This window comes from Acartia tonsa, chromosome 12 (assembly GCF_053477335.1).
Source record: "Acartia tonsa isolate MP-2025a chromosome 12, ASM5347733v1, whole genome shotgun sequence".
In the NCBI taxonomy this organism is placed as follows: Eukaryota; Metazoa; Arthropoda; class Copepoda; order Calanoida; family Acartiidae; genus Acartia; species Acartia tonsa.
In genome coordinates, this window is record NC_137271.1 from 20,766,378 (window position 1) to 20,831,427 (window position 65,050).

General features: G+C 32.3%; 2 protein-coding genes across 5 annotated transcripts; one reads left to right on the forward strand and one right to left on the reverse strand.

The window, feature by feature from the left end:
• Positions 1-2,633: 2,633 nt before the first annotated feature.
• On the reverse strand, positions 2,634-37,897 carry Dtwd2 (DTW domain containing 2). 4 transcript variants are annotated; one of them, XR_013884881.1, is made up of 11 exons: positions 37,792-37,897; positions 19,941-20,004; positions 19,269-19,365; positions 17,863-17,910; positions 17,607-17,656; positions 15,679-15,751; positions 14,903-14,967; positions 13,581-13,669; positions 11,846-12,045; positions 10,666-10,882; positions 9,582-9,685 (listed from the first exon to the last, which is right to left on the reverse strand). XR_013884881.1 is itself a non-coding variant. In XM_080180114.1 (10 exons), the coding sequence occupies exons 1-9, from the start codon at positions 37,877-37,879 to the stop codon at positions 11,906-11,908; spliced, it is 714 nt and encodes a 237-aa protein (XP_080036240.1). In that variant the 5' UTR covers positions 37,880-37,897; the 3' UTR covers positions 10,792-10,882; positions 11,863-11,905. The 4 variants fall into 4 exon arrangements, 1 of the variants encoding a protein (XP_080036240.1); XR_013884880.1 differs by having other exon boundaries at positions 10,666-12,045; XM_080180114.1 differs by lacking the exon at positions 9,582-9,685 and having other exon boundaries at positions 10,792-10,882; positions 11,863-12,045.
• On the forward strand, positions 32,099-36,524 carry LOC145333625 (uncharacterized). Its single transcript, XM_080178792.1, has 11 exons — positions 32,099-32,726; positions 32,784-32,839; positions 32,953-33,273; positions 33,336-33,476; positions 33,582-34,209; positions 34,289-34,341; positions 34,636-34,987; positions 35,079-35,222; positions 35,433-36,063; positions 36,153-36,208; positions 36,376-36,524. Exons 3-7 carry the CDS (start codon positions 33,168-33,170, stop codon positions 34,776-34,778), a joined length of 1,071 nt encoding a protein of 356 aa, XP_080034918.1. The 5' UTR covers positions 32,099-32,726; positions 32,784-32,839; positions 32,953-33,167; the 3' UTR covers positions 34,779-34,987; positions 35,079-35,222; positions 35,433-36,063; positions 36,153-36,208; positions 36,376-36,524.
• Positions 37,898-65,050: the final 27,153 nt, after the last annotated feature.

A 65,050-nucleotide genomic window follows, 5' to 3' on the forward strand; every position in this document is an offset into this window, starting at 1 on the left:
AAACACTAAGGGGGAAAAAAATTTTGTAGCCGGGGAAAAAAAAAAAATCTTGTGCAGAATATACACCCTTGTACCTACTATTTTGAGAAATTAAACCGCGATGGAACTTCTTTTTGCATTGATATAACCATAAGTATATAAAACAGAAATCTTATAGTGTATATTAATCACCAAGAAAAAAAAGTTGGTGCATAGTCCACTATGGTGAATCAACCTAATCTTGTGTTTAATCAAAGAATTATTTACTATTAGTCATCTCAGTAGTTTTGGTAGGACTGGATGACATAAAAAAGTCAAAAAATAATTAAGCTACTAGCCTGACAATGGAGTTAATTTTCTGTCCCGTTTATAAAGAATATTTTATCGCGTCATGGATGAAAAATTGTTGGTAAAGAAGTCAAGTAAGAAATGTCCTATCAATTTCAAACTATACAATTAATTATTAGAAAGTAGGTATGTTCGTGATTGATATATAGATTCATACGAAATTTTCGTTCAGACGTCCAAACAAGTTTGCTAATCCAGGTCAATGTTCGTCTTTATCACTAGAGGGAGAAAGGGTTAAATAACTGTATCTCCCCATTACAACCGTCTTGTGCAACCTTCCTATTGGGTCATTGAAAATCAACCAATGGTATCGCTTATATTAACACAGCCAAGTAACAGAAAATAATTTAGAAGCAGACGAAAGAAAAATGAAGAGAGGTAGTTGTCTGTATATACATCTATACTATAGATCTGTTGTCTGTCTGATTTGTTTACCTTGTGTTATGGATGCTGTCATCCTTATTTAAAAGCCATTAAGCAGTGAGGAACTTTTGTATTTTTACACTAGTATAAAAAGAACGTTTATTTATTCATTGACCCAACAACTTTGAGGACTTTTATTTTATCGAATTTGTTATTTGATTAATTGGTTCATTAAGTTGAATGTCCAAACATATCAACTACTAATTGTGATCTACAGAAGGATAAATTATGTGTACCATCATTGGGGAATGGGATGTACAATTACATAAATATATCGGCCATTATCTTATCCCTTTAGATCACTGCAATTTTGACAGATTTTTAGTTCAACTGACTCATAAAAAAACTTCCTACTTTTATATTTGTTTAACATTTAATACCAAAACGAAATATATTATACAATCAGAAACATAAATCAATCAAAATGAATTTATAACTTTATAAGTGCTTTTTTTTTCAAAGGAAATAAAGTTTAGATAAAAAAAACAATAAATTTTTTTTTGAATTGAAAAGGAAAATTTGAATAATAGGTATCATAAATACAAAAATAAACAATCTTTAAAATATTGAATATACTTTTTTTTTTTTAAATTTAATGCTAATAGAAAAAGAACTATATTAAAAAAAATCAATCTGTTTTCCATTTCTAAACTGTGATTTCTTGAAGAATAAGATAAGAAAAAAATTTCAGAGGTTTGAATTAATATTAAAAAAAAGGGCTCGGCAACCGCGCATCAGCCGCATGTAAGCCTCAAGGAATTCAACCGGTTTAAATCTAAGGCTTAGTCTCGGCTGCCGAGCCCAAAATAAAAAGAACCTATTTACTAACATGTTACATAAAATGAAAAAATGCTAATAATTAGATATGCTCAATTTTGTTTGCACTATTCACAAAGTCATGCATGCAAATATTTAAACTAATATTTAAATTTTGCCAATAAATATTGCATTTAAAAAAAATGGAAACATTAGCCAAATATTTTTCTCTTAGCATAAATTCTAAATTTATGCGACAAGAGAAGAATTATAAATGGTTGGGTTGTTATAAAACTGTTAAAAATAGCAAAACTCATAATAATTAGATTATTATCTAGATTATAATAAACATAATTCATTGTTAGTAAGACTATGAATAAGATGACCGCATGGTAGCCCACCAGTCGGAACCAGGATGAATTTTGTGATGAAAGGACATTTGGACCATTTTGAGAACAAATTTTGATCTCTGGTGGATTAGATGCAACATTGTTATTATTGGGCGTAGCATCATCTTTAATGGCTGTTGTATGAGGAATATTGTTGGCTGAGTCTTTAGAAGTTGTTATCTCATCTTCAAACACTTGTGAAGGTTCAGATAAATCCTCAACTGCTAAGGAGTTTGAATTAACATCTGCTGAAGTTATAGCTGAACTCAAATCTATTGATGTTGATGCTAAATTTGACTGGCTAGTTGAGGGTAACACCAGCAAATTTGACTGGCTAGTTGAGGGTAACACCATCAAACTCCCAAAATCATTTGCTGATGATTCTAAAGATCATGTAGAGTAAAAGTATTAGAAATTATATTTTTAAAGAATTATTAAATACTAGCGGCTATGCCCCTAGAGGCTTCTGTGGGCACTTCAGGGGAGGAGAAGTCGACACCCCCTCAAAATATTCAAAAACCTTCCCAGGACTTTTGAGAAGCTTCACTGATAAGGAGAACCATATTGGTCCAACAGCTAGAGAGATCTTTCAGTACACAGGCAGAAACAGATCCTGTTACTATTAGATAAGGATGTAAATGCATTGGTTAGTTAGGCCTTTAGAGTATGTGAATTAGGTTTTATACAGAAGAAATAAGTCAAAGTAATCTATATATATTTTTCACAATAGCCCTGAGGAAGTCGAATCTTCATTCTCTTTGTATTCTGTTACAAAAATCACATGATCAACTATAATTTATCAATTGCAAATCCTGTTCAATAAATTATTGAATTTTAGAAAGAGAGGGGACAATTGGCTGTTCATTACACTAGTCCCAAAAGATTTATCATAATGTTTTCTTATTCGTTGGCTCAATAACTTTGGAGACTTTAGTAAAATTTGATTCATTAGGTTAAGTATTCAAACGTTTCAACCACTAATTTTAATCTAAAGAAGGGGTAATTTTGTGTATCATCATTAGGGATGTACAAAAATTTAACAGCAATTGTCTTATCCCTTTGAATCCCTGATTAAATTTACTAAGAATTCTTCTTTTATTTGATAAAGAAAGTTAATAATAGATAACTTTTTTCTTTGCAATTGATTCCTGAAAGTGATGGAGCTTTAGAAGATGTCCTTGATGCTAATGATACAAAATCAGGAAACACAATATTGGACTTGAGAACACCACATGAACTTGCCAAATGCCAGAGAATCAGAGCTACAGCAGATAGATTTGCAAAAATAATTAAGATTAACATAATCCAGAAATCAACTATTGAAAGAGGCAGCTTAAATTCTTGATCCAGTTTGTTGTTTAGGAAGAGTCTTACTTCAGAGGCTGCACAAACTTCTTTACTATAAAAGATTCTTCCTGGAAGCAATAAGCCAAGTATCAACATTGATATTCTCTTTGAATGAGTATTTAGTCGTTCATGATCTAGTTCCAGAAATTTATTCGGAGCAAAAGTTTTCAACAACCAAAGGAGTGAGATCATCAAGATGTTCCAAGACACAGGTGTCATGATGTATCTAGGAGTTAGCAGATGACAAAGCAGATAGGAATTTTCTTGAATTCCTTCCAGAAGAAACTGCTCAAAGAAGAGAACCATAAAGTTAAAGATGATGATGTAAGCATAGTAGAGCTGGTAGCTGTAACTGATGGAGTGATTGAGAAAATGAAGAATTGTCTTATTGGTAGGTGGCCCACTTTCAAGGAATTGTCTGCAAATAAGTACAATACAAATATCAGAAGTGGTAATATCTTACTTGTAAAAAGAGAAATAACAAGTACTCTGCCCAGAGCTTTTTTACTCATAGTTGGAATTGGCAGAAAAAAAATATAAAACTTGGGTATCTAATACATAAATTTAAACATAAAATCACCAATCAATGAAGGACCTTTGGTAAGGTTCCATGACAAACGTAGGAGTGGACAAACGCTGGAGTCCCAAACATTGGAGTGCGACAAACGCCGGAAACTTTGTTTAATGCCCCCCTAGTTATTATTATGACGCCTAACGGAATAGGATTTAATTTTAACCTGAAAAATGTGAGCAATGTGTTTGCTGGTAAGAAAAGAAGACAACGAATGGCTAAACTCAGCCAACTTGGGCAAAAGAAAATGAGTAGATCAGCAATGAACAAGATGACTAAAGCAAGTTTATCCACCATTTTTGATGTCTAAAATAAACAATTGCTAAAAGAGAATGTTTTGTAAAGATTCTCTGTACCAATATCTATCCAGTAAATGATTTGCTTTGTCCATCGGTCTGTCAGTCATGCTTCAAGACATAAATACTTATTATTTTTTTTAAGGTTTTGTGATTTTCTAAGATTTATATAAGATTTTTCTATTTAACAAATGAATATATTCTCTATAACTCACTTTGTAACATTGTCTATACACGTTTTTTTAGCAGTACTATTTATCCAGCAGTTTTTGAGATTTTAAGATTCAGATAAAAAATACCGTACTGCTTTATATGACAGGATTAGAACTTAAATTTTATTTGTGTGTTTATTGTTTAAAGGATCAACTAACAGTGAATAAATATCACTAAACCAAATTTTATGATATTCAAATAAACCAACCCTGTCAAAAATTATTTCAACTAAAGTAGTTGATCCATCAATCCCAATAACGGCAGATAAACAAAATTTTAAGAGATTGACTCGAGAGGTCCCTCCACTTTTCATTTTTGTTTTTAAAAATTTAATTTCTTTTTTTTTTGGTAAGATTTTTTAATATTTTTTTCCAGTTGCGATTCCTCCATTGGGAGGGTGGAAGTATCCTCCCCATTATAGTAATAAACCTTCCCTGGAGCTGAAAGAAGCTTCACTGTAAAGAAGAACCATTTTAGTCCAGCAGTTAGTGAGATCCTTTGGTACAAAAAGTAAGACACACATCATGTTATCCTAATATATAAAGTAGTAAGTTTTTTTTTGTCAGTAGCACAGGATCTCGCTAACCGCTGAACCGATATGGTTCTCCTTTACAGTGAAGCTTCTTCAAGGTCCAGGGATTGTTTTAAACTATTTTTGGAGAAGGCACAACCACCCTCCTAAAAGAAATCGCCCCTAGAAGAAAATGACTAAATTTTAAAGTGTGGTGGGTCTACTTCCCCTACCCCCTCAAAGGCCACTAGATGCCCCTAGTGGCGTAGACCCAAATTTTTATATAAAGTACTTTTTAATGAGCCTCATTTTAAAATTCAAACAGATAAAAATCCTACAAAAAATTAATCAAAATTGTTGATAGGGGAAGTAAATTTTCTATTATTGCTCTTAATATATTTTAATATAAAAATATATTAAATATGTAAATATTTAATATTGAGATATTAACATTTTTTTTTATATTTCGCCAGAAAACAACAAGGATCTACAGGGATAAGACAATTAGCATTAAATAGAGCAACATACAAACTAATTTTAAACTAAATTACCCCTTTTGTAGAAATTTAAATTATTGGTTAAAAAGCTTGGACAAAAATTAAAAATGGTTATAAAACTTTGGGACTAGACTACCACTCAATTTAGGCACAATACCCCCTCCTCCCCCCTGGAAAACAAGGATTTTTACAAGTATCAGTGAAAATAAATCTATAAATATAAACTACCTGGCCCCCCTTTAGAGGACCTTTTTTTTGTCTGCTAGCAACTTGTTATTTTATTTAGCGGGGTGGCTTTGTTAATATTCCCGATGTATTGGTTGATTTTCAAAGACCCAAAATGAAAGTCAGCACAGTGTAAGAATACATGAATAATAAGCATCTCGTACAAATCATCACTATTTAACTATGAAAGATCGTTTCTAATCTATCCCCCCTCCAATTTTTTCTGTAAAAATTATGTTTTCCTTTCTGAGTAATTTGAGTGCTATAGAGTAGCTACGCTATTAACAAGAATTAAAAAATAATTTTAAAATATATCAAAAGGAAAGAATGAGAACATTCAGATAAAAAATAATGAAAAAATAAATATAACAGTTGACCTACTTATATTTTGAAAAAAAGAAATGAAGACGGGGTAAACATTTTATAAATCACGTACCTATACTAAAAACAGTCAGGATTCGGCGGCTGCTGCCAATATAAAACAGTTTGGATGCTTATATATTTTTACTGGTTGGTCAGATCGCCATGTTGGCAAAGATCTTCAGGACCAAAAGTTAGTGACGTACATCCTTAATGATGATAAACCAAATTAATCCTATAGATTAAAATTTTAAAATGTTTGGGTTAACCAATCAATATATAATAAAAGTAAACAAAGTTTTTAAATGAACGAATGAGAAAGCAAATTTAAACTTTTGTTATCAGCATAATTTACATGCCAATGTCCCATCCTTCCTAATATTTAAATAGCACCAATATATGAAAAAATAATGCTTCAACGCTAAAAATCTTCTAGAATCTAAACAACAAATCCTCGAGCAACTGAAGAAAAATCTGCATAAGCTTAACTGCTTTGCTTATGAATCTAGAGGGCTAGGTGACGTTTCGGGTACAAGTCCTCTCCATGCCACCTTGAACATACTCTGCATGTGAAATACAATGTAACGCGCTCAGATACCAAGGGTATTAAGTAAGTTAACACCCAAGATAAAACCAACTCTTTGATTGCATGCAACCAGGTATAAGGTATAACCAACAAGCGAAAAAAATCTAAAATAATAATATTATGGGGGGGCAAGTGGAGAGGTCGTCAATTTTACGATGTGTTGCCCCCCAACGACAGCTGAAAAACACATATAGGTTTCATGATTTTCCCCTGAATTTATTTTGTTATTGGTATAGGCTGGCATGCAACACCTTTGTCTGGATGTCCTTACTGTATGGTAATGAGTTACGCCTGTCTATGGGCCATGGCATTCCTCCTACTCTAACTATTTATGTCAAGCACCTGACATTGCAGCAGTAGAAACTATTTTCAACGTCTTTAGTTTCGATGCGGTATTCTGCCGACACTAAATACTATCACTTCGCCAATAACGAGCGGATAAGCTACGTGTTAAGCTAAGGTCACGGACAACTGCTTTGCTTAAGTCAAATATTCATTAAATTACAAAGAATTTGGTATTTATTGTACATAACAGAATGTAAATACAGCTGTACTTAAATTATAAATAGTTCTAACTACCAAATATTAAAATACACGCAAATAATAATTTTGCACAATTATATAAATATAAAAAATGTCAAAATACATTTCAAAAACTTTTAAAACATTTAAACATTTCTTATCAAATAACCAAAACTACCATGTATGTGTGTCATAAATTTAAGCAAAATTTAATTTTCAATATATACACACATGTAAAAATTCCATTATTGCAGATTCATTGATATTTTTGAAGCACTATGTAATCTTTAATATTTTTGTTCATATCTGTCTTGATTAAGTTTCATATTTTTGCAAACTTTATTAGATATTTCTTTCATCATATTATAAACGGCTTTCCGCGGATATAGAATGTACAATTATAAGATTAAAACCATTTTTTTAGCCCCGAGGTGCCGAAGGCACAGGCAAAAAAACTGGTTTTGATCTTATGATTGTACATTTTTATATTCGTAGAAAGCTGGATATAATACGATGCTAGACATAATTTTTTCGTATGGATGAGAACCGGTTCCTATCCACCGGATTCAAATGAATACGAGAAAAGTAGTAACTCACCCCCCCCCCCCCAACCTTGATTTAATTATAGTGGCTAATTAAATTGATAACTCTTAAAATGCCAATAAACCTTAAAACTAAAATCAACAAAATACATAAACAAAATAATTTTCCATAATGCAGCACAACAAAATAAGAGTTGATAATGTTATTAATTATCAAATAATATGAAAAATTAAATCTTTTGCTTTGATTGTTTTTAGTATCAAATGACATTAAAAATTAATATCTTTTGATCTCCAAGTGCATTTGATTGAAAATAAAGTAGTGTACTTCAAAAAAAGAAATAAAACTTTAAACTTGCATGAAATTTATATTATTGATAAAGAAAAAATGTGTTTATAATAACTTTCTTTTAATAGCTATGAAGTCAAATATTTGATAGTTAAATTACTATATTCAGAATAACCTCACATAGAATTATTGTAAATCAAGAGCTTTCAGCTTTAGATTGTTTAACTCTTCTTTAGATTTTCTTATATAACTTTCTTTGTTTGAATCATAGGACCAGAATTCTTCTATATTTCTACCAAAAGCTTTGATAATTTTAAGTTTTGAGGTATTACCACGATCCCTCTCATAAAGTCGTTTCAATCTTGGCATCACAACAACTGGGAGAGAAATATTTGTAAAGCCATCTGAACTGAGAAACAATCTTATCTCGCATAAGGTATCCTTGTTATTCTTGATCAAGGATAGAGCAACATCACCAGGTATAAAACATAAGTCTAGGTATTGTAGATTTGGTATCTTTATATCTCCAATATCACTGTATGATAAGTTAATAATAATACTCAACTTCAACCTTGTAATTGTATTTTTATTACACTTCATCAAGGAAAGAGCTTTTACATTCATTATTTCAAGATTTGATAGATTTGGTATATCTATATCGCCAATATCACCTGAATTCAACTTCAAACTCTTAATTGTATTCTTGTGACGCTTGATCAGATCAGACACCATAGCAGATTCACCAGAAAATTCCAGATGTTGTAGCGTTGGAAATATGAGATCTAATTGTTCATTAACAGGTTTGGAAAATGCTAGAAAAAAATTTGTAATCGTTCCTTTGTTAGCTGCATTTACAAATGTGTTCACAATGTTTAAATCATTATACTTAAGTGCTAAAGATTTAAGTTTAGATAGACGAGGCACTTGAAGTACGGTATTGTTAGATATCTTTAAATACTTAACACCAAGATGTTCCAGCTTGTCACCATACCTGGCCAAGATTGCCTCACAAATATTCTTATGTAAACCCTCATCAACACTTTGAAAAGAAATATCTAGCCTTCGTATATTTTTAAAATCCAGATGAGGCTGCAACAATATTTCTGGATATATCTTCAGTGAAATCCCCAGTGCGGATATATTCTCCTTATTAAGGCTTGTTAATATTTCCTTTATTTGGCCGCTTGTTAATACTCCTTCTATTAACAAAACTATATTTCCAGGAGGTGGATTTAACTGTAGATCCAATCTGACTTTTGGCCCATATGATCTCTTAATTGCATTTGAAAGAACTTCAGATATTTGAGAATAATTTCTATTATGAACACTCTTGATTTTATAGGTTCCAAATAAAGATTTTAGTGTCTTGGAAGCAGTGGAAACCACAATAAAACACCTAAAATAAAATATAGGAGAAATAATCAAAATACTACCTAACAAATATTTACTTAAAAATTTAAATCTAAAAAAAGTTACCCAACATTATATAGGTATGTATCACTCTTTTTTTGCCTTTTAAAAATGTATTCAAAGACACATCTACATTCTAGTACTTATATTACAAACTTTTGGGACTAGTGTTTATATCAGTTTAGTGTCACCTTCCTTCCTGAGAAATACTGCCAACCCTTGCTTTTATGCTATATTCAGGGAAACTATGCAAACATTTAAATGTGGATGAAGTATAATTTTAAGTTTGGAAAAGCTTTTTAGATTTTGATTCATACCATTTAGAGACACATCTCATTTCCTTCTTATCCTCTGTAGAACAGTAACCCATAATTATGCCAATAACCTCTGGAGGCAAGTCTTGGAATCCTTTACCAATAGCCTAGAAATTAGCAAACTTTAATGTTAAATGCACTGCAAGCCAACTATCATTATACTTAACTGTCCTATTTGATTTAAGCGCGAAACACTGTGTCTATGGATATATATGCTCGTTCGTTCAGGTATTAGGCTGAACTAGAGCACTCTTAGGGGAATGAAAAACCGTACTAATTAGCCATAAGTGCAAGGCCCCCAACTCATCATAAGTTGGTTGAGATCTCTGGTCGAAATTTCATTCCTTAATCGTCATGGGGTAATGGCGCAATGGGTAGGGTGTTGGCCTGGTAATCTAAGGGTTCCCGGTTCAAGCCCCGCCACGTGCAAAATGAACTCTGATGAATTAAGCCATACTGATGAGCCCTAAAAGGGCGAAACACTGTGTCTATGGATATTATATAAAATAGTAAGCTTTTTTGTCTTTAGAGAAGGATCTTCCTAACCGCTGAAATGATATAGTCATCCTTAACAGTGAAGCTTCACATAGGTCTCGGGATGGTTTAGGCTATTTTATTTTTAGCTTTAATCCTTCAAATGACTTAAGACTATTTTTTTCACCTCCTTACCCCTTTGAAGACAATTCACTAGATGCTAGGGGCATAGCCGCTAGTATTATATATTTTCCATAAAACCACACTAAATCTTTTGTTAAATAGCTGAAAAACCAAGTAATTTGTATACTCATTGTATGCTCTCTAGAGAAAAAATCCGCGTAAGTAAAAAAACACATTTCACATTTCCCTCACAATGTTATGATTACACACAGTAGGGTTTCTTTTCTTTTAATGACCTGAAAATTTGTCTTAATATCTAATCTTAAAACTTTAAAGTGCATTGAGATTTTTAAAATTTTTTGAGACTTGAAATTTTATTAGGTAGCTATTACATTGTATGATTTTAATTATTGTGTAAAAGGATCTAAGTCTGTTTGTGCCCCCCCCTTCCTGAAAAATATCGCCCTTTAAACCTCCATTAATGTTATACCTTGGCTTGATTTCCTTGCAACTCCAATTTATTTCTCTTTTTAACATTGTGTTCAGGGTTAGCAGAACGCTTATCTCCAGGCATTTTAAATTTCTGAAATATGCAACTTTTATTAGACATAACCTGGGGTAGCTTTTGTTGTTTGTCAGGTATTACAAAAAATCAATACAACAAAGACGAATGATCATAACAAGTGTTTTAAAACAAGGATGACAAGCTTTAGTAAGTGATCAACAAATCAATGCGCCAAATAATAATGTATAAATCATTGGTTGAAAAGTTTGGAGAGTTTGTAAAACCCAATCAAGAATAAATTAAAGTCCCCAAAGTCTTTATGCGAACGAATTGTGTTTTTTTTTAAGGCAGGTTTAATATTAACTTTTAGTTGTTTAATCTATATAAAATGTACATCTTTACAGCTTATATCAACAACGAAATTATTCGAAAAATATCACAAAACCTGTTTTCAGTTGTCGTTGGGGGTCAACACATAGTACAATTGACGACCATAACATCTTCCCCCCAAATATTATTTTAGATTTATGGCTTGTTGCTTAGGTATACCTTATTCCTGACATCTTTAGAGTGAAGCTTTAAGGCAGGGCCTGGTAAAACATCCAACGGGGAAATACAATTTTATTCTAAATACATGTAAGAGCTTCTATCTATCTATCTCTAATACAAAAAAGAACACTGTCTGTCTGTCTGTAGCTTAAGATCTCAGTAAACACTTTTTTTTATCCCACTTAAAGCATTTAACGTACCAATATCTTTTAAAAATATGGAACCTTTTTCCTTTTTTTAATATGTTAAATGAAATAAAAATGATTTAGTAAGACACCTGCCATAATCAGAAAGCATGAGATTATAATCTATATGAATACGGTCCGTCTCAGGAATCTAAAGGGATATGACAATGGCTAATAAATTGATGTACATCACCTATAATGACAGACAGAAATACCCCTGATTGTGGTTGAAACGTTTGGACAATCAACTTAGTAAAGCAACTAATCTAAATTCAATAAAAGTCCCCATAATTATTATCCCAACGAATAAGAAAACATTATTATAACAGCCTAATGAACCCTCCTACATTGGGTCCAATATTTAACTATTGTTCAATGAATTTATGCACTTTAAATGTATTTTATCTCTATACAAAAGAATGCAACATCACTTTATTTGCTTTGCTACTATAGAACTTAATCATCCTTGTTAAAACAAATTAAGGGGTTAATCACAATTTTTCTCTTTCAGTCTTCTTTAGCTTATTTTTAATGTCTTTGCTATGATGATTAGCCTCTCCATAATCAAGTTGAATTTTGCAGAGTGCCTGTAATGGCTTCAGCAATGGGGCCACTATCTCCTTCTTATTCTCTAAAAAAAAAATGAATTAAAAGCCCACTTAATCGATTGATAATATAATACCACTTAGACTTGGGACGAAATCATCTTGCATCAAATATACAGTAGAAATTTAAAAAATCATTTTTGTATCATTAGGTAGTTTTTTATACAAGAGGGGGGGGGGGGAAGTTTTGACACTTTTGCGTAAACAGTGATTATAGGCTTTATCTTTGGATTGAGAGGATATGTTATAACAGAAAACAACATTCTTATATGGTAAATTTTCCCAAGTCTTAAGATTTTTTGGATAGGCCTCTAGGTTCAGGAGCTGCAGGCCTTCAGCTGGTCTCTGGACAGGTAAAAATCAAAAGTAATATTTTTGTTGAAGAGATAAAGGTCAACTTATTAAACAAAATATGCATCTTTTTTTTCAAATATGTAGGTAAATAACATTTGAAAATATGAATATTTTATTATATAAAATGATCTCTAACTCTCCAAAAAGAAATTTATTTTGATTTTTACCCGTTCAGAGACCCAGCCCCTGCCAATAACAAAATTAATTCAGGGGAAAATCACAAAACCGTGTTTTTCAGCTGTTGTTGGGGGGCAACACATCGTAAAATTGACGACCTCTCCACTTGCCCCCCAAATATTATTTTAGATTTATTTTATTGTTGGTTATACCTTATTCCTGCCAGAGACCACCAAGAGGCATGCAGCTCCTGAACCTGGAGGCCTATCCAAAAAATCTTAAAACTTTGGGAAATTTTTCATATAAGAATGATTTTATCCCTTTTAACCTATCCTCTCACAGCCCATACTCACTGTTTACGAAAATGCGACAAAACTCCTCCCGCCCCCATCTTATAGGAGAACATATTTTTAAAAAAATATTGTTTAGATTTTTACGCATTTATATGGGTATAAAAATTTACTGTACAAAATTTATCAAATAAAATTATTACTAAGGAAACCATAAAAAAAAACTTTTTTAAGTTTATGGTTTAAAAACGTGAATTTACAATGTACATTTTATATACCATGTCATATATAAAGAAATTAACTTTTAGTATTGATTCGCTGTATTTCAGGTCGCGGCAGCTACGACTATGACTCAGATTTAAACCTTTTTGGATTCTTAGAAGACATTTTAAAAAAAAAGGGATTGACATACAAATACTTTCAGCCGATTTTTAAAGCTTTTTAAATCTTAGATATGTTTACTTTTGATTTCTCAGGATCTTAATGGATAATGATGAACAACTGTTCTGTAGATTAATAATTGGTGTAACAGTTTGTACACTTATAGCTGTATTGCTATCAACCTATCAAGGCATTAACGTTTCTAAGCCAACAAATGACATATCGTGGGCATCAGTTGATAATTTTTGTTGGCTCGAGGAACCGGACTAACAAAACTGGTATTAATTTTATGATTTTGATTTTAATATTTGTGGAAAAAATTATCTGTGATACGATGGTATATATGATTTTTCTTTATGTCTGTTCTAATCCAGCGGATATCAATCAGTTTCTATGCCATACTGTAAATAATATTATACCTAATATAGCTAAGGCATGAGTGGCGATTTCAATTGTAGATAGGCCATGCACAGAAGGCTGGGTTCGAACCACGTACTGACTTGTTTCACTGAAGAAAAAAAATTGAATTAATTTATGTTAATTGTTTTGTTGACTTTTGTTCAATTATAAATAATAGATTCACCATTAGATTAGAGTAAAATAATAGAGGGGGGAATGGGTTATATAACTGTATGTCTTCACTCCGTGGATCCTCTGTTGACTTTTATACTACACCATTTGAGGCTAGGGTTCTTCACACTTCAAATTTACAAGATATTTAGTAGTGGGAGGTATTTTGCCAAAAGCGTCGCAAATATCAACACAGCCAACTCGCTACCAAAGAGCAGAAGCCAATTTGCTAGCAGCCGAAAAAGGTCCCCAACATTGGACCCAGGTAGTTATCTGTACATTTATTGATTAAATATCATATTAATCAGCTATGAACAGTTTAATTTCCTAAGAGAAAAGTTGGATCTACTGCAGTTCACGGTAAAATATTGCTGGTAACGAATATTGCCAAAAATTTATGAATTTTCAAGGCTGCTAGCTGCCAAACGGCTGAACGTACAGATCATGCCCGCACACTGTTTTAAGCGGCATAAGAAGGCCTACAAATAATCTGGAATAGCCATAAATCAATAATGCATAATTATCTCGCAGTGCAGAAAAATGCGCGAAAAAGGCCTATTTTACGCGTTTTTCTTCAGTGAAGCTTTCACTGTGCATCATTAGATCTTGGCTATTTCAGATTATTTGTAGGCCTTCTTATACCGCTTAAAATTGTGTGCGGATATGATCTGTACGTTCAGCCGTTTGGCAGCTAGCAGCCTTGAAAATTCATAGATTTTTGGCAATATTCGTTACCAGCAATATTTTACCGTGAACTGCAGTAGATCCGAAAAGTTTTATTAGCTTCTACTAATTTTTTTTCTCTCAAAAATTCTGTCACTTATATTGAGGGACTGAATCATATGAGTGACTAAATATAAACATAAAACTTTGTCTGCTAGAAATTTCCTTTTTTAAAGATAGACAGATTATTGTGTCTGATTGACAATCTAGGGTAATAAATCTATAAATAAAAAATAAAATAACGAAACCTATATACATGATTTTCAGCTGTCGTTGAGGGCTAACACTTAGTAAATTGACAACCTTTTTATTTGCCCCCCAAATATTATTTTAGTTTTATTTCGCTTGTTGGCTATACCTTATTACTGCATATTTTCAAAGAAAGAAAACGAAGAAGATTTTGTCCTTTCGAATTTTCAACAAAAGGCAATAAGTTATTATTGCTTACCTTAAACTTAATTTGATTTGTTTAATCTGGTGTAAAGAGGGGTTTCTTTGAAACATCTTTTTGGCCTAAAAAACAAAAAAAAATAATTCTTACCTACTAAATTTACTTTATTAGCACCGACCAAGTTTTTGTTGTGTGACAATATCATCCTCTTGTAGAGGAATAAAATACAAATTTAAGATCACGAGGGATGTTTCTTTGTTTTAATTCTAGCCTCTAGAGGGAAAGGCAGTGGAGCAGGTTGTATAAATAGCCTTAAACTATCTGAAGCCGTTGAAAATTACAACCCATTTGATTATTATTTCCTAAATCTTAAACTTAACATTAAAAAAAACTGATTAACTAGAATTGCAAAAAGAAAATCAACCAATACTGGTGAATTGTAGAGTAACCTAGCTTTATAAAGGGGGGGGGGGGCGGGAGTGACACTTTTTGAAACCAAAACTAAAAGTCAACAAAGGAACTCAACTAAAAAAAGAGTTACAGGTCTGACATTTTGCATGGCAGTTGCTATATAGGGGTACAATATGGAACTGTGAAGAAACGGCGGCGCAACCGCCGAAAACCGCCGAGAAAAGGAAAAAAAAATTCAGCGGGAAACTGCGGTTTTCGGCGGTTGCGCCGCCGTTTCTTCACAGTTCCATATTGAACCCCTATAAAGCAACTGCCATGCAAAATCTTAGATCTGTAACTCTGTTTTTAGTTGAGTTCCTTTGTTGACTTTTAGTTTTGGTTTCAAAAAGTGTCACTTTCGCCCCCCCCCCTCTTTTTCAAACCTGATCCCAAGTACCATCAAGGATTAGGAGATTTTCTATATTTTCATCTGGCTCGGAGGAATAAGTTAATTCTCTAAATAGGTATTATTCTCTTAGGAAATTTTTCTCAAAACTTGACAATTTTTATACCCCCCCCCCCCCAGAAAAACGGCCCCCTGGCCTGCCTAGCCGCGGGCGGTCGGCCCCCTAGCCATATAACGCAACCTAGCCTAACCTAACCCAGTCATTTAGTCCGGGGGGGGAGGGGGGGAGGCGAGTATAATTGAAAAAAATTGAAGAAAAAATTCCTAAGAGGATAACGCCCATAAATAATACTTCCGCTTTGTATACATATGTTAATGGTAGTATGTTTTATATACTAGCAGAGGTGCCCATAGCATCTAGGAACTGTAGTAGTATGGTTACTGGATATAGCAGAGGCATATTAATTTAACACAATTCCTAGAGTTAATTCTTAAAAATAAAATAGCCTTAAACGGATCTTGGACAAAGTAGCCTATACTGTTAATAAAGGTCATGGCCACAGCACTCAGACCCCTGGCCTACCTAGCCGCAGGCGCTCGGCCCCCTTGCCTATAACCTAATCTAACTTTACCTATATATTGTAAAAAATATTAAAAAATTGAAAAAAAAATCTACTAACCACTTTTTGTAAAATCCACGAAATTCTAAACTATAAATAAGTTAATGTACATTAAACATTCATGCATAGTAGGGTGGGTCGATTTTGGACATTTTTTATCTGAGGCCAAAGCGGGGATCTGCAAATGATTTGTATGAGTATAAAACACCTCTGGATGGTTTAAAACCGCTGACGACCAGACATTCAATTGTATAGCTATTTGTAAATGGGAGTCAAAAATTTATTGAATCAGAAATATGGCTTCATGGTGCTCCCAGGAAAGGCATTGAGGAGTAGAATCAGGAACTTTTGACCATTTCAAAAAATCTCATTCCTAGCCTGAGAAAATCTAAAAAACCTCTACAAATTGGACAATTCTCATTAAACCTTTAAAAAATGTGTTTTTTTAGTGATTTCTAAGGCTAGGAACGAGATATTTTAAAACGGACTAAAGTTCCTGATTCAGCTCCTCAAGGTCTTTCCAGGGAGCACCATGAAGCCATAGTTCTGATTTTAAAAAATGTTTGAATGTCGTCTTTGCATATTATGTAATAAGTAATCAAATATATTTTTAAGTGGTCAGGTTCTAAAACTCAATTTTTAAAAATTCTATTTCGGTCAGAAATGTTTTAAAGGTTAATTTTATCTGTTGCATATCCCCTCTTTGTCTAATTCCAATATGAACCAGCCCTAATACATAGGTTAGGTTAGGTTATAGGCTAGGGGGCCGAGCGTCCGTGGCTAGGCAGGCCAGGGGCCGAGTTTTGCGGCCATGACCTTTATTAACAGTGGAGACTACTTTTCCTAAGTAAATGTACGGCTGCTACTTTGTCCGAGGCTACTTTGTCCAAGATCCCCTTAAACTATCCCAAAAATGAAAAACTCAATCGGCTCAGTAGTTAGAGTCTAAGGTCTAAGTCACTGGTATGTTGAAAACTAGCTTTAGCGCAACAAATGAAAATGCCACCTTGGAGCGCATATACACTATTTCTTGGGTTTGTCTGAACGTTCGTCTTTTACAGGGCAAGAGAATATGTCCATGCATTACTCACGCACTAGGGAACTAGAGGGATAAGACAATACAAGGCCTGATGTTCTTAGCTTTCTGTATCAAAGTCTTAAATTTTCTAAATACGCCTTTTATAACCCTATTTTAAAGTTTTTGCTCATTCAAATTGTGATTCGTTACTTTTCATATTAGGAGCCAAACAAAAACAAATCCAATTCTTATAATACAATTCCATTCAGGAAGACACCATTCTGTTTCAAAGCTGAGGAAATGACACAAAAAGTTAAGAAAACTCACCTGGCTTCGGCTCCAGGATAAAGTAAAGCTGTTGACTGCGATTCTAGGATCTAAAAATAAAATTGTAAAAGACAAATTCAATTTTTGGAAAAGTTGGAATGACCATTAAGATGCAGCAAACCATTAGACATATTGGATTCTTCATTTTAATAAGCTAATTAAACTAAGAATGGTTTTAGGCCAACTTCCAAACCGACTAATATTTATTGGATTAGAACCGGCTCTCAGCCATAATGGAAAAAGATTTTCTTTTCACCTGTTTTAATTCTTTATCGTTGCCTGGAAACTTTCTACTTTTATAAACCTAAAATAAGGTATTTTTAAAAATCTAATTTTTATTTTAATCAATAGAAGTTTACAACATTTTTATCATAAAATAATAAAGTACCCACCCTCCTGTCTCCCAGAGAAAATAGCCTTAAACTTGTCCACTAGCGTTTCCAACAAGGTTTTTTTTTTAATACAATTGCAGACTGTTGGATAAGACAATTGCTGATATATTTATGGACATCACCAATGATTATATACAAAATTACCTCTTTTCTAGGTTATAATTAGTGAATAAAACGTTTGGATAGGTACTCAACTTAAAGGGACTGTGAACGTAAATTTTTCTCATCTTAATATCAAATCTTAACATTATCTCATTCATAATATCTCACAGATAGAGCAAAACGCGCTTTTGTTTGCTTAAAAAACGGCTTTTTCCGACGATTTTTATAAGATACGGGGAAAGGAAGAAATTTTCCGTATTATATAAAATGTGCATTAAATTGCTTTTTTCTCCCATTATAGCTAAAATTAAACTTTTTCACATAGTTCTAGATTTTTCCTAACAGTTAAGCTGACTTTTAACATAATCCTTGCTTTAATCCAATGTATAGTTACTTAGAAATTGATAAAATAAGCAATATTTTTTTATTGAAAACCAAATACAATAACAAAGCCAGAAACAGGTTTTTTATTAGTATCCAATTAACTTTAAATGGCCCATCTCTCGCCCACCTTTAATTACAAATTTGTAAATAATAAAGACGCAATATTTCTTTATAAACAGTCTGATAAAAGTGTAAACTAATTCTCCAAAGTGGGTTATTTATTGTTTAACACAATAAAAAAAGGATATTATTATTTTATATAACCTATGAGATTCAACCCTTTGTAGACAGTGAGGTATTTTTTTTGTCAATAATACGAATTTAAAATATGTCTTTATTACCTAATTACTACGTTATAAAAAAACGAATTGGCAATTTTATAGCATAAAATAAATCCTTAACAGTAAGTAAATTGTTTCAACTATATATGACAAGCTAAATATCCCTACAAACATTATAAGAAACAAAAACGTTCAGATTTTCCCTGTTTTTTCCTTTTTCCCTCTCAAAATACCATAAAATCAAGGCATTATTTCTGGATATTTTTGTGAATAGGACATTTTTGGTTGATCAGTGTAGTGAAATGTGCTTAGTAAATGTTAAGATTTGATAATCAGATGAGAAATTTTTACGTTCACACTCCCTTTAATGAACACTCTAAAAAATTCAAAAAGTTCCAAAGGTTGCTAAGCCAACGAATAGGAAAACTTTATTATAAAACTTTGGGGACTAGTTAAATAAACAGCCTATTGTCCCCTCCCTCCATGGTTTATTTTATTTATACCTGGCATGAATCAGCTGCCAGCCCTAGTTCCAGCAGTCGTCCTGTTCGGATTTGCCGCTTTTCTTCATTTGGGTGCTGTAGTAACATAATTTTTATCCTAAAGCATATTTGAGCTTTCAAGTTTTGAATGTGTATTACGAGAATGTGTGATAATACGAGACAAGGAAGTTTAACAATGAAAATCACATCCTTATATAAAAGTAACAGGATGTTTGTCAGTATGTCTGTTTGTTTGTACTAAATGACCTAACCCCTCTAAACCGACATGGTTTTACTTTACAATCTACTCCCTACAGATCCTGGGAAGGTTTATACATATTTTTGAAGAAGATATCACCATCCTCCCACTACAAAAAAAAATGAACTTTTACTTTTTAATATCTACTAAAATTGAAATTGGGGAGGAAGGTAGACTCCCCCCCTCTACCCTAAGTGTCCTTAGAGGTCTCTGGGGTCTAGTTTATTAGTAAAGGAAAAAATTACCATGTGAAAAAATAAATAAAATAAACACGTTTTTAATAAAGAAGAATCTACCAAAGTTTTAAGAATTTGGCACTTTTCAAAATACTTACAAATTAGTCAAAGTAGAAATACATTTACTTTAAAGATTCTGACCTTAAATTCTAAAACAAAACACAAAACAAAATTATAAATTTTTACACTGCCTCTTACCTAGTTTTTATTCTTGGATTTGGAATATATTCGCATAAACACACTCTTTCTGGCCTCTCACACTCTAAAATAATGGATGGCGGTTAGTTATTTTTAACCAGCTACAAGTTTCACTTTATTAGAGTACATAATAATCTGGTGTAAGATCCATGCAATAATAAATCCATTTCTTATCATTCCTTCACAAAGTAATGATTAAATTAGATCAAATTATCTATTAGGGAATTTTAAAAAAAAGATTTTGTTTAAAGTCCAAACTGTCATAAAATAAAAAGACATACCTACCAATTTTAATAAAAATTAATAGTGTTAATTAAAAATAGTTTTGCTTATTTGTAAACAGAGATAGTGAAAATATCTAGGAGAGCTAATAACCTTCTAATTTTTCATAAATATGATGAAATGATTAAGTTATTCTTTGAAGGAACCTCTGCCCCAACCTTCCCTAAAGTCTATTGGCGCATTTGCTATAAAGTAAATGCACCAAAACAAACATTAATCAGGCTTAGTAAACAAATTTTAACTGTAATTATAATGATCAAATTATTGAATGGGAGTTTTAGGTTCTGAAGAAACGCAAACACAATTAAGTTTACCAAGAATTTATTACATAACAAGGATGACAACATCCATAAAAGCGAAGCACTGAAACGGTAGGACAAACGGACATTAACACTTATATAGTGTCAGAACTGAATAATCAGAATATAAATGTATAAGAGTTGAAGCAAAATCTTAAGTAAACCCCGAACAAACATATTATGCAAATCTGAATTTTCAAAATAGCAGCTTTATTATTCATTTAGGATGATTTTACAATACATATGAAATGTAGATGCCTCTTTTGGTTACAAAATTCCACTGTTATTTTTTAATTAATCAGCACTAATAAAGCACAAGATCTCAAAAACAGCATTTGGGGGAAATACTGGTAAACAAACATATTATGCAAATCCAAAACAAAGCAACAAAAAAAAGGTTTTTGGCACTTTTCTCCTCTTTTAAAGATTGACTATGATAAAATAATATTTTTTTAAGGGATTTATGCATTAATTATTATGAAATATAGTTTAAGGTAGAAATTAATGATTTTTCTAAATAAGAAATGATTGAAAAAAATAAATTCGATCCCTATCACTTTAGAGGACAGCTGCTGACCCCCAGTCTTATGGATAAACCTAAATACATGTTAAAGATAAAAATTACCCTGAAAAGTATACAAAAATGTTTTTTTTTTATGTGTTAAAAAAATTCATTTTAAAATCTTGATTTTGAGGATGATGACCTTTCAGATGCTCCTGTTGGTGGTGATGGTGAGCCAAATGTTATCTAAGTACATGCCCATTACAACAACTTGTCTATTAACCTATGTACCATTTTTTGTAGTCATAGCAGCCTCCAATGGAGCCTTCCGACAAGAAATATAACCATCTTCTAAAAACTACAGTATTCACCTTATGAATTGAAGTAAATAAAATTGCAATTCTTTTTAATAATGCTGGGCTGGATGATGCTATAACTACAAAAATTGGATCATAGTTTAATATATAAGTTGTCATCATGAACATGCACTTTGATATCATTTGGCTCACCATCACCACCAATAGGGGCATCTTAAAGGTCATCATCCTCAAAATCAAGATTTTAAAATAAATATACGAGAATTCTCCAATAAATATACAAGAATTCTCGTTTAAATCTATAAACAATTATAACTATTTTAATGCTAATATCGCTAATTTTAGGCCAGAGTCTCCAGAGTGTACACTTTGTATACTAGACCGGAATCTACCCGCACCCAAAGAGACTGCCCAGCACTTTTATCTGGACTGTCCTGTCACAACTGATATTACAACCAACTACTTCACAGACTTTCTACATAATATTCAACTCAATTTTGACGCAAGCTGGCTGTTAGTAGGAGTTCCAAAAACGCTCACAAGTAATATGATAACTGTTTTAAATATTGAAATTATACTTGTGTTATATTTCATCTTTCAGTCAAGACTGAAAAAAAAGCTTCCATTAAATTCAAATCTACTTGAATTTATTTCCTTTCAAAGGAAATTTTTGCTTAAAAACAAAAGGTATAAACTAGGATATGAAAAATTAACAACAATTCAATTTGACCCTGGATAAATTTTATTCCTACTCTGTCTGTTATTCAGCTCAAGTATGCTATACAGGGTAAATACCTAGGTAAGGGACCAGTCGATAATGATCCTTCATTAATCCTCTGGCGACTCGTAAACCTAACAGGGTCAGAGCTGTCTACTATCAGAATACCTGTCCTTGCCCCACTCATCTTAATTCAGTCTGCCAAGCACATCTTATATGTGATACACTATTTCTTTGAGGCTTTATTGATGACTGGGCTCAGGGAATACCACAGGATGTCTGTCTTAAATTAAAGGGGCAATAACAAGGTAAGGGACCAGTCATCCTCTGGCGACCCTTGTACCTAATAGTGTTAATAAAACTGTCCATGCCCCTCCCTTACTTATTCATTCTGCTAATCACATCTTAAATGTGATCCATTATTATTTTATGAAGACGTAAATTATGACTTACAATGGATTCGTAATATTTTTCTGATTCTAAAGGTATATATGAACCCATATTTTTTTACTTGTGAAATGATAAAATTGAGTTCAAAGTTTTTATTCTCGTGGGTTTAAAATAATCGATTTTTTCAATAATTACCTGACAGAATTGAAAAAGTAAGGTGTCAAATTAAAGATCTTACTATTTTTGTTCATAATGGCCATTTTCTTTCTTTTTTTTGTTGCATTTTAGTACCTTTAAATCGAATTAATTTTTTTTTTTTAAACTTAAATTACTTAAAAAATAAGAGGTCTACAAAAAAACCGATTGCATATCTGAATTCTATGAAAAATTTTACATCTACTACTTACTAAAAGGACCGGCTAGCTATAAAAAAAAAGTTGATACAACTTCTTTAGATTTGCATAATATGTTTGTTTGGGGTATAAATTTGTAGAAAAACAGGATATACAGGATAATGCTTAAGGACATACTTACATTTTAGGACTTGATTATAGAGTTGCTTCGCTTATAACATCATACTTTGTTGTCCCAGGAATCAATATACCAAAAATCAGACCAATCGGATGATTAGATCACATAAAAATTTGTTGTTAAATAAGTAAAAAAATCTACATGTTTAAAATGGACGTACGGACATTTTGGTAATTATTATGGAGTTGCTACGCTTTCTAAATCTTACCTAACTACTATAGGAATCACCATGCAAAATTTGAAATCGATAGGACAATTCTAACATGCCCAAATTAATGAAAAAAGCTATCCGTTACGGACGGACGTACGGACCAACTCTAATTATAGAAAAGCTTCGCTTTTAAAAATGTTTAAAGAGAAACAAGGATAACATGATAACATATAAAAAGGAATCAAAGCACAAATCCTAAAGGTAAATTTTCTTTAGTAGGTTGTATGAGCACGGGTTTAGGTCAGGGGGTAGGTATATTAATTTTTAAAATTGACCCGGCTGAGGGGGGGGGGTAAAAACATACAAAATATGTTGTTTGGGGGGGGAGGGGGGAATTAAGAGAAATGAAAACATTTTTTCCATTTTTCTCTTGTTCTTGGTGAAAAAAAACTAAAATAATGTATGGGAGGGGGAATAATATAAATAAAATAAAGAGTTTTGAAATTTTTTTCAATTTTACCCCTTCCTTGCTTTAAAAAAACAAGGAGGGGAAAAAAAATAAAAAATTTTGCAGCACGGAAAAAAAAATGAATCTTGTGCAGAATATACACCCCTGGTTTAGGTTTTATCAAAAGCTTTATTTATAATAAAATAAAATTTTCAATAAACATTTAACGAACCATAATTTTATACAATTTTTGATACATTTGGGTTTCGCTATTGTAAGTTTTCAAATGTTCAGTCTTAGTCAAATACACATTTAACTCATAAAAATGTTTCATGCAGGTCGGGATCCCTCACTCAGTATGTCTTTCTGTATGTAATACACTCTTTATGTTCTAAATAACTCTGTTTAGAGACGAATCTTTGTGATTTTAAATACAAGTTTACATCTTAAAGTTAGCTAGGTATTTTTTGCAATTTATTTCAAGTTAGGTAAAAAATTAAGATGGTAAAAATATCTTCCTGGGAATTTTATGAAACTTGAAAATTACTATATTTTACAGTAACCACAAAAAAGCTAAGTTTTGCAGAAAAGTACAATCATATTTGCAAAAGAGCTAACATAATTTTTGTACTTGTTATTTCTAGAGAAACCAATAATTTTTACAGTTTATAATTCACTAAGAGCAAACATAATTTTAGTAAAGAAAGAACTTCCCAAATGAATAGTCATTCAAATAAAAAGACATTTTAGTATTTACATGTATTTTCTTTTCTGTCCTTAAAAATAATAAGACTTGCTTAGTTCAACAAAGTCTTGTTAACTTAAAATTAGTAATCACATTAGTTTTACCTTTTCTATATTAATATCTGCATTTAAAAAGCATGTAACCAAAAGAAACTATGCAGTTTTTAAAATATCAAGACTTGAAAGTGTGAGTGCGAATGGGGCGTTTGTCCAAATTTCAGTATTGAGACTGCTCTTCTATGAGTACTACTAAAAACCTACTTTTACTGCAATACACATAGACATTCTCATCGTCGGTTCGTTTATTTAGAATGCTTATCCCTCTATTCCCACAAGTATAATACGAATTTGGTTGAGCTGGTGGAAGCTCAACAAAAGACCCACGCGAAGTATTATATTGCTTTAACCTAAGAATAAATGGTTGGTTTTGATATTCGATCGGAATTATATAAGTATATTAAGTATTAAGGAAGGAAAATGTTTTTATAAAGTGTATTTATATTACAAGTGAATAAGTTAAGTATGAAAATATTTACAGGATAAGTGTTAAAATCATAAGTAGTGTAGGACAGAAAAGTGCCCTAAGTCCCAAGCAGTGAATTGTGCTAAGTGTTAGAATTCTAACATAAGGCCTAAGCTCAATTCATGCTAAGTACTAAGGGTCCTAAATTTAAACTACAATGCATGCCAAACAACTAAGTCATTACCTTTTAAAGCCAGAAGAGAAGTTAATGGTAGGAGAGTCAATGAATAACTAACTTATTTTAAGAGGTACATGCTATAACATCAGCTTTGAACCAGGATCTTAGTGTTTGTCTGTGCAATTAAATGTCTGTATGTTAATTTGTGACGTAAATCAGACATGGTTGTAGGCATACATATTTGTACTGATTGGTTACATGGTTACTTTAACAATAAACATAATGTCTTTAATAAACATAATAATATTATCAAATCACATACAAATTTCCATGAATAGGCTAGCGTTACCCATATATGGTGTTATATAGGTAGAGATAGGCCTATGAATGCATAAAAGGATACAAATAATGCCTTGGGCCTAGCTAAAGTAATTGTGTCTTGTGCCTGAATGCTACTTGATAATTGCAGGGGCACATCAATCAAATATTTAGATTCTACTCTATATAGTGTTAACTTTATATCAAGCATAGATAGATAGTCTGGATGCGAAGCATTTCTGTAAAAGTCTTATATGTACGTTCAAAGAATTTGAAAATTGAGGATCGCATCTCCAAAAGTATTAGGTACTACTGTAACATATGAAAAGTTTAAAAGGGCAATATTTTAAAGAAATCATCTGGACAACTATCTAAATGGTCCATGATGTTTTCTTGTTTATTTCTATATAAAATTCTTAAGTTAAAATGTATTTTTCCCCACAAATCCTTGTTTGCCAGTTGCCACAGTACTAATTAAAGATTTTTATGTTTTACTAGGAAATAAGTCAGTAAAGGCTATTCTTTTTCACAGTTTTGTCATAAAGTGAAGAAAATTTGACTAAACTAGATCTATTTTCTTTATTTTATAAAAAATATGCTTAGTGTAAGACTCTGATCTATCAAGTTACACAAATAAAAACTCATGTAAAAGGAGTATTTCTTTCTACATACAAGTCACCATTTTCTGCTCAAATAATATTTTGCAAATTCCCTTTTACCTTTTATTTACAGGACTATTAAAATGAATCTTCTCAGACTAATGTACTATACAGGTACTACTTTTCTAGTTAGAATTGTTATAATTTTTAGTTTTAAAAACTTAGCAATTACATCTGATTAGGAGATAGAGAAAAAAAAAAAGGGGGGGGGGGGTTAATGCAACCATCTCGTAATCAGTGTGCAAATGGCACTTAGAATTCGAATTTCCATCTGAACTTTTTCAGAAGTAATCCTTGGTAGGTCTATTTTCCCTAAATCAAACAAAAAGTTGGATTTAGCCGTTTTTAGCCTATTTTCAGGGTAAATCCATCATCAATTACGTAGGAATAAACTTTTTAAAACATATTTTTGGTTCATGTTAAATGAAAGCAATAACCATTTTAAAAACTTCTAGTACCAACAGCTACCGTCTAGAACCGTTTGATAGCATTTTGGAGTGGCAAAGAGTATTATGTGGAGAAAGGTTTCGTGACTAATTTACACTATAAATAGCCGAAAATTGGAAAATAAGCTGAGCTGCCAGCCGTTAGCCGTTACTTTTCCAACTTTTTGTTCGATTAAGGGAAAAATAAACCTACCAAGGATTACTCATGCAAAATTTCAGTTGGAAATTCAAATTCTAAGTGCCATTTGCTCACTGATTACGAGATGGTTGCATTAAACCCCTCCCCCCTTAAATATTGACATTTTAACTACTTGAACTTTATTTATAATTATCAGATAAATACCTAAACGCTGATAGAGTTTAAAAACCCAAAAAATGAATTAATCATATTCTTTAGGATTACTTCCTGTCAAGTTAAATGGTGACAAAGCTGAGTTTAGATTGATATCATGGAGATTTTTGTTGAGTTTTACAATCTGGTGTCTTCCCTGTATTCCATTACCAGCATTGAGAATTTGGAATGCTTTAGTAGAAAATGAAAATAATATTAAAGGAATGATATTTTAAATGATGAATTTCTTTAACCTTCTAATGAATAAACTAAAATTATTATTCATTGCATACTGATTTTTTTATCAATGTTTTTGTTTATGAATATCCTAGATGGACAGACAAATTAACAGAAAAACTCAAAAAAAATCTTGTACTTTTTTAAGTCCGGAAAACCAAACATGTAACCTTGAGTTCAATGGAATTGTTGAAAAAAAATCAATATGCCTCTTCCAAAAAGTTTACAAGCAATAAAACCTAAAGATTTTCAGTTTTAAAGGAGGGGAGGGGGGGGGGCGTAATGACATAAGTTCTCAAACCGTGAGCAAAATGGTCTAAATGTTTAGTTAGACCCTTCAAACTTGGGATATAATCCTAGTCCTATAGGTATTACATCTAAATGGCAAAAAATCCAAAAATTTTTATTTTAAGGTTAGGTTAGGTAAGAAAAACCCTGCGGAAATGGGGTTTTTAGGCTTTTATTGTTCTATTTTGATGTGGAAACTTGCCTTAAATTGTTTTTTCCTAGGTTTTTAACTTAAATACACTGTATCTATTCATATGGACATTATTTTAGATGATTCAGCAAGTCGGGGACCGCCCCAAGGCGGCTAGGTGGGTGGCCCGCAGGGGTTAAGTGCATTTTTCCAAATATATTATACATATATGTTGTGATACATCAAATTATAGGTTTTTTAGGTCAAGGAACTCAAATTCAGAGCTATAATAAGCATTAGGTTAATCTGAAGCTAGCCCCAGCGGACTAGGTTGGTGGCCAGCAGGGTTTAAGGGCATTTTTTCCAATATATATCTTGTTATATATCAAAATATAGGTTTTTTAGGTCAAGAAACTCAAATTCTGAGCGAAAATAAGCATTAGACTAACCTGAAGCTAACCCCTCCAGGCTAGGTTGGTTTTCTGCAGGGTTTAAGAGCATTTACCTAACCTAACCTAGAAACTTACTTATATTTTCACAGGTTTTTTTCTTGAATAAACTGTGTCTATTAATGAAGACATAATTTAAGATGATCCAGCAAGTCAGGGACCGACCCCAGCGGGCTAGGTGGGTCGCCCGCAAGGGTTAAGTACATTTTCCCCAATATATATGTTGTGTTACATCAAATTATAGGTTTTGTAGGTCAGTTAACTCAAATTCAGAGCTAAAATAAGCATTAGAATAATCTGAAGCTAACCCCAGCGGGCTAGGTGGTTTTCCCACAGGGCTTAAGTGCATTTTACCTAACCTAACCTAAAAACTTACATTTAATATTTTTTTTTTAGGTTTTTTTTCTCAAATAAACTGTCCATTCATGAGGACCTTATTTCAGATGATCCAGCAAGTCAAAGACCGACCCCATTGGGCTAGGTGGGTGGCCCGCAGGGGTTAAATGCATTTTTTTTAAAGTATGTGTTGTCATATATCAAATTATAGGTTTTTTAGGTCAAGAAACTCAAATTTACAGCTAATAAAAGCATCAGACTAATCTGAAGCTATCCCCAGCGGGCTAGGTGGGTTACCTGCAAGTCTTAAGTGCATTTTACCTAACCTAACCTAGAACCTTACTTGTTTTTTTTCTTGAATAAGCTGTGTCTATTCATGAGAACATTATTTAAGATAATCCAGCAAGTCGGGGACTGACCCAGGCGGGCTAGGTTTTACTTAGATAAACAGAGTTCATTCCTAAAGCCATCATTTAAAAGATTCTTCATACAGGAGGCTGACCCAGGGAGGCTAGAAGTAAGGCCCGCAGAGGGTTAATAAAAATTTTTCAAAAGTATGTACTGCATTATGCCAATTTTAGCTCTGAATTTGAGTTTCTTGACCTTAAAAACCTATATTTTGATATATAACAAGATATATATCGGGCCACCAACCTAGCCTGCTGGGACTAGCTTCTGAATAGTCTTATGCTAATTCTAGCTCTGAATTAGAGTTACTGACCTAAAAAACTTATAATTTGATGTATCACAGCATATATATTGGGAAAAATGCACTTAACCCCTGCGGGCCACCTAACTAGCCCGCTTGGGTCAGTCCCCAACTTGCTGGATCATCTTAAATAAAGTCCTTATTAATAGACACAGTTTATTCAAGAAAAAAAATGAGTTTCTAGGTTAGGTTAGGTAAATGCTCTTAAGCCCTGCAGAAAACCATTAATAGACACAGAAAAAAACCTGTAAAAATATTAGTAAGTTTTTAGGTTGGGTTAGGTAAATGCTCTTAAGCCCTGCAGAAAACCATTAATAGACACAGAAAAAAACCTGTAAAAATATTAGTAAGTTTTTAGGTTGGGTTAGGTAAATGCTCTTAAGCCCTGCAGAAAACCAACCTAGCCCGAGGGGGGGGGGGGGTTAGCTTCAGGTTAGTCTAATGCTAATTTTCACTCAGAATTTGAGTTTCTTGACCTAAAAACCTATATTTTGATATATAACAAGATATACCTATATTGAAAAAAATGCACTTAACCCCTGCGGGCCACCAACCTAGCCTGATGGGGCTAGCTAAAGTTATTCTAATGCTTATTTTAGCTCTAAATTTGAGTTCCTTGACCTAAAAAACCTATAGTTTGATGTATCACGACATTTACATTGAGAAAAATGCACTTGACCCCTGCGGGCCACCCACCTAGCCCGCTGGGGTCGGTCCCCGACTTGCTGGATTATCTTAAATAAAGTCCTTATTAATAGACACAGTTTATTCAAGAAAAAAAATAAGTTTCTAGGTTAGGTTAGGTGAATGCTCTTAAGCCCTGCAGAAAACCAACCTAGGGGGGGGGGGGGTTAGCTTAAGGTTAGTCTAATTCTAGTTTTCGCTCAGAATTTGAGTTTCTTGACCTAAAAAACCTATATTTTGATATATAACAAGATATATATTAGAAAAAATGCACTTAACCCCTGCGGGCCACCAACCTAGCCCGCTGGGGCCAGCTTCAGATTAGACTAATGCTTATTATAGCTCTGAATTTGAGTTCCTTGACCTTAAAAACCTATAATTTGATGTATCACAACATATATATTGGGTAAAATGCACTTAACCCCTGCGGCCACCCACCTAGCCCCCTGGGGTCGGTCCCCGACTTGCTGAATCATCTTAAATAATGTCCATATGAATAGATACAGTGTATTTAAGTTAAAACCCTAAGAAAAAAAAAACAATTTAAGGTAAGTTTTCACATTAAAATAGACCAAAAAAGCCTAAAAAACCCATTTCCACAGGGTTTTTCTTACCTAACCTAACCTTAAAATAAAAATTTTTGGTTTTTTTTGGCATTTAGATGTAATACCTATAGGACTAGGCTTATATACCAAGTTTGAAGGGTCTAGCTCAATATTTAGACCATTTTGCTCATGGTTTAAGAACTTATGTCATTACGCCCCCCCCCCCCCTTAAAGAAAAAATATATTATCTGTATGATTAATTCAAATATTATTGAAACAGAAAAAATTATGAGTGTAAGTAATCTAATCACAATGATAGCATGGATTTTACTGATAGTAATCAATTTGATACTGCCTAGTAAGGCAATTGAAAAGACAAAGACTTCAGTGTTTGTAAGTGTTGGTTCTAAGTTGTCTTTAACAGTAGTTTTTATTCCTGTGTTGATTGGTTTGTTAATGTTGGCATATCCTAGTCTATCATACTCTGACCCTCTAGCCATATCTACAAATTTTGCATTTACCATGAGCATATTTCCCATATTTGGTGGATTGGCATGCATTGATGCAATCATAGACAATTTTGACCATAATTGTTCTTTTATATCCCATTCTTCAAAAATGTGTACTGTATATGAAATGATAAGGGATATCCTTGCTATCAGAGCTCAGTACAAAATGGTCTGTGAAAGTCTATCTTGCTATTTCTTCTATGGAATAGTGCTATTAAGTATAAATTTTACCATGGATACATATTTTACAGTTGATAGCATTCTGAAAGGCAAAGTTATATACATCTTTGCACAACTACTAATAAGCTTTGGTGATCTATGTTTGATTCATATAATTTCTACCTTGGCTGATAAATTAACAAGTACTTACTATGGTTCTGTAAATAAGATAAGGTGATCATTGTTGTGTTTATAGTTCAATTCTTAATATCAATGATAGCCTAAACTTGATCTATTTAGAAAGTCTGTTGAGTTAAGAACAAGGCATGAAGAGTTGTTGTATAATAAATGTAAGTTTATTAATTATATTCTATGGTAATTGACATTTTTTGCTGTAAGCTATAACTACAAAACAAATCTATACTGCTTTAGGGGTTGGAGAATTTACAGATAACAAACAGATAAAAGCAAATGGTTACTTTGATATTAGCAAATCTCATTTTATGGCAATTATAAGTTCAGCTTTAGGATATGTTATCATTTTGTTACAATTTAGAGCATCTTAATATTAAGCTCTAAATTTTTTTTATATTTCATCAATTATTCAGCTATAGGAAAAGTTCTACAACCACAGTTTATTAATCTAATTATTCTAGAGTTAATATTACCTTGGATATATAATATAATATACATATAAAGAAAAAAAAGGGCAAATTGTAGTAATTCTTTAATGTCCAGAAGAAGGAATAAAACCAAAAGGAAAGGAAAATAAACTTTAATTTAAACAAATCAGTGATTCGCTACTTATATTCCTGTATGGGATATAGATTATAATGGCTTTTATTTATATTTCATATAACTGAAAATGAGTTTAAAAATTCTAAAAATTATGAGGAAAATTACCACATTTGATATTCTTTTTTATACAGGTATAGATTTTTAATTAAAAAACACCAGTTGTATAGTTCTTGCATCTAATAGCCTCATTTTATTTGTTTCAGCTCTACTACCAATTTCTATAGATGAGAAAGGAAAAGTAAGGTACACCTTCTTGTCTATGAAGACACTGTTAACTTACACTATTTGGGTGTTTCCAACTTTGATTTTTCCTATACAATATTGTGTTTACACTTTACAATACAATGCAGGTATTATTAGTATTTAATTATTTAACCAAAAAAATTTTTTTGAAATATTTTTTAGAATAATTATGATGCACAGCGAGTTAAAAATAGGAATAAAATATTTTTTAGTGGGTTGCTGAAAATTATTTTTTGTTTGTTAGAAAGAAACATAATATAATCCGTTATACTGGTTTTGTGTATTACATTTTAGATAGTTTAAAAATTATGCTTGACAATGCTAGTGTTCTGGCTTTTGAAATTTCTGTTTGCTTACTTGTTCCAATATCTGGAGAAATGAGCTTAAATTCAGAGAAAAGTCTATATAAACTGAAGCTTAAAAATGTGTGGCTCATTGTTGTTGGATGTTTGCTTGGATTTCCACAATTTATTTATGCATCAATTTATCAATCAGAGGGATATTTCTCTTTAATATCAGCCTTGATTTATGGAACTGCAACTAGTATTGTTACTTTAAGCTCAATATTTTTGTTTGTGAATATATCAAATACATTTGTTACAACAAGTGAAAAATCTCTCAAAAAGTGGGAGACTACAACAGTAAGTAATGAAAACAAGCTTCAAACCTGCATAGACTTACAAAAAAGCTATAGTGCACTTCAGAAAAAGTGTGGAAACTTCTTTCTTGTGACTTTTTTTATCTATGGTTTTTGTTTTCTTACTACCACATTCTGGGTCTGTTTAGAGTTTCTAGAGGGACATCAGTTAACTGCATTATTTTTGTCTGGATATCCAATTCAAAACTATATCTATTTGTATTACATTTCATTTACAGCAGGAAATGCATTTGAATCCTTTGAAAAAATCAAGAACCAAGTGAGGTACCTAATGATTTTTTTTTTATCTTAAGTTATATAATTCATATCAACATATTTCAGGTTAATGCATCTTACAAACACGCAAGCATTTGGTGATACAAATAAGACAAGGGCAGGTAATGATGTTAGAAACAGTTTAGGTACAATCTTTAAAATTTATCATTTTTGATCACTTACAATTTAAAACATAAATTTATTCAATTGTTTCTGTTAAATCTTTAAATTTCAGTGTTAGAGATAATGGAAATGGCACAACCACTAACAGCCCACAATTTTTTCCCTGTAAATCTGTCAACATTTTGGTCAATCCTCAGCAGTACTTTAGCATATTTAGTCATTACAATTCAGTTTCAAATTTCTAAATAGTTTGAAAGATGATAAGAAATGAATTAATTTGAATCTATGTTATGTAGTATAAGCATTTTGAGTATTTAAGGTCAATTGATGTACAATGTATTTTCAGATTATTTTACAAATTCTAAAAATATGTTCAATACTTTAAAAAAACTCTTTAACAGTATATCTTTGTTAAAAGTCTTTACATGTACAGGTACAGTAAAAACTTAAAATTAAAAGTCTGATTAAAAATGCAACAAAAACAAATTATTTTAGGTCTACTACTAATAAGTGTTCAAGAAGAAGGCGATTACAAGATATTCTCAGTTAAATCTTTTATCTCATACCTAATTTGGGTTTTTCCAGCCATGGTATTCCCTGTTTTGTATGGTATACATGTTTTCTGTCATAAACCAGGTATTATTTTCAATAATTTCATTGCAAATTAAAGATCCATGTTTTGACATTTATTATATACACATATATTAACAATTCAATTACACTAACAGGTTATTACTTTAGACAGTGAATTTCAAGATATAGTTGATGTTTTTAATGATGTATTCTGGGTAATCACAGCCACTGGGCTTATTTCTATTAGTAGTAGCATGGTTTTGAACTCTAAGATTTGTAAAAACTATGATGGCATTAGTCACAAAATTAAGTTTCTTGTGGGAATTTCCTCTATGATACCATCAGTAATTGATGAGTTCTCTCTACCAGAAAGTTCACAGATACAGTGGGGTTTTAAAATAGTATTTCTTATCAACACTTACATTATTGCCTTAAGTGGATATCTATGTTACAATATGGTTGCAACAGCGCTAAATAGAAAATGCGATAGTCTTATTAGTTCAATCTGGAAAAATGATAACGATACCAACTATGAGGAATGTTTGATTCTAATCAATGAATACAAGCTAATGCAAGAAAGCACTGAATATTACCTTTTTCTTACAGTAATATTCTATGGAATGACATTCATATTTGATACATTTTATTTTTTGGTCGCAATTTTGGATTATGAAAATTTATTATCAACTTTTTTTCTAATTGGATACATTGTCTATGATAGTATACTTTTATATAGTATAACTTTTCTTGCTAGTGAATCATATGAAACTATGAAAAATCTTGAACTCAAACTAAGGTACCAATCAAAAGTTTAAAATATTGTTATAAATTTCATTTTAGCTGATTACTAACAATACATACTTATATTTGGTTAGGTTGTGCTTGCTGGCCAAAAATGAAGTCTATGATAATCCGACCAAAGATAAAGGTAAGTTTCTCAAGTAAACTAACATATTCTAACATAATTTTTAAACAAAATGTAATATTTATTTGATATAATGTAACAATATGTATGAAAAAATAACAATTTTACTCCTTGCATTTAGGGCTATGCATTTTTAAGGTTAGGGAGAAGATGAAAAATAGCCAAAAACCATCCCAAGACTTGAAAAAATATCTATTATGACTCCTGTCAAGGATGTCTTTAAATTGAAAACCAAATTAGATTAGTGGGAAGCATGACAAAAAAATACTACTCTCTGTAATAGAATAAATATTTCAGTGCTGACAGAATTTGACATGATCCAACCCCTGAGGGCATGTGGTTTCTTTACTGTACAAAAATCTACTTTCTTATCAATACTCAGCAATGGTCTTGCATATTTAATTATTACAATTCAGTTCAAACTTATGAACAGAATCTGACATATATGATGCATCTAATTAATTGATTTATATTAATTTTTAAATTCTAATAAAATTTTGTAGCCGGGTGCTCAGCTTTTAAATGTTAAGTAAGATGCGATGTTCTTTAATATATACAATAAATTATTTCTTTTTCATAAAAAATGGAGTTCTTAACAACATTAAAATGATGAAAGGCCACAACTTTATTACAATATTTGCTTGTACAGGTAAATTATTGATATCATTTATCCTTTATTAAGATTTTAAACCTTTTAATATTACAATATTATCCTTAATTTAAGTTATAAAATACTATAGGTTTAATTCCAATTCAAGTAAGCAAAGATAAAAAGTCAGCATCTTTCAAGCTATTTTCTATAAGAACAATCACTTCAATCTTGATATTTGTGACCAGTTTTCTACCATATTCATGTTTGACAATATCAAAAACTTATTCATCAGGTTTGTTAACTTATTTGATAACAATTTTCTGTTTGATAAAATCATCCTACTCTTCTAATTTTTGGAACAAAGCTAAGCATGTTTTTTTAATGAAGTCCTAACTATATAAGTATTTCTTTAAAAAAATTCTGTATTAATGCAATTTGCAACAAATGATTACAAAAAATAATTTCACAATTTACTTAACTTTAATTAAATCATCCCTTAAAGGATCCTTGGAAGAATTATCATCAGATGCGAATTTAATTTTGTGGATTCTTACCAAAACATTGGAAACTGCAATGCTAGGAGATATGATTGCAACTTCTGATATATTAAAGGAAGAATTGACTCTGAGCAGGATCTGGCCAATGGCAATTGGCACCTCAAGCTGGATAGTGACTGATATCTTTAGAGTTGTTCAAGGATTCTCATCAAATGAAAGTTTCTATCAATGTTTACTTATTATTTATCTAATAACAATGAATATTATGTTTATGTTTGGATATTTATGTTTTAATATTATTGTCAGTGGTTTTACAAAAAGATGTCAAGCAATTCAACTGACTATTCAAAATGAACCATTGATACATAAGAGATTAGACTATTTTGAAAATATTTTAGAGCAATATAGAACAGTACAACACAGTGTTGAATTTTATTTACTTGTTTATGTTGTTGTAATAGGAATCTTGTATGTTTTTGATGTTTACTTTTTTGTCATGGCAACAATAAGACACGACTTTTTGGAAATTCTAACAATTGCAGGATATCCTATAACAGATTTTTTCATCCTTTATACAATTTCTGTCCTTTGTCATGATAGTTATGAAGAGATAAAGAAATGTAAGCACTACTTAAGGTAAATTTCCTTCTATAAAAAATATCTATATTCATGTTCTTAGTATTATATCAGTTTGACAGATATATAGGTACTCAATTCATTTTCAGGATAATGTTAGCTGAGTATTCAAATGAATTAAAGCAGAGTACAGAAATCAAAGAAGGTAAACAATAACTTTGAAAATATGTGTTTGTAAGCAGCTAAAAAGCATAAATTTGTCTAAAAAGTTATATGAAGGTTATCCTAAAATTACAGTCTTGTCATTGTTTGCAAGATTAAGACATACAACCTACATCTTTATATTATGATTACAATACCTATCTATTTTAGTGCTATGTGCATACAATGAAACAGGGCCATTGAACGCTTGTGGGTATTTTTCTGTGGACAAATCAAATTTGATGTCAATTCTCAGCAACAGCATAGGATACTTAGTTGTGATAATACAATTTCAATTTCAATAAAGAAAAGCATCAGCATTTCACATGTTTGAAGTAGCTAAGCTACTCTATAACTAGCTTTGTCTAGGTGACAGTTATAACTAGAAAATATGTAAATTTGAGAAAGATGACTCATAGTTTTTATGTTGCAATCCTTGTTTTACAATAATTGAACCAATAATTAATAGTTACCCATGAAAAAGTGTTATAAAGCAAAGGTGTATGTGAACAAAGCTTCAATGAGTAGGTAATTTCATTTTTAATGCCATTCCCAGATTTTTAACAAAATCTGTGTCTGCTATGTTCTATTTTTAACACACTTTCATTAAATGAAATTTTTCTCCATGTTCTAATCAACTGACAGAAAAAAAACATTAAATCAAATTTGTTCCTTATTAAATTGCCTACAAAAAACTTACTTATTTGGTCTCAAAGTCGGACGAAAAATTTTATTTTCGATTTTTTTTGGGTCGGAAAAAACAATAAGTTGGACAAAAACTGGTTAGAGCTAGAGCTTAGACGTCTCCAGGAGACTTAATAAGCATCTAATGGGCTATCCATTTCCGTTAAAAACTTACCTAAAAAAAAGCTTGTATATTTTTTTCACAAATTGACCTTTTCTGAAGTGGGGCGATCTCGGTTTTGGCCTTTCTATACTAACTTTTTCAATTTTATATAATAAAAAGTGAAATGTTTGAGAAAAAAGTCAAATTTCGCGTACTTCGGAAAAATTATTTTTTTTGGTAGAAAAAATTGACCCATCTTCATATAATTTTTGTGCATGCTCATTATTACATTTAGCAACTTTTACTTTTGGGGCATGCTGTACTAAAATCAATACGTCATCGCTTTTTTGAAGCTTGTAAATGCTATACCGACTTCACCTCGAGGAGGGACGAAGTCTGTGCCGTTTTTGAGATCAATTTTCCCAAAGTCCTAGGATAACGTCCTTTTAGGACCTGTTAGACTTTTCCGAGATCTTTCTAATGGTCTTGGTCTCATTTAAAAATAAAAATTTTTACCCCCATTTTTTCCAAAAAACCTAAAAAACACCCGAGTTCGCCCCGCCCTACCCTAGTTAATATAACTATTTCTATGAGTCCATCTTTTTGACAACAATTCATAATTTCCGAGTTGTAATAGATCATTTTTTTGTTAAAGCCAGTCAGAATAAAAATAAACTAAAAAAGCCAAAAGCTATCCAAGAACCCTTGGAAGTTAATAACTTATAATTTCAACATATTTAATACTTCTTTTGTAATTTAAGGATCTACATAGGTAATACAGAAATGTAAATTTAATTTACCTTTACATATTTTTCTTGTTGAAGTATTCTGGATTTCATCTTCAATATTTAAGCCAAAAATATCCCCACTCAAATTCTCATCCTCCATTTTAAATACAAAAATGATTGTCTGAAATATTTTCATATGTATGATATAAACGCTTACCTACCTAGGTATTATAAAAGCTAAAATTCATTAAAACAAGAGTGACAACATCATAAAAAAAGCAGAGCACTGGAATCAAATGGTAGAACAAATGAACATGAACACTTGTAGGATGTCAAAAATTAAAAAGCAGAATATTAATTTAAAAGTACCTATAAAAAAGTTGTTATAATGATAGAGATGCTTTGCTTCTGATATGATACCTGGTTGTCCTAGGAATCAGTGTTACAAAATTCTAAATGAAAAGGATAATTTTAAATTGTTGTTAAAAGGGTTAAAATGCAACCATTATGGAGGACCCTAACTTTAAAAATAGAAAATCACCAAAACATTAGCTTTAACCCTTACAGATCGGGGGGGGGGGCTCTAAGAGCCCCCCCCTCTAGTTTTTTTAATCTCATTTTTTTTGTAGGTAAGATGGAGTGCTGTGACTTCATGACTTTTTAAGTTTAGTAATTATACGTCGGCAAGAGTTGATTTTATTAGGATATCTGGTCTGTGTCGGTCGTGGTGTCCGGTCAAAGTCGGTTGGGTAGCACCAAAATTGGAAAAAAATTCTAAAAAAATCTTAACTTCTACATTATGACTTTTGTGTATAAGGAGAAACCTAAAATTTTTTTGGTGAATACTTAGATATCAATGACCTTCTGAGAAAAAATGTGTTATGACCGTTTGACCGCTCCCTGACCGACTTTATGACCGATTTTTGTCCGGCTTTTACTACAGACATATATCATGAATATCGTGGCTTCTATTACAGCTAGAGTCCTATAAATTTTTTTGGTAAATCCTTGAGCAACATCAAACAGATAAAAATATTAATCGGCGCCGCCAACCGCCGTTTTACCGCCGTAACCGCCGAAAATGGCGGTTTCCGTTATTTGCCGTTTTTTGGCGATGATCAGAAAAAGTAATTTTTTTGTTATGAAAAATAAAAGTTCATCCTAAAATTTGGTCATCCTAGCTGCAAAATTGGCCGCTCTACAGCTGTTTTAAAATTTAGCGGCTGGCAGCTAAAAAGCGGCTAAGGAGCGGCCTGGCTGCTATGACTAGAAAAAGTAATTTTCTCTAAAAATACACATGAACCACCAGAAAAAAATTTTACGTCTTTATCTGTAACAGGAGCCGAGATAGAGGGGGGGGCTCTTGGAGCCCCCCCCCCCCCCCGATCTATTAAGGTGGGAATTGGGGCCCGAGCTGTAAGGGTTAAGGTATATATGTATAGTAGGATATATAAGTTGTAAGGAATTTTAATGTTAGGGGGAGATTTGAAATCTGCATCAAATTTTAAGGATTTTTTATAAAATTTGTTTTTTGTATAATTCATTATCTAAAAGCGGAAATACAATTTAAGTTAATTAATTTTGACCAATAAGATAGGTGGATTGGAAACTACCTGCGCTCTAATTGGGTGAATGATGTACGACACTTAAGCTTCTCCAATCAGAGCGCAGATAGTTTTCAACCCACCAATCACAGATGTCAAAATTAATTAACTAAAATTGTATTTCCGCTATTAGATAATTAAAGAATTATACAAAAAACGAATTTTATAAAAAAAATCCTTAAAATTTGATGCAGTTTCAAATATCTCCCTAACATTAAAATTCCTTCCAACTTTTATATCCTAATGTATAGATCTTTCTCTTGAAGCAAAACCAACAGACTAACGGTCAAAGTAAATTATATTTTGGATTGGTCATTTATACAGGGAACAATTACCAAATATTCATCTTTCTATATTTAATAGAAGCTAAAAATTTTCCTTTTCTCTCATTCAGTTTCTTATAGACTCACGGACAGACGGACATTTCGAATTATAGAGTAGCCTTGCTAATGTTATAAATCCAAGTAGTTAGTACTAGAATAACATGCCTTGCCTTCGGTTGATATTTGTAAACATTATTGTCTGCTAGAAAATGTAAACATTGAACATATTGTGTACACAAACATTTATATATTTTTTAAAAGTCGTCTTCGACAATAGATCAATAAGAATTTAGGAACAATAAGATTAAACAATCAAATATTATTTCTTAGATCTTGCACCACATTTTTATGTACTCTGATAAAGAACAACTCGCAGCTGGCTAAAAAAACGATACCTCTCATCCCACTCCCTTCCCTCCTACAGAATTAACTAACCGAGCAATAAATGAGGTCCATATTAGCAAGCTATATTGATAACAAATTATTCACTGTCAATATATGTTTTTTTGGTTTCATCCTAAAGATATTTTAGTTGGTCTATTTTATGAAAGCTTTATATATCTGCTGGATGTTTATAGCAAAATTTTGCCCATAGAAAAAAAGCCTCTAAAGGACAGATTATGGTCCGGAAAGGATTCCGTCTGAGAGCTAGGACAGACTGGCAATTATAGTTAATTATAGAGTAATTTTTACCAGAAAGGGAGGGGATATTGGTCTGTTAATTACAATAATCCCCAAAGTTTATAATAACGTTTTTTTATTCATTGGCCTAACAACTTAGGGGACTTTTATTGAACTTTTATTAGTTGGTTAATAAAGTTGAGTGTCTAAATCTTGCCACCACAAATTGTATTCTACAAGAGGTGTAATTTTGTGAATCATCATTGGGGATGTACATCATTTTATCGGCCATTGTCTTGTCCCTGAATATTTACAGAGTGGCGTGTCTATATAAAATATTTTCTCGTATTCATTCGAATCCGGTGGATAGGAACCGGTTCTCATCCACACGAAAAAACTATGTCTAGCATCGTTTTATATCCAGTTTTCTAAGAATATAGAAATGTACAATCATAAGATTAAAACCAGTTTTTTTAGCCGTTGCCTTCGGCACCTCGGGGCTAAAGAAAAAGTTTTAATCTTATAATTGTACATTCTATATCCGCGGAAAGCCGTTTATAATACGATACGAGAAATAACTATTCTCGTATTCACTCGAATCTGGTGGATAGGAACCGGTTCTCATCCATACGAAAAAACTATGTCTAGCATCGTTTTATATCCAGCTTTCTACGAATATAAAAAAGTACAATCATAAGATTAAAACCAGTTTTTTTAGCCGGTACCTTAAGATGCGAGAAATAACTATTAAGACACCAGAAGCTTGTACTATTATAAGTGATATGCTAATTCTAAAATTGAATTTAATTTCCTTACTATGTTTGTTTATAATTTCATAAAATCATGAAAATAATTTCTTATGAGTTGGATTTTTGTAAATGATAAAATTAGTTTTTAAGTACAACTATGCATGTAGAATTTACGTAACAAAAAATTGTCGTCAATTTAGGGTGTAATTTCCCCTGTCATTTATATTTCAGTTTGTTCATCCAGTAAGAGTGGCGGGGATGGGGTAAAGGGGGGATATAGATCGATCGTGATTTTAGACCGCTACAAGTTTCACATTATCAGAGTACATAATAATCTTGTGTATGATCCAATTAATGATAAATTCAATTCTGCAATAGAAACCAAATGGAAAAAAATCACCAGTTGTTTTAAACCAGGAATAAGGAATGACCAACAAGCAAATTAAATCTAAAATAATATTTGGGGGGCAAATGGAGAGGTCGTCAATTTTACGATGTGTTGCCCCCCAACGACAGCTGAAAAATACGTATAGGTTTCGTGATTTTTTTCCGAATTAATTACGATATTGGCATAAGCTGGTTTTAAACTCACCAATTTTTAGCCTTTTTTCGCCATTATCTTGTTAATAAAGGACTTCTGACTGACGGAAATAGTAACGAATATAATATACGGGGATATTTTAACAGGAGAAATTTAGGTTCCTACTTCAGTCCTCTTTTATTAGTAAGTACTTTCCTCCAGTTGGAGGGAAGGGAAGGGGGTAAAAGGGGTGGTTGAAGAGTCGCGTTATATTCGCCAGCTTGTAGGGCCATTTTATTAGAATAACCGAAAATATGTATATTGTATAAATATTTGTAGATTACTTACTGAGGGTTCGTTATTCTTGTAAAAGGCTTCGCCATATTTGGACGTTATCGGCTTTTGCTTTATAAACTGTAAACACGTATACATAAAGTAAATATTGAAATTATTGGATTATCCTTTATCAACATTTACACGTACTAGCGGCTACGCCCCTAGAGGCCTCTATGATCACTTTGTAAAGCGGGTGGGGGGTAAGTCTCTATGTTAATTAAAGATTCTGCAGTCTTTCCCAATGTATGAAGTGGTGCTCTTGATCGAATCCTGGACACCCCCCCCCCCCCCTATTATGTTCGTTGATAGTGGTTATAATAAAAAGGAAACAAGATAGATGATTTCAAAGAGATTTATTCAGAATTGTGTACACATGTTTGTCCTTCTATTTATGAAATCAAATTATACATTGTAAATATGTGGCTTTACAAAAAAAAATGACATTGAAAAAACTAGAAGGGGGGGGGGGGGTCAATATGACACCCCCCCCCGATCTGTAAGGGTTAATAAAAAGGAAACAAGATAGATGATTTCAAAGAGATTTATTCAGATTTGTGTACACATAATGTTTGCCATTCTATATATGCAATCAAATTATACATTGTAAATATGTGGCTTTAATAGAGCTTTACTATTTGATACATTAGAGGCTGTGGCCTAAATCCAATGGACGTATGTGTAAGATACCTCGTTGCTCCATTATTCTTTTTTGGTTGGATAGGAATTTTTAAAAGCGAAGCTTTTCTATAATTAGGGTCGGTCCGTCCGTACGTCCGTCCGTCCGTAACGGATAGCTTTTTTCGCTAATCTAGGCATGTTTGAATTGTCCTATTGACTTCAAACTTTGCATGGTGATTCCTGTAGTAGTTAGGTATGATTTAGAAAGCGTAGCAATCCTATAAACATTACCAGAATGTCCGTACGTCCATTTTAAACATGTTGATCTTTTTACTTTTTTATCAACAAATTTTTATGTGATCTAATAATCCGATTGATCTGATTTTTTGTATACTGATTCCTGGGACAACAAAGTACAATATTATAAGCGAATCAACTCTATAATCAAGTCCTAAAATGTAAGTATGTTTATAAACATTATTCTGTATTAAGCAGTTTTTCAACAATTTTACTTAAAATTTTGCTTCGACATTTATAAATTTATATTCTGATTATTCAGTTTTGACACTATACAAGTGTTAGTGTCCGTTTGTCCTACCGTTTCCGTGCTTCGCTTTTATGGATGTTGTCATCCTTGTTCTTATTTATTTTTGCCTGGGAATAACACAGACTTCCCTTAAAATTTGAACCCATGATCCATACACTTTCGAGATCTTACTGGACACATATTATATCCTGCTACTAACTATGAATTCACCTATCAATGGTTATTTCTTGAAATGAATGCAATTTAATTGATTCTTTAAATTAGAGCAAAAATAGTTGTTCAACATCAGGGCTCGGTAGCTGCAAATAAGCCTCAGTGAAATCGACATGTTATGACTTTAAAATTAAAACTCAGCTGAATATCAAAACCTGTTCCTAAACAGACAATCCAATTTTTCGCAATTTAAATTCATCACACAAGCGCTTTTGAATTTGAGGTTTATGCGCGGCTGAGGTGCAGCTGCCGAGCCCTGTTTAAAATAGTAAATACATAATGTCTCTACCACGTAATAACATTAAGAAGATTCAATGTCATGGATTTCCTGATTGTTTATCTCAAGGTTTGTTTACTAAGGATTATCAAACATTTAGATTTATTGACAATACCTTTAAATCAGCAATGGTATAATAACTTTTCTCGTGTTCATTCGAATCCGGTGGATAGGAACCGGTTCTCATCCATACGAAAAAACTATGTCTAGCATCGTATTATATCCAGCTTTCTACGAATATAAAAATGTACAATTATAAGATTAAAACCAGTTTTTTTAGCCGGTACCTTCGGCACCTCGGGGCTAAAAAAACTAGTTTTAATCTTATTACATTCTATATCCGCGGAAAGCCGTTTATAATACGATACGAGAAATAACTATTCTCGTATTCATTCGAATCCGGTGGATAGGAACCGGTTCTAATCCATACGAAAAAACTATGTCTAGCATCGTATTATATTCAGCTTTCTACGAATATAGAAATGTACAATCATAAGATTAAAACCAGTTTTTTTAGCCGGTGCCTTCGGCACCTCGGGGCTAAAAAAAACTAGTATTAATCTCATAATTGTACATTCTATATCCGCGGAAAGCTGTTTATAATACGATGCGAGAAATAACTATTAGAACATTCAATGTAATTGAATCAAGGGAGGGAGGGGACATTGGGCTGCTTATGACACTAGTCCCAAAAGTCTTATAGTAAAGTTTTCTTTTTGTTGGGATTATAAGTTATATCCCTACTTTAATGGGTGCTGTGTATATGTTGGGCAGGTTTTAGGATATTTTGTGAAAGGATAGGATTTTGGCGAATCTTATCATTTAAACAACAGTTTCTTCAGGGAGGGAGGGGACATTGGGCTGTTTATAAAACTAGTCCCCAATAATAACGTAATAACGATTTCTTTTTCGTTGGCTCACTAACTTTGGGGACTTTTATATAATTTTGATTGATTGGTTCATTTAGTTAAGTTTTTAAACGGTTCAACCGATAATTGTATTCTACAGAAGAGGTAATTTTGTAACTCATCATTGGGTATGTGCATCAATTTATCGACCATTGTCTTATACTTTAGATCCCTGACTTGAATCCTAGATTAGATAACTGAGAATTTTAATTTATAAAAAGAAAAGATTTTTGTATATTTTTAAATTTAAAACAACGTTTGGTGTACAAATTATTTATGAAATTATTGCAAAATAAGGTAGAGGTTTTTTCCTTGTGCCTAGCCCCTTGCGGGGCCTATACTAACACCAGCAGTGACCTGAACCTACCAAGTACTCAATATTACCTAGCCTAACCTGACCTAAAATAATAAAACAAACAAACGAAAGCTACCCTCGCCCTCTCTACTTTCAAAAACATACATGATTGATGCTTTGTTCTGAACAAGGCACTTTGAGAGTAGGGTTAGGTTTTTTATTGAGCCAAATTTGTTTAGTATCATAAAAAGTTATACTCCTAGAAATTTTAAAAATCAAGAAACTTTTTTATATTAAATATGTATGAGTCTTGAATAGCAGGTTTGCTGGCCTCTCATTGGCTATTTTATCGTATGACGTTATAATCTGTGGAGGGACTTTTATCATATTCCAGATGGACAGACAAACATATCAGATTATAGAATAGTTTCGCTACTAAAGAATTCAAAGAAAAATAAACATATTTTTTTATTCTTTGAAATATTTGCTTCCATTATATTCGTATATGCGTAATTATATTTTGTATTATTTTCTGGAAAATTTCAAGGAATCAAAAATGTATAAAAGGCGAATCTTTTATACTTTTAGGGTCGTTCTACATGATTATTATATTGCCCTATATATTTCAAAGAAGTTGTATCAGCTTTTTTTTTTTATAGCTAGCCGGTCCTTTTAGTAAGTAGTAGATGTAAAATTTTTCATAGAATTCAGATATGCAATCGGTTTTTTTGTAGACCTCTTATTTTTTAAGTAATTTAAGTTTAAAAAAAAAAAAAAATAAGTCGATTTTAAGGTACTAAAATGCAACAAAAAAAAGAAAGAAAATGGCCATTATGAACAAAAATAGTAAGATCTTTAATTTGACACCTTACTTTTTCAATTCTGTCAGGTAATTATTGAAAAAATCGATTTTTTTAAACCCACGAGAATAAAAACTTTGAACTCAATTTTATCATTTCACAAGTAAAAAAATATGGGTTCATATATACCTTTAGAATCAGAAAAATATTACGAATCCATTGTAAGCAAAATTGAAAAAAAAGTTTACAATATAGTACATAAACTACAATAAAAGGAATTATATGAAAATATCATATTATATTGTACAGGCAACGTCTTAACTTTTGAATTGGGTATAAAAATGGGAAGGGGGTATAGAGGGGGTAAAGAGGGGGTAAAAAAGGGAAGACGATAGTGTTGCCAGAACAAAAAATACAATTGGCCATTTTTATATTTTTTTGTTTTTTTACTTTTTTTCAATTTTGCTTACAATGGATTCGTAATATTTTTCTGATTCTAAAGGTATATATGAACCCATGTTTTTTATGTCTGTTTGAGAAAATATTTAGGTCTAAAGTTTTTATTAAACCGAGGTTAAAAAAATAGATTCTTTCAATAATTACTCAACAGAATTTTAAAAGTAAGGTGTCAAATTAAAGATCTTACTATTTTTGTTCTTACTGGCCATTTTCTTCTTTTATTTTGTTGCGTTTTAGTACCTTAAAACCGACTTAATTATTTTTTTAAAAAACTTAAATTACTTTAAAAATAAGAGGTCTACAAAAAAACCGATTGCATATCTGAATTCTATGAAAAATTTTACATCTACTACTTACTAAAAGAACCGGCTAGCCATAAAAAAAAAAAGTTGATACACCTTCTTTGACTGATTTTAATTGTATATGTTAGGTACACTTCAGAAAGCAATATAGTAAGGAGTAGTCAGGGGCGTCCAAGGGGGGGGGGGGGGATAAAGGGATGATTCCTGGAATTAATCTTATACTTGTTCAATTTGCTATTCGTGTAAAGTTGTCATTAATACAATACGATAAATTATTACTGTTGAAAAAATTAAATTGCAATATGTAAATTTTAAATCATGTTAGGACTTTATATCCGCCATTCTGAAAAAAAGTCGCAGAAGGCCTTATTTTGGATCAGCCATATATATTGTAAATGTTTTAAGAATATTATTTGTTTTTCCTCTTGTTACATAGGTATGTTTCTGTTTGGATCGGGAGAAAAAAAGAGCGTTTTTACTGAAAGCAATAAGTTAAGCACTGAACCTCCCCCCCACCTATTTTTGAAATAAATTGAAAATTAGGTATGGGGAAGGGATGTTTTTGTTTGTTTGTTTATTTCTTTAGATCAGATTAGGTTAAATTAGGCAGTCCCGAAGGATTAGAGCCCCTTGAAGTTGCATGTGAAAAAATTAAACTCCCCCCCTCTTTATCAAAAATAAAAGGGGAGGGCTTAGTGGAGTTTTAGGTAAAGTACTGAAATAAAAAGGAGCTAAAATCCTCACGATTTGGACCCAACAGGGTTAGATTTACCCCATTAGGGCTACATCACAGTATTCGATAATGATTTCGGGGTTATGGTTTCAGGGGCGTCAAAGCTTTTTTTTGGGGGGGGTAAATTTTTTTTTAAGGGGGGGGGATTATTCGTTTTTTTTGGGGGGGGGGGTAAAATGGCGCGCGAAGCGCTCCGCAAATTTTTTTTATCCCCCCCAAAATTTTTACCCCGGGGGTAAAATTTGCTTGGGGGGGGGGTACCCCCAGGGTAGGGGTAAATTTTAAATGGGGGGGGGGGGGGGGGTGATTCCCACTATAACCCCTCCTTGGACGTCTATGTATGGTTTATTGTCTGGCAAAATATGAGATTCTAACTGAAAATCGTATGTGCATGTACATTATACATAAAAGGGCATTCACTTGTAAATATTTAAAATTAAGTTAGGATCTGCCTATATAACTTTTAGTTATAACTTACTTTTGCATCTAAAACTTAGAATCCAGGAAATTTATTTACAAATATGTATAGTCTACCCAGAAAAAGTTACTTTAAAAATTCAGCTGCAGCAATATAGACGTCCAATGGTTGGGGTAAATGGGTGTTCACCCCCCTCAAAATTTGAAAAATTACATTAGATTAACCCCTCCAACCATTGAGAACCTCACAATTTACCCCCCCCCCCCTCTAAAACTAAAAAGCTTGGACGTTCGCAAGCATACAACAGTTAAAAACTTTGGGACTTTGTTAGATCTTGATTGGTTGGTTTATTTAGTTAGAGTCCAAACGTTTCAACCACTAATTGAAATCTACATTGGAGGTCATTTATTTAGGAATGTACATCAATTTATCTGGCATTGACCTATACCTTTAGATCCCTAAATAAAAGTGTCAAACTTATTTAAGCCAACGCGAATGGTATAACATTAATACAACTTTGGGAACCAGTATGTTTTACAGTCTACTACTGTCCTTTCCTTCTCTAAACAAGATTTTCCTTGTGTTCAAAAGCGAAGCTTTTCTATAATTAGGGTCGGTCTGTACGTCCGTCTTTTCGTTAATTGTCATATCGATTTTAAACTTTGTATGATAATTCCTATAAAAGTAAGATTCATTCTGATCTATCTGAATGTAGAGCTTTGCTTTCATGAATGATGTCATCCTTGTTTTTGTGTTGTTTTGAGAATATAAAAATTTAATGTAACTTATATTTAGAATTATTCAAACATATTTCCATAAATATCAAAAAAATACAAAATTTGAAAATAATTCAATTGTGAAAACAAATATAGAATTTTATCTATTCATGAAATTTTTGTCAAAAAGTAAAGTTTCCCTCAAATATTTTTAAAAACTCAAAGATGGGTAATTTATTTTAAATCGTATTATAGACAGCTTTTCACCGAAATGAAATGAAAAATTAAACATTTTAACCAGTTTTGTTAGATCAGGGGCTTTATTTTGAAGCAGATGCGAGCAGAAGGGTGAACATACTCCATCCCGCTAAAGTGGGCGTGTGTCAATTTTCAAAATTTTGGGGGTTGTTAGAATAAAATTCATTCGCTTCGCGCATCATTTTGATAGTCAAAGGCCTTTTTTTTACTTTTGAATATGTAGATTTTAGTAAGGGAGGGGGGGGGGGGGGTCAGTCTCTAAAAGTAGTGTATTAATTAACAGCCAAGCCTCACTGACTTTTATATTTTTTCCTGAAATAAAAAATTTAAGTTATGAAAATTGTTATGAATAATGATGAAATTCTTGCTCTAAATATTAAACTTGTAAGATTGATTAATATTATACTTAAATTTTAAGGATAGGAAAATTTCTAGCATCATAGTTCAGTAACTGCGCCCCTATCTTATCATGTTTATAACTTTCCTACAAATAAATATCCTAGAAATAGATTAAAACCCTGCATTAAAAGTGAGTCATATAGGTACAGCATTTAGTGAGATATTTACAAACATTTTCGTTATTCTGTTTATCAGTCGTTTCCCTCAAAATTCCTGGGTTTCTGATATTAGAGTAAAACAATAGAGGGGGAGGGAGTAAGATAACTGTTTGTCCCCTATTCGAGGACACTGTGCATGCATTCAATTAGGTCTTTGAATATCAACCAATAATGTAGGAAATATTAACACAGCCAAGTCGTTACAAAACAGAAGAAGGCAATTTGCTATCCAACGAAAAAGGTGCCCAAAAGGGGTATCCAGGTCTGGTTATACATTTATACTAAAGATTTATTGTTCTGATGATATGAAGATTTTACACACGTGCGGAAATGATTACACAGTTGTTAATATATATTTTGCAGCTAATCAAAAAAGGGCTTTAATATGCTTTATCATCAAGGAAGATAATACTTTTTTTAACATTTTAAAAAAGCTGTCTTTTTATTATTCTTCTTTATTTTTAAATCCCGTTGTGGGTTTTCAACCTTTTATTAACCTGAGCTTAAAATAGTTTTTTTTAAAGGTTAGAAATTATGAAATAACCATATTCTTATCGTTAATTTTTAAGTAGCGTAGCAACTTTTTAATCAGAGCATGTAAGTCCGTCTCTCAGCCTACCCATGACCTTTAAGAAGCTACATTATGAAGGAGAACCATATTTTTTTTCTTCCAGTGCACAGTTCTGGAATCTCGATCATAAAGTTGTATTTATCTAATCTTTACAAAAAAGGTATTTTTGGAAAGGGGAAAATATTTCAAAGCTGTCTTTTTACTAGAAAAAAAACTTTTGGTTACGCAGTTTTGTTATATATATCTCATCAAGAAAGGATAATATCTTTAAATATCCTCAATTTTCATCTAATTTTAGATGGTACAATAAGATTCACCCATCTCTCAATTCCTCGTTTTGTCGACTATTTCCAACATTAGATATAGACAGCTTTCTGCGGATAATAAAACCAGTTTTGTTAGCACCGAGGGGCCTAACAAAACATGTTTTGATTTTATGATTTTTATTTGAATTTTTGTGGAAAAACCTGCTTTTCCAAAAATCATATAGGCAAGATAAATGATTAGTGGCTAAATAATTCTCTAGACCATTGTGAAGCTTCTTTGAAAATTGGGGAAAGATCATTCTAGTCGTTTTCAAGACCTTAGCAGACATACATTCAGTAGCTACGTCCGTATAAGAGGCCACCAGGAGATGTGGGGAAGATAGGGGGAAGTCGACCCACCCCCAAATAAAATTTTTCTCAAAAGAAAAAGCTTCAGCCCACTTGTGGAAAGCAAAGTCCAATAAGTCATACAGTGGATCCTCCAAAATAGTTATAAAAATTTTCAGGACCTACATTGTAAAGGCAAACCATATCGGTTCAGCAGTCAGCGAGATTCTTCGTTACAAACAGACACACACACACACAGATCCTGTTACATTTATTTAAGGATGAAAGGATGAGAAAAGGGGTCCATTTTCAAACCAAAAGAAGTGTGACATAGAAACAGAAAAGGATAATTTTTCAACCAATATGGAGGATTAAACTTTCTTTATGCAAAAAATAATTAATTAAAACTTGAGAAAAATTTCTGTTTTTATAACCATGCGTACAAAATATATTGTTGATTAGAATAGTTATTTAGCGAATAGTAACATAGACAGCTTTCCGCCGATATTAAAATAAAAAAATGTCTGTAATACAATGGTATACATGATTTTTCAATAAGGCTGATTTTCAGTTCTAATCTAGTGGATTTCGAAGCCATACTTTGGGTATTATTGACATTTTTTTTCAATTGTATGCTTGAGTTATATAAAATTGCAAAAATGTTTGAGAACATAAATAATTTAAAAAAATAATATTCAACTAATAAGAAGAAATATTAAATTAGGCATTTATTAATTTTGACCTTAAAGTTAAAAAGAATTAATTTTGATTTTTCAAGAATTTCAACCATTTATAAGAATAACCTAAATTTAAAGAGAAATTACTATAAAATTGTTTAAGAATTTTTAACCTACATATTTGAAACATAAAAAATGTATTCTATAAAGAGTTATTTTACTTAATTTATTTTCATAGTAAAGCAGCTTCTTTATTAGAAGGGTATGTCCGTCCATGTGTCTTTATGTTAAAGTTAGCGGCTACGCCCCTAGAGGCCTTTTCTATTGGCACTTGAGGGGAGAGGAGAAAGGGTTGAATTCGACCCATCCAATTTTTTATTTTAGTTTTAAATGTTTTTTTTTTGGAAGGGGGGAGGAAGGAGGGAGGGGTAATTTTTTCTAGAGGCGATTTATCTTAGGAGGAGGGTGATGTCAGCCTTCCTCAAAATAGTTATAAACCTTCCCAGAACCATAAGAAGCTACATTGTAAAGGAGAACCAAATCGGCTAGGCTGTTAACGAGATCCTTTGGTACACACACGCAGACAGACACACAATACACAGATAGAGATCTTTTTCATTTACTCTTTTAATATAAGCTCTCTCTAAGGATTTGTCTGTCCTGAGCTTGATCTTTAAATCGTTTATAGGTGATTTAAACTGGGGCGATTCATTCAGCACACCATCAAATTATTAAATACCAATCTTTAAATCGAATTTGCATGGGCGATTTGGATCGGGCAGTGGCGCGGTACTGGCGCGCCAATGCCACTCACCGAGTGGCATTGCCGGTTCAAATCGGGGTGAATCATATATAATAAATGGATATTTTTTTAATTACTTTAATATTTTATTGCAAAACTATCGAGAAAACATTTTTATAGTTATTTTTAAAATAAATTATATATTAATGTTTTATATAAAATACCATACTGACACGGCATTTTATATAAAATACCTTACTGACACGCCTTAAGTAATAAAGTTGTACTGGCGCGGATCGATATTTTAGTGAGTGCGCAAGCGATCTAAAAACACCGCGCCGAAAATCTTTTAAAAATCAATGTTTTATAGGTGCGCTGTGGCTCACCACCAGCGCACCTACGGTTCACCTCTGAATCGCCCCGATTCAGCGCACCATAAAAACGATTTAAAGATCCAGCTCTGTTCTACTGCTTATGCAATTCTTAAGACGTTTCAGAGATTTTAAGCATAAACATAACCATCCTACTATCTATTAAGATTATAAAATTTAATGTCTAAAAGTTCGTTTAAAGTTAAATTGTCCTACTTTAAAACAATTCTATTTACTTTAAAACAATGGCTTGGAATATGACAAATTTCTCAAAGCAAGTCTTTTCTACAAAAGATCGTGTTTGTATGGATATTTGACAAGTGAAAGTAATAATAACAAACCAAGAATATAGTAATAACAGACGGTAGGACATTAACACCTGTAGAGTTACAGAACTAAATCAACAAAATATTAATTTTCTGGATTTGATTATAAGGATGCTTCGCTTATTATATAGCACATCATAATTCTGATAAGGATTATAGAGTTGCTACGCTTCATGAATCGTACCCAATCGGTAAGACAATTCTAACATGCCTAAAATAACATTGATATCTATCTATTACGTACGTTGGACGTACGGAAGGACCTTAATTATTGACTAGCTATGCTATAAAAAAATGATTTGAAACAGAAAGTTATTTATTATCGAAAAAAAATATATTCATCATATACATAATATATTCCAAAGTTTGGAAGTATTTAACTAAAATGTAATTTTCATTGTTCTACTCTTCGCTAAGTTTTTGGAGGATTTTTCGCCGCTTTTTTTTTGTAGTGAAAAGCAAATTAGAACCATAACTCAAATTAATCAGGGATCTAAAGGGATAAGACAATGACCGATAAATGTAAGTACATCCCCAATAATAATACACAAAATTACCACTTCTGCAGATTACAATTAGTGGTTGAAAGTTTGGACACATAACTAAGTGAACCAACCATACAAAATTCAACAAAAGTCGCAAAGATTGTTAAGCCAACGAAAAAGAAATCGTGATAGTAAGACTTTGGGGACCAGAGTAATAAACCTCCCTGAGTTACTTAGATTATAGATCAAAATTATTAATTTTGTAAATTACACACAAACCAGGCGGCCACAGGATGTCAGCAAACCTAATTGGGTATTTTATCAATTGGATCTTACAGCAGATTTTCATGTTCTCTAATAAAGTGAAATTGCAGCGGGATAAAATAACTATAACCCCCATCCACCCCTATACCACATCTCTTCCCCTCCTACTGAATAAACGAAATGACTAATAATTGACGACAATTTTTCGCCTGTGATAACATCCACGTAAATTCGACTTCCATTACTACAGGGTTTACTAATATTTGATTCTATTTTACAGCTCTACAACTGAAAGACAGAGCTGTCAGCTATTTTAGCGGCTGTGGATCCGTTTAGAATTTAGCATCTAGACTTTACCAAACAACTTTAAAAACTTTTTAAAACTTAAAAATTTAGGTTTCTCAGCTCACCTCTCCCATGGGTCAGGACGTAGGATTCTAGTTTTTAAAAAAATAGTAGACAAAGAGAGACAAAGAATGGGGCTTTCCCAAAAATGGTCGTTTGAGCACTAATAACCATTTCCCCCTTTTATTTCTCATTGTAAAAAGTGTCTCAAAAAATCATCCATGTGACGTTATAAAAATGAGGAATGAGAGGAGAAGTGGGAAAGAAACCCTCTAAAAAAGTGATGGATAATTCCTAATTTTTATGACGTCAAATGACTAAATTTGAGACACTTTTTACAATGAGAAATAAAAGGGGAAAGGTTATTAGTGTTCAAACGACAATTTTTGGGAAAGCCCCATTCTGCCCTAACCCTGCAGGCAACCAAGTACTTAATACAACTTAACCAGACCTTACCTAAATCAATAAACTAAAAATACCCCCACCCCCCAAAAAACCTTTTTTAGAATTTATTTCAAAATAGGGGGGCTAAGGGTTATTCATGCTTTTTTAAAAACCTTTTTATTACACGAACTTTCACAAGAAGCCCTAACTGCTCATGTTTGCGGGCCGAGGCATTCCTTCTTTGTTTAATAATAGTGTCACACGCTAGATATGGCAACAATAGGTACTGGTTTTTAATAAACATGTCTCTCTCTGTTTTGCTCTTAACCTCACAAAACTTCGAGACTTAGAATGTTTCATTCTATTAGATGAAACCTTCGGCTCACATGAAGGAGACTAGCACCGAAATCGAAGAATGAAGAAAGCTAGCACCAAATGTCTTAAAGTGAAGAAAGGTAGCACCCTAAATCTAATATGAATAAATAAAATAATTAACATATTAAATATTAGTTTATTGATTAAATAAGATAAATCTAATATGAATAAATAAAAAATCCTTATACTAAAGTAATGGGATGTCTGTGTTTGTGTGTCTGTACCGAAGGATCTCGCTAACCGCTGAACCGATCAGGTTCCCCTTAACAGGGTAGCTTTTCATAGGTCCCGGGAAGGTTTATAACTATTTTCTTGGGGGGTGGGACACCCCAAACCCCCCCAAAAAATGAAAAATCCCCCCCCCCAAATTTTTTATTTTATTTTTTCTTTTAAAATCTAAAATAAGAAATTGGGTTATTAAATTCGACACTCTTCTCCTCAAGTGCCCCTAGAGGCCTCTAGGGGGCGTAGCCGCTAGTAATACATAAATTGCTCCTCCCTCTTTCTCACACAAAATATGTCCCAGGCCTTTTACACCTAAAATCCCTCCCACTATTAGAAATCTTGTAAATCTTAAGGATGAAGAACCCTAGCACCAAATGGTGTAGAATGAAGGAAACTAGCACCGGTGCTAGTCTCCTTCATGTGAGCCAAACCTTCTTTATATTAGACAAATATATACACTCAAAATTTAGAGTAAAAGAATGTTTGCAGAAAATATACGTGGAAATTGTGCCTATAGGTCTCCATGGGCGTAGCCGCTAGTGTATGTACGTGTTTTAAGAATAGTTATCTATCACATCGTATTATAAACAGCTTCCCACGGATATTAAAATGAAAATTATAAGATTAAAATTAGTTTTTTTTAATTTTTATCTTAATATTCGTGGAAAATTGTCTGTAATAAGATGAGTTACATGATTTTTCAGTATGGCTGAGAACCGGTTTTAATCCAGCGGATATTAATCAGCTTGGAAACCATACTGGAAGAGAATATTATGGTTTGTTATCGTGAGAAGTGACATATAATTCACGTGCCGACATTGTTACAGGGAAAGGGATTGGGCAACTGAAAAAAAAACCAGGGAACTAAAGGAATAAGACAATGGCTGATAAATTTATGTACATCCCCAATGATGAAACTCAAAATTACCCCTTCTGTAGATTACAGTTAGTAGTTAAAACGTTTGGTCCCTCAACTAAATGAACCAACCAATCAATATTCAATAAAAGTCTCTAAAGTTGTTAATCCAACGAATAATAAATGTTAATATAAAACTTGCTTTCTCTTCTTTTGTAGGGACTTGGCTGTGTTTATATTTAAGGCTCTATTGACTGATATTCAAAAAACCCAATTGAAACTCGGCATAGGGCCCCCTCCCCGTGGCTAGAGTTACATATAGCTCGTGTCCCCTCTTTTCTTTTACTTTGATGATTCAGTATATTTGGTTTTAAGAAAATTTGTCTCTGTCCAAAGTTTGGACTTATCTTATTATGTAAGTGTCAGCTTTTAAAGGATCGTATAACAAACAATTTAGGTATAAAAATTTAGAGGGTCAATTTATTATCAAAATGTTCGCACATTTATTGTCAAGTTTTTGTTGATTTTGATAGAATTTTGCAAAAGACTGTCCAAATAATAACCACACATGATTTTAATGGCCAATTGTAGATTATTAATTTTTACCTTTATTACAGGGAAGGATGGACATTGGACTGTTTATTTCATTGGTCCCCTAAGTTTTATAATATCATTTTCTTATTCGTTTGCTCAAACAACTTTGGAGACTTTAATTCACTTTGGTTAGTTCATAATGATCAGTGTCTAATCGTTTTAACCAATAATTTTAAGCTACAGAAGTGGTAGTTTTGTGTTGTACATCAATTTATCTGCCATTGTCATATCCCCTTAGATCCCTGACTTGAAAACCTGTTACCCCTGGTAGATTCCTGTGCACGCCACTGATTCTAATTCTATAGTACCTTTATTGTATGTTTCCATCCATAGTTTAGATTATAACAAGGATGACAACATTTATAAAAGCGAAGCACTGAAACGGTAGGACAAACGGACATTATCACTTGTATAGTGTCTAAACTGAATAATCAGAATATAAAAGTATAAGAGTCGAAGCAAAATTGTAAGTAAATTTGTTAAAAAACTGCTTGATACAGGATAATGTTTATGGACATACTTACATTTTTAGGACTTGATTATAGAGTTGCTTCGCTTATAATATTGTTCTTTGTTGTCCCAGGAATCAATATACCAAAAATCAGATCAAACTGATAATTAGATCACATAAAAATTTGTTGTTAAAAAAGTAGAAAAATCAACATGTTTAAAATGGACATACGGACATTCTGGTAATGAATATAGAGTTGCTACGCTTTCTAAATCGTACCAAACTACTACAGGAATCATCATGCAAAGTTTGAATTCGATAGGACAATTCTAACATGCCTAAATTAACGAATAAATGCTATCTATCTCGGACGGACGTACGGACGGACGGACGGACCTACCCTAATTATAGAAAAGCTTTGCTTTTAACAAAGAAATTTTCCCCCCTTTGAATACGTTGGCTTTTATACTTAGTTACTATTATAACAAGGACAATTATGTTCATAGGTAGCGCAGCAATAACACACAAACAACAATATTATGAAAAATATGAAATGAGGCAAACTGTAATCACTATTATTTTGATGGATTTTTTACGCCTACTTGGATGTTACATTAGAGTAAAACACGACGGGGAGAAATGGTTAAATAACTGTAACTCCCCATCGCAACCACCTTGTGCAACCTTTCTATTAAGTCATTTAAAATCAACCAATGGTGTCGCTTATATTAACACAGCCAAGTAGCTGAAAATAATTTAGAAGCAGGCGAATGAGGTATTTGAAAAAGGAAGGGAGGTAGTTGTCTGTATTTACATCTTTACTATAGATCTGTTGATGTTACACTAGATTTTCATGTTCCCTAATAAAGTGAAACTTGCAGCTTGCTAAAATAACGATACGCCACATCCATTCCTTTTACCCTATCCCCGTCCCTCCTACTGAATGAACGGACTAACAATTAAATGAGTACCACGCTAGAAACCTTAATTTACAACAGCTTTCCCCCCGTCATAATATCCACGTTGTATATTCTATATTAATTTTGATGTATTGACGATCATATTTACTCTAATTGTAGAGAAGCTACGCTAATTATAAATAATCCTTTTCTCACACCCTTTTCATTATAATAATATATGAACTATAAGATGTTTATTACACATGCAAGGTTTTAATTAAAACCTTAGATTCCCCAACTAGTAAATGTATTGTTTAAATGGCAATCAAACTAAATACCTTATAACTCTTATTGAATATGTTTGTTTGTTCTCTACAAATACTGAACCAATTGGTGGTAAACTTCCAAAACTTTGTTCTCTACAAATACTGAACCAATTGGTGTAAACTTCCAAAACTTTGTTCTCTACAAATACTGAACCAATTGGTGGTAAACTTCCAAAATGTCCCTTAATGGTTTAGGCTACTTTCCTTTCTATAACTAAATTTTATGGGGATATGATATGGCGCCTAGCGTTTTTTTTTTACAAATAACAATTGTTTTGGGTGTACTAATTTTTAGTCACATCATAACAATGTGTTTACTATATGCAACATACAAAACAAAAAATAAAATTAATTGGCATTTAATCTATAATACAAAGTAGAACGATGTCTGTCTGTCTGTCCGTCTGTCCGTCTGTCCGTCTGCCTGTCCGTCTGAAGCTTAAGATCTCAGTAACCACTGAACCGATTGGGCTCTACTCTTCAGGGAATATACCTACTGGTCCTGTGATGGTTTTAAGCTATTTTCTTGGGGGGTGGGACACCCCCAACCCCCCCAAAAAATGAAAAATACCCCCCCCCAAAAAATTTTTTTTTTACTTTTTCTTTTTAAATCCAAAATACGAAAAATTAGGTTGATCAAACCTCTTGGGGCACAGCCCCTAGAGGCTAGAGGCGAAGCCGCTAGTTTAATTATAGTGTGTAATATCTCTCCCTATCCCAAATTAACCCGTTTTTAGTATCCCTACTTAACCAAATTGATTGAAAAGGGACACATGACGTAAAAGTGTTCATCTTAAGCAGTTGAAGGAATAGCTAAAAATAAAAATCTAAGAAACCGATTTTTTTTTCGAAAAGAAACAAAATTTTTAGCCCCTATAGATACCAACCTTGCGGGGATCTTCTAACCTGTACTTAACCTAACCTAATCTATATGTTTAAGTTGCTGTTTCTAAATTAACTGAAAAGTTTGGACGCTGTGGAGTGTGCTAGCCATTATAATCTCTACTAAGTAAGCATATTTTATACTTTTAACTTATTAGGTTACATTAAGTATAGTGGGGCTCTAGATATATAGATACATAGATAGATATACAGATAGATAGCTATTGTCATAAGATAGATAGATACTAAGCAAGCATATTTTATACTTTCAACTTATTAAGTTACATTAAGTATAGTAGGGCTCTAGATAGATTTATAGATAGATAGATAGGCATATAGATAGATACATGGATAGATAGATAGATTGATAAATATTGATATAAGATAGATAGATACTAAGTAAGCATATTTTATACTTTTAACTTATTAAGTTACATTAAGTATAGTGGGGCTCTAGATATATAGATACATAGATAGATATACAGATAGATAGATATTGTCATAAGATAGATAGATACTAAGCAAGCATATTTTATACTTTCAACTTATTAAGTTACATTAAGTATAGTATGGCTCTAGATATACAGATAAATGGATAATCATACAGATAATAACCTATTATAAATAAGCATATTTTATACTTTCATCTTATTACATTAAGTATAGCATGGCTCTACATAGATACATACATTGGTGGATAGATTTACTGATTGTTATACAGATGGATAGATAGATGAATAGATAGATGGATAGATATACTGATAATAGATAGTCAGTTCTGAACCGATTGAGTAATACATCTTAGAAATGGTTTAAGGATATTTTACTACCTAACCAATCCTATTGTATTCTCCACTTCAGATGAGATTTTTGAAGGTTTTAGACAGGTTTTGATCCATTCTACTTCTAAATTAAAAATGAGACCGTAGAGGCTATGGGCCAAGCCGCTAGCCAAGTATAAAAAGAGAAAGGTTAGTGAAATGGAAAAGAAAAATATGATGTAGTGTAAAACCATTAATTTGTTGTTGATGGAACTATATAAAAAAGGATTTAAACTTCCCCTTCTATAAAAGACATTTTAGACTAGAGGCATGATAACAACATTAGAGTAAAACAATAGGGGGGAAAGGGGGATGCTGTCTAAAATGGTGCAAAAAATGGGGATAATAGGATAAGGACAAGATAATAGCCGATAAATTGATCCCCAAAATTATGATACACAATTGATACACAAAATTACCCCTTCTGTACAAAAAACATTAGTGTTTAAAACGTTTAAACAAACCAAACAAAATTTACTAAAGTCCCCAAAGTTGTTAATAAGAATAAGACAACGTTATTATTAAATTTTTGGGACTATAAATTAAACAACCCAATGTCCTCTCTATCTCTGACTAAATACCTGTATGTCCCCACCTGTGAACATTGTTCCGACTTCCAATATATTTAAGATCAGCCAATAGAGTTGGGAATATAAACACAGCCAGGTCGCTACAAAAGAGCAGAAAGCAATTTGCAGACAAAAATTATCCCTAACACTAGATCCAGGTAATTGTCTGGGTTATACATCTATATTTATAGATTTATATAACTATACATTTTGATCATTATGATAAATTTTAAGGAAGATAATGTTACAAAATACATATAACATTATATTGAAAAAGTAAAAAGTGACCAATTCAATGGATTTATTATCACTTGGATCCTAAACAAAATTATAATGAGCTCTAATAAAGTGAAACTTGCAGCTGGCAAAAATAACAAGCCATCCTTCAACCCCCTTTAGCCCAGCCCCTCCCTCCTACTGGATGAACGAACTGACTAATACTTGATGTCCATACTAGCAACCTAAATTATTCCCCTGTCATAATATTCTTGTATATATTATATCAATTTCATCTCATTATTTCTGAAACTTTCTATAATACAACAAGCTAAAAATTCATGAACTATTATTCCCTTTATTTATGTTAAACTTAATACTGCTACTATTGTTACTAGAAAAACAAGGATGACAACATCCATAAAAGCAAAGCTCTGAAATGGAAGGACAAACGAGCATTAACACTTGTAGATTGTCAGAACTGAATTAGCAGAATATTAATGCATCAGTACAAACAATATTTTAAGAAAATTTGTTGCAAAACTGCATAAATAGATGACACTGTTTAAGGACATACTTACATTTTTGGGACTTGTATATAGAGATGCTTTGCTTAAAACATTGTACCTTGTTGTTATAGGAATCAGTTTTCAAAAAATCAGAAGAATCGGATAATTTTAACATACAAAAATATGTTGTCAAAAAAGTTAAAAATCGACATGTTTAAAATGGATGTACAGACATTCTGGTATTGTTTATAGAGTTGCTACGCTTTCTTAATTGTACCTAACTACTATAGGAATCATCATGCAAAGTTTGGAATCAATAGGACAATTCTAACCTGTTTAAATTAACGAAAAGAGCTAACTCTCTGTGACAGACGTACAGATGGACGGACCGACCCTAATTATAGAAAAGCTTCACTTTTAAAAACTATATACTGGAGTTATGTTTCTTATTTGATATTCTCTATTAGCTATATTTGTGTGTAATCATGTCTGCTGAGTTTAATTTTCTCCTACAAAGGTGAAACAAAAGAATTATATTTCATTTCTAGTTGCCTTGCCAACAGATCTAAAATAGTATAAATGTATATACATATAAATACCTGCCTCTCCTTTCTCAGGACCTTTTTCGTCTGCTTGCAACTTGTTTTCTGCTACTTGGCTGTGTTAATATTCCCGATAATATTGGTTGATTTTCAAAGACCCAATTGGGAGTCGGCACAAGGTCCTTGGGATGGGGACATCTTACCCCTCTTCCCTCTAGTGTTTTCTCTGTTGCATGTCTAAGAACTGTTGATCTGATAGCATAATATCTCGGAAATGGCCGCACCACATTCAGTGAATCCTCACATAAATAATCTGACATATATCTTTGTTCATTTCTGACAAAATCACAGAAAATCATATTTCCCCAACCGGTTTCATATACATGAACAGACTAGGAAGGAAGGGGACAATGGGCTGTATATTATGCTAGTCCCCAAAGTTTTTAATAACATTCTTTATTCGTTGGCTTAACAACTTTGGGGACTGTTACGGAATTTTGGTTGGTTTATTCATTAGGTTGAGTTTCAAAACGTTTTAACTGTAATCTACAGAAGGTATTAGCTTGTGATATGATATTGTTGTGCTGCTTACGGCAAAAATATCCAGGAATGATAAAGTTATTAAGCCAACAAGCAAAATAAATCTAAAATAATATTTGGGGGGCAGTTAAAAAGGTCATCAATTCTACTAAGTGTTGCCCCCCCCCCCCCAAACGATAGCCGAAAATCACGTACAGGTTTTGCAATTTTTTTTCAAATTAATTTAATTGTTGGAATCAGCTAAAAAATAGCCCTTGTTAGTTGAAACAATTGTAAAAACTTTTTCTCCTATTCATTCGAATCCGGTGGATAGGAACCGGTTCTCATCCATACGAAAAAACTATGTCTAGCATCGTATTTTATCCAGCTTTCTACGAATATAGAAATGTACAATCATAAGATTAAAACCAGTTTTTTTAGCCCGTGCCTTCGGCATCTCGGGGCTAAAAAAACTAGTTTTAATCTTATAATTGTACATTTTATATCATCGGAAAGCCGTTTATAATACGATGCGAGAAATAACTATTTTTGCTCTAGTTCCCACTCCCTAATTTTGACACAAGTTAGACAAGACGATTATGTCCATGGAATTCACATTAAAATTAGAAATAAGATTATGTTGATAACAATTCAGCTATTGACACTTTTGTTATTGTGACATATATTGTAGTTAAAATATTTGGGTATAGTCCCTTTCGTAACATCGCACCTTATATGGCGACTCTTCGTGTTTTTCACAGTAGCTTTTCTTCTATTTCTAGCCTATTTCTCCTATTTCTCACCTAACCCAATATAACCCCTAACCTAACCTAACCTATAAAAAGCCATTTAAAAAATACGGCGAATCGCCCCTTATGGGGCGATGTTACGAAAGGGACTATTCCCAAATATTTTAGGGCATAGAAACTTTTTTACATTATTAAGACAATTTTTGTAGTTTTGATAGGAGGAATTATAAAAAAAATATTATATATGATTTATTCAGTTGTCAGACGTACATACAGAAGCTATGTATAGAGTAGCTGCGCTATTGAAAAGGGTGAAATTAGGTATATGGTTGGAAATGGGGAGGGGGGGGGGGTGTATGGACTTTTTGAATGGCAGGGAAACAATACACGAGGGAAAGTATTATTTTCCTATTGTTAGCGTCACTTCTCTACAATTACATACAACATTTATTCCTTTAAAAAATACTAGCGGCTTCGATTTGGCCCCAAGAGGTTTGATAAAACCAAATTTTCGTATTTTAGATTTAAAATAAGAATTTTTTTTTGAGGGGGGGTAGTCAACCCCTCTATTTTAATTTTAGTTTTAAAAAGAAATTTTTTTTTTTTTTTTGGGGGGGGGGGTTATTCCCGGGAGCTATGAGAAGTTACCCTGTAAAGGAGAACCCGATCGGTTCAGCGGTTAGCGAGATCCTTGGCTACATACCGACAGACAAACAAACAGACAGACATCGTTCTACTTTGTATTATAGATTTTACTTTTATTCAAGAATCTCAAGGGATAAGACAATGAGTGTTAAATTGATATACCCCAGATATACCCTATCATAAATTCCCCTCTTCACATTAAAATTATTGATTGAAAAGTTTAGAAACTACACAATTGGAACCAATCAATCAAAATACAATGATGTTTTAAGCCAATAAAAGATGATCTATAATACAAAGTAGAACGATGTCTGTCTGTCTGTTTGTCTGTTAGTTTGTCTGTCTGTTTGTAGCGAGGGATCTCGCTAACCGCTGAACCGATCGGGTTCTCCTTTACAGGGTAGCTTCTCATAATTTTATTTTATATTTTTCTTTGAAATCTAAAATACAAAAAAATTGGTTTGATCAAACCTCTTAGGGCAAAGCCCCTAGAGGCTAGGGGCGAAGCCGCTAGTGTGGTTATAAAGCTTAAGGCACCAATGTAATTTACAGTCCAATGTCCCCTCCCTCCCTGATCATTAACAATCAAAAGATTATTTTTATCGTTAATTGTTATTGTTAATTGTTGCGCTACTTATGAGCAATATTGTACTTGTTTATTGTCGTATCCATTGGTTTTGAGCAAATACACACACACACACTCACACACACACACACACACACATACACACACACACACACTCATAGACATAACAGGAAATACGGAATTAGACATAGAAAATCTTAAATAGTGTTTTTACTTTTAATAGGAATAATTATTGTAGAATTTGGCTAAATGATATAATTAATATTCAAAATTTCAACCCCCCTTTTATGAAAAGTAGTAAGGTTTTTTGTTTGTTTGTTTCTGTAATCAGTGAACCGATTAAAATTTTAATTTTAGGGAATTTTTAGACTATCTTATTTTTACAATAATGTTTTTTCTATAGTTCTGCCCCTTGAATACTAACGCCAAAGCTTTCTGTGGGCCTATAAAAATGACGTTCGACTGGCCTACCATTGGCCAATTATGATATATACTGACCTGACATTGGTAATTTAGTCTGTATATTGGCCTATCATTGGTCATTGTATTGTATGACGTTATTTTTTAGATTCTCGATTCTAAATCCACTATTTCTTGACAAAAATGGTGGTTTTTACAGCACACTGAAATGTGCAAATACAGCACACTCCAACCAAAATCATGAAACACTAGAAATTTAGCAAGATGGTGGGGGAGGGTTGGGGGGGGGGGGGATTAATAACAATACAATATCACTCCCTACCCCCCCCCCCCCCCCCCCAAGTAATTCATTACATCTTGTTGTGGCCCCCCCCCCATTCTGTCATATTATAACATTTAGGGAATAAAGGAATAAATATTTAGAAACAATAGTAAAATTGTTTCATGGCCTCAAGTTAATTACTACTACCACAGCTCTCTAAACTCTTTTTCAGTATGACTTTGAAACCAATTAATATCCGCTGGATTAGAACCCGTTTCGAGCCTTACTGAAAAAATAATGTATCGTTGCGTTTCAAGAGAAATTACCAATATTTTATAGTACCACTAGGCGGTGCACCTGTATAACTTTGGACAAGGATACCGAAACTTTTTCTTTTTAAAGTTACAATTTAAAGTTAGGGGGGGGGGGGAGTCAAAATCACCATTCCCTCCGCCCACTTCAAGGGTCTCTAGACGCGTAGTCGCTAGTATCAGAATAAATGATTCATATCATTTATATCAAAGTATTATGATATTTGAGTATATTTGATGCCTAACTGATTAAAAAAATAACCTTGAGTGCTACAAAGGTATTCCAAACATTACATATTCCTCTATTTCTGGTGTGTAACATATCCCTTCTTCATTGATCTTATTTAGAGGTAAATAAAAGAGTTATTAGGTAGATGGACAAACAAGATAAATAAATAATAAAGTTGTTAAATACAGTGTGTTTTTTTTTATGAGAACTTTTTTGAAAGCAATTTTACCCCACTTATAGTTATCAGAATTTAATGATTAATGGCTTATTTTCTTCGTTTTTTAAGGGAAATTATGAAACAACCAAAAAAATTACAGTTTTTGTTAAAAAAGT

What these genes read in the sequence shown, in the direction of transcription:
- LOC145333625 (XM_080178792.1), top strand. Translation starts at nt 33,168, where the DNA reads ATGTACAATGTATTTTCAGATTATTTTACAAATTCTAAAAATATGTTC. An exon ending in TGTTTTCTGTCATAAACCAG is followed by an intron (nt 33,477 to 33,581) that starts GTATTATTTTCA and finishes TTATTACTTTAG; the next exon opens with ACAGTGAATTTCAAGATATA. An exon ending in AATCTTGAACTCAAACTAAG is followed by an intron (nt 34,210 to 34,288) that starts GTACCAATCAAA and finishes ATATTTGGTTAG; the next exon opens with GTTGTGCTTGCTGGCCAAAA.
- Dtwd2 (XM_080180114.1), bottom strand. Translation starts at nt 37,879, where the DNA reads ATGGAGGATGAGAATTTGAGTGGGGATATTTTTGGCTTAAATATTGAA. An exon ending in AATCCAAGAATAAAAACTAG is followed by an intron (nt 19,366 to 19,940) that starts GTAAGAGGCAGT and finishes AATATGCTTTAG; the next exon opens with GATAAAAATTATGTTACTAC. An exon ending in CAAATCAAATTAAGTTTAAG is followed by an intron (nt 13,670 to 14,902) that starts GTAAGCAATAAT and finishes TTTTTTCTTCAG; the next exon opens with TGAAACAAGTCAGTACGTGG.